Source organism: Barbatula barbatula, assembly GCF_947034865.1.
Source record: "Barbatula barbatula genome assembly, chromosome: 20".
Lineage (NCBI taxonomy): Eukaryota > Metazoa > Chordata > Actinopteri > Cypriniformes > Nemacheilidae > Barbatula > Barbatula barbatula.
In genome coordinates, this window is record NC_136783.1 from 8,029,836 (window position 1) to 8,101,924 (window position 72,089).

The 72,089-nt window shown below is 40.2% G+C and overlaps 5 protein-coding genes across 5 annotated transcripts in view; 2 read left to right on the top strand and 3 right to left on the bottom strand.

The window, feature by feature from the left end:
* Positions 1-2,081, bottom strand: part of nrtn (neurturin) — a 2,928-nt gene extending 847 nt beyond the window's left edge. Inside the window, exons 1-2 of the mRNA XM_079483611.1 lie at positions 1,805-2,081; positions 1-1,374 (exon numbers count right to left, since the gene is read on the bottom strand). The exon at positions 1-1,374 is cut by the window's left edge and continues 847 nt beyond it. Of these exons, the coding sequence (XP_079339737.1) occupies positions 947-1,374; positions 1,805-2,048 (672 nt within the window). The 5' untranslated portion in view covers positions 2,049-2,081 and the 3' untranslated portion in view covers positions 1-946. The remainder of the gene's footprint in view (positions 1,375-1,804) is intronic.
* A 23,147-nt stretch (positions 2,082-25,228) lies between these two features.
* Positions 25,229-26,695, bottom strand: ndufa11 (NADH:ubiquinone oxidoreductase subunit A11). Its single transcript, XM_079482453.1, has 4 exons — positions 26,566-26,695; positions 26,049-26,141; positions 25,531-25,653; positions 25,229-25,401 (listed from the first exon to the last, which is right to left on the bottom strand). Exons 1-4 carry the CDS (start codon positions 26,642-26,644, stop codon positions 25,289-25,291), a joined length of 408 nt encoding a protein of 135 aa, XP_079338579.1. The 5' UTR covers positions 26,645-26,695; the 3' UTR covers positions 25,229-25,288.
* Positions 26,696-27,235: 540 nt separating this feature from the next.
* Positions 27,236-29,872, top strand: vmac (vimentin type intermediate filament associated coiled-coil protein). Its single transcript, XM_079483339.1, has 2 exons — positions 27,236-27,790; positions 28,038-29,872. The coding sequence occupies exons 1-2, from the start codon at positions 27,600-27,602 to the stop codon at positions 28,390-28,392; spliced, it is 546 nt and encodes a 181-aa protein (XP_079339465.1). The 5' UTR covers positions 27,236-27,599; the 3' UTR covers positions 28,393-29,872.
* On the bottom strand, positions 29,844-32,309 carry larp6b (La ribonucleoprotein 6, translational regulator b). Its single transcript, XM_079483338.1, has 4 exons — positions 32,141-32,309; positions 31,961-32,059; positions 31,586-31,799; positions 29,844-31,520 (listed from the first exon to the last, which is right to left on the bottom strand). Exons 2-4 carry the CDS (start codon positions 32,056-32,058, stop codon positions 30,414-30,416), a joined length of 1,419 nt encoding a protein of 472 aa, XP_079339464.1. The 5' UTR covers position 32,059; positions 32,141-32,309; the 3' UTR covers positions 29,844-30,413.
* A 1,343-nt stretch (positions 32,310-33,652) lies between these two features.
* gadd45ba (growth arrest and DNA-damage-inducible, beta a) lies at positions 33,653-36,163 on the top strand. Its single transcript, XM_079483966.1, has 4 exons — positions 33,653-34,766; positions 34,855-34,956; positions 35,061-35,280; positions 35,391-36,163. Exons 1-4 carry the CDS (start codon positions 34,723-34,725, stop codon positions 35,502-35,504), a joined length of 480 nt encoding a protein of 159 aa, XP_079340092.1. The 5' UTR covers positions 33,653-34,722; the 3' UTR covers positions 35,505-36,163.
* Positions 36,164-72,089: the final 35,926 nt, after the last annotated feature.

The following is a 72,089-nucleotide window of genomic DNA, read 5'->3' on the forward strand; positions in this document are numbered from 1 at the left end:
GGTAAGCATACCCAAAAATGAAAATTCTGTCATCATTTATGTACCCTCATGTCATTTCAAACTTATATGAACTTTAACTCGTGGACCATGGGAATCATGTTGAATATCAGTGCTGAGGTAGATGTTTAATATGAAGACTGAATATGAAATCATGTCAATCTGATGGTTTCTGAAATGCGAACCCTTTTAATATACTGGCCAGTTGCTTCCTTTTCCATCACAATGAGGTTGTGTTTACTTTTGGTCTAGATGGGCCATTGTGTATTTGTTTTGTTAACCTGCATTTTTTGTATTATTCCATCATTACACATTTACACAACTTGAAAGTCGACCTGTGAAGGCATTATAAACAACACATACAGCAGCGTCTCAAAGCAACAACAATATAACAGATATTGTTTTGAATATACTTTGAATATTGTTTATGTAGAATCTGACAACCCTCATTCTGTGTTTATGCCTCTTTTAGGAAATGAAGTACATCTCAAATCAGTGCTTTACAGGGATTCTAAAAGCAAAATTTTAAATTCATCAGTCATCATTTATTAAGTATCATGTCAATCTGAACCTGTATCTGACTCCTTCTGTGGAACACAAAGAAGATATTTTGAGAAATGTCTCTGTGATTTTGTGTCTATACAATGAAAGTCAATAGGGATCAATGTTGTTTGGTTAACAATGTTCTTCAAAATATCTTCTTTTGTGTTGCGCAGAAGAAAGAAAGTCACCCAGGTTTGAAATGACACGAGGGAGAAAATATATTGACACAATTTTAGTTTTTGATTGAACTATCCCTTTAAGCCCAAATTAGAGACATTTCCGGAAGCGTTGAATTCTTCCCGTGCAGCATTTTGGTTCTTTGTCATTTCCATCTCGAAGTTTGTTTTGAATAAATAAACATGTTTTCTCTTTCTGTCCTCAATGGGTGCTTAAAAGGTTACGATCCTCATACACATCCACATGCCTGGGCCGCATACTCATGGAGTGTTTGGAAATCGCTGAAGTTATCAAGGAAGGAGAAATCCTCCTCGTAAGCGATGGGCCGACAGCAGGGGCTGTGCCGAGCTTTCTCCCTCTGATCCCTCGTAAGCAGCCGTGAACGTTTCATGATCGCCAGCGCCAGGTCATAGTTTCTGCGGTTGGCGGTGCACTTTCCGCTGCAGTAATGGAAGACTATCGTTTCATCGCTAACGTATCCCAGACCCAGCTGACTGACCGTTACCTCCACATCTCGTAAAGAGCAGGGTTTGCCACGCTTTTTGGCACGTTTAGTTCTTTTGCTCTGAAGGGCATCTTTGCGGGCTTTTCTTTCCACCAAGGTCCCAATAATCTGCTTCAGCTCACCCTCTGTGAAGGTCTGGAACATTTCCATGACTGACGTAAAGAAAAAAACAGAGGTTTGATTATTGTTACTGGAATAGCATTAGATATGTATTGATTCACCATGAGCCGGTTAAATCCGATTATAATATCTGACGATTCAAGCCGGTTGAGATGTTACTTGAATCACAATACATGTTTTGATCAGCATGGGCTGCTGTGTTTACTGAGACTTTGGTACTATTTATGGTACAGTTTATTTTTGTTATTTGACATAAAATATTTTTTTTACAAAGAACTGTGCAGCATTTTAAAAAGAATACAGAAGGGAAGGGTATCTGTTCATTTCAAATTTGTCTCAACTCATTTCGTAAATAAATCGAATCTTGAGATCAGTATCGTGAATGCTCTACTTATTTTCTTTTAGTGCCATTTGATTTGACATAAGTCTGAAGTGAATGTTGTTAAGGCATCTCAGTCTTACATTCTTTGATGAAAGAGTTTCCACTTTCAGCAGATCTGACCCCCCGCTGTCGTCCACCTGTCCCAACAGAGGACGAGGAGTTTGAGGGTGTCGACGAAGACGGTGATGATAACGATGAGGATGAAGCTCTGCTGAGGTCAGGAGGGGGCGGGGGTCTAGTAGAGGGTGTGGCTTTAAAGACGAGGAGGGAGAGCGCAGCACTAGAGAGAATCAGGCCAATGGCAGCAAACTTCCATAACTTCATCTTAGAATGAGGAGAAGCATTGGGCCCCTGAAGAACAAACAGATATTCATCACTCAAAAACAATGTTGCCTGGAAAGCTTTTGTTTAATAAAAGTACATGACCACATGTTAATAGGCAAAAAAGTGTTTGGCGTCTTGTTTTCAAAATAGTGCAGTCACAGCTATCAGCAGGCAGGAGTTAACTGGACTATGCACGCCATTCCACCCACAGTTTGTGTTACTTGTACATATTTTCGACTTGATCGTGACTGACATCAATATTTGACAGCATTGTTATTGTCAAATATGTCTCAAGGTCAGTGGCTCAGCAGTTACAGGACTTGTTAACAAATACCGAGCCAAAAGTAAAACATCCTAGATTTGTTCTTTCAGCTACATATGAGTCTCGTGCTAAACCAAATTTCATTCACAGATGTTTGCACAAGTGGTTTTGCCATGGGGTTCTCCTCTGTTGATCTCATTCCGGTGGACCTTTTCCGAGCACACAGGTGTGGACCATCCAAAAATGGAACAATGTCACACAACCCAAATGGTGCAGAAAAAAACAACAACATCAGTCCAGCATCAGAAACTATCACATGTGGCTCCAGGATGCTTTTGTTTATTGTTTTACTTTATCAAATGGGAAATAAATGGAAATTCAGACCAAAACAGATGTTGCGTCGACGTATTCCACAGTGTTCCGCTTTGGCAACTAGACAACAGACAGGAAAAATGTATCAGTTTGTTTCTTCTTTGGCTATTTCCCTATTTATAAATTCGGCAATTTCTTTGATTTGGTCTCTGGACACACATCTGAATAGTATGTTTATGCCTCCTTATTTCACCGCCTTTATTCCACCTTATTGTACAGCCATGTTACATGAATAGAGTAACTAGATAATAATACCATTGTACAAGTATGATTACCATATTTACCTCTCAAAGGTACTTCTAAGCAAAGCAAATCCAAGTGTCCAGTAAGGAACAACATGATAGTGAACATAATATTGGGTCTTATAATTTAAGCCTGATAACATTTACATAAAAAGTAGTTTGTACACGTCTCATTGCTTTCAATTGCAATGTTTAACCGTCTCTTTTATAAATAGACAGATGTTTCTTTCATTCGACATAACGGAGAGCAAAACATGATGTCATGATTGAAGTTGTTTGTGCCATTCAACATGTTTTTGATGTTCATGCCTTTAAAACATTAAAACACTTTAAACAATTGATGTTTTGATCTCAAATTGATCTCTTAGATTCTGTTGGGCCGACTGGAGGTTCAGCAACAATTCAGCAACTAAAATCAGGAAATGCCGATCTTACAGAGACTAAGAACTTAAGCAGGCTGCATTCTCTCAAACGCTTTACCAGACCTTATTAGAATGCACTAGATAATACTAACCTCTGCTTATACAACCCAGAAGAAAATGGAAATAGAAAGATATGAATTATCTGGTGGTACCTAACTTACATGCTAGAGACAGAAGATGCATTTTGAGAGGGACATAAGCAGCAACAGCAAGTTTGGTTTGAGAGAGCACTTGATCCACCTGAACACTTTGTATTGATAAACTCATACATACACTTACATTACAGTTTTTCTTTATGTTTAAATTATAGCAAAAACATATAAAGCGTTCATTTGCAAAAACAAAAATTTTCAAAATTAAAAAAGGCAAATAAAAATTATATTGAATTGTTTTGATTAAGTAATAAGAACAAAAAAACCTTACACAATAAAAACATGAAAACATAATAAAAAACTTTTAAAAGACTTTTGATTTAAAGGAGTTATCTATTTTTGCAAATAAACTCTTCATATGTGTCTTATTGGCTGAGATTGTTTTATTATTATTTTAAAAACCCACTTACAAGCCTTGAAATCTGCAGCTTTGTTTCATGCATTAATGTCATTTCCAATTAAAACAGGAAACATTATTGAGTGGCTCCTGACCTTAAAAATAGGCAATATCGCCGATGCCGGTGCTGGATTCTCTAGATTAAGGAGAGCTTTGATTGGTCAGATCTGATGAGAAGCTGACGTGCAGAATGATGTCATAAAACTTGTTGATCCATTTTGGTGGAAGTGAGAGACTGTAAGCTTTGTAATGTTTTTTTTCTTCTAGATGCAATTTTGGTCAATATGGAAAACACTAGTTTAGATATCTTTAAGGCTTCATACTGAAAGCCAAAAAAGTTTATTTTGATTCCATGGGGACACTGACTGAATCACACACCCAAGTTTAAGAACAATAGAAGGTAATGGGACATCTTTATTAATACTGTATGGGTATAGTTTTAGTTAATATATAAAATGAAGCTGCAGCCTTTGTGTGAAATAGAAGCTTTTTCATTGCTGGTCTCCACGGAAGCTTAAAAAACGAAAAAGCTTTACTTTCGGAAAGCAAGTATTCATTGTGAATTGAAAATGTCTGTGTGGCGGTTCTTGATAGTCACAGAGAGAGTTACTGAAAACAGTCCATTATTCTAGTCTTGTCTAAACAAACCATAACTAATAACCCCTCAAATGAAATGTAGAAAAACGGTATCTTTGTTTTATTCTCATGCTTCAGACACAGGGAGCACTCCAACCGGGATACACCCTTCACAAATCACAATATTAAGCCACCGTCTCCTTATTAGGAAACACACGATTGTTCTCTGGGTCCTTTTGGAAGCAATGGCACTCTTAACTCTTTTCAAAGGAAGTGAACATGAGCAGATCCATGTTTATGGAACATTCTAAAATAAATTGTCTAGTCAAGTGGGCACTCGACACTTACAAGATGGCTACAATAGTGCCCCAAGAGCCACCTTTCCTATAAGCACGTTTCTCAGGCTTGAGAGAAAATAGAAAATAACCTCCATCACGTGTTTTGATGCTGGATGTCTGTTTGCAGGATTGTTCTTGCACAAATGATGTCATTTCGTTTTGTCAGATAGATATTTATACTCATATTTTGACTGTTTGTGTATATGAGTGAGACAACTGGAGTCAAGGGTGTTGTTTTGTCAAGGGTGCGACTGGAAAAGAGGGTGGGGTGTTGGGCTGCGGTAAAAAAAGCTTTTTAATAAAGACTTGATACTGTACATAACCATAATTATGACATCACACACTTCATTACCTCTCCCATGCTTGTATTTACCAGTATTTTATTTCTCAGGTGTCAAGTTTTACGTCTAAAGAAATAAATCCGTACAATGAAATTAACCCAGAAAACGCTGTTGTAGTATTTTCACCTTTTCACTGTGAATTTAGCTTTGATAAACTTTGCTTTTGCATGATGCAGAATCAATGTCGACAATTACAAATATCAGAGATGCACCGATATATTGGCCAATAATCGGTATTGGTCGATAAAAGCAATTTTTCACAATATCAGCTGATAGTTTGAAAACAGTCGATGATCATGGGGCGATAGATCCTGTCAAACAAAAGAGGACAGAAAAATGCAATGAATGCTCTGTATCACTCGGAATAATCGGATATCGGTAAAGGTATCGGAGGAATTGCAATCTCATTTGTACATTTGATTAAAATTTGCCTTCACTGCAATAACTATTAGGTTTAGGGGTGGGGTTAGGGGTGGAGCTTCAGTATTGCCTTTTTATTAACTCTACATTTTGTGTGACACTCACATCCCACAAATTCATATAAATTTACCACCTTAAAATAGTAAATATAGTTTATGTTACGAACTCCAGTAAAATAAGGCTATATTAGTCTAATACACCTGTTAATCTTAACATCCAAGCCAAAAGAACCATGAGACTATTTACTTTGGAGATGCACTAAAGTGACGATGTCATAAGGTTGTTGACATTAAAGGTATAGCAAAGATGGTCAAATATACCTGCTTTTACGCTAATCCTGGTTTCATGCTTAAAAAAACACCATGAAAACTGTAAGTCTAATTGCTCTTCTTGCAGTGAATGTAAAAAAACATTTACATTCCATTTAAGAGCTTAAGAAAGCTTTTAAAGGATTTAAAACAAGTTGAATCATCTCATAGAGGCATTCACGTTAATACCTGCCATGTGAGCAACAGACGTATAGAAAACATGTACTAATTCATCCATAAGCAAAGCAAGTGATCCTCAGCATTACTATAATCCTGTGCTTAAAGAAATGTGTTTTACCTAAAGTAAAATACTGTATGAGTTTTTTTTAATCTCAGCCTTTAATGAGTGCCAGACTCAAAAGAACACTGGTTCAGCTTTCAGCTCAACATCTTCCTGAGATCAGACATGCAACCTTGAGGGAGTCGCCCAGATCTTTAACAATTAGCCCACCACCACCCAGTTGATGTTAACTACACACTAAATAAAATCATCTTTTAAACAGTCAGGTTTATAAGGTCTGGGAATCAGTGAAACAGCACAATCTTACGCACATTACATCATCTCAGCACCTCAGCTCTGCGTGAATTGAGTACGCCGGTGGTTGTGCTCCCGCAGTGCATTTGGTTGGCAAAAATGTGTGTATAGTGCAGGATGAGTCATCAAGATTCTTATTCCGTTGTCTCTGGCGATACTGTAAATATTAAATGTGTATAACAACTAGGTTTGACAATTTTTCGAGTACAGTGGTACATTGCGCCTTCAAAATTACAGACATAATCTGACACACTTAAAGGAAGAGTTCACCCAAACGTGATCATTCTGTCGTCATTTACTCACCTTGAGTTGTTCTAAATCGGTGTAAATTTATTTGATCTGATGAACACAAAGATATTTGGAGAATGCTTGTAACCAAACAGTTCTTGGCCACCACTCAATACCATAGTATAAAATACGACTTGTTCTGATGTACACAAAATAAGATATTGTGAAGAATGTACAGCAAACAGTTCTGGGGCACTTTTGACTGTCGTATTCCTACTATGGTATTCAATGGTGGCCAAGAACTGTTTGGTTACAAGCAAGCAAATGTATTTCAAAGACAGTTTACAAAGACATTTATACAGATTTGATACAACTTGAGAGTGAGTAAATAATGACAGAATTTTCATTTTTGGGTCCGTCCCTTCTGCAGAGATTTAGACTTTTGACAGACAATTCCAGAGATATGAAGATCTTCATGCATACCTTGAGATCAGATTCAAGTGACTGTACAGCAGTTGGATGTTTCTCTTTATCTGCCGAGTCAGAGGAAGTTTAGGTGCTAAATAGCATCAGAAAATCAATGCTGCTGCTCTGGCTTCTGACTCTCTGACTTTGTGATATGCTGTGTTGGGTTACCCAACAGCTCTGGGCTTGAGTTCAGCTGACCACCATAACAGCAAGACTGATTGAAAATTACCAGATGCCTTCTCTAATGAAACAAAGTCACTGTGATGTTTCTCAGTTGTACTGTGAATGGCCGAAATTCAGGACATTGTTTATTTTTACAGTTAAGGGATGTGAATGTAACTTAAGAGTTTCGTTTCGATCATATTTATGAATTGCAAATGTGTGGAAGATTCATGAGACATGGATGAACTGATGTGGATATTATTGCACAGTTATATGGCTGCCAAATAACCGGATCTCTGAAGTAGCTCCCAAAGGAAACATTTAGTTTAATTATGCTTACTGTGTTTCTTTAAGTTACACCCGACAGACCTTAACATACACAGGAAAAATTTACTAAGTCAAGGTGATTCAATGTATCAATGTCAATAAGTTGTATTGAAACCGACAATCGATCAGGTTAACAAACCCATATAACCAGAATGTAGCATTTAATATAAAATAATGTTAAGCAATGTGAATTGCAAAATAGTTCAATGCATCTTACTCAAAATATATAAACAGCTGCAGAAAAAATAAGAGATTGTTGTTTTCTGATTATAAAAATGTACTATTTATACGTGTGTTTTCATTTTGTTTCCTTCTGTGAACTACTAACAATATTTCTACCAAATCTCAATTAAAAATATTGTTACTATTTGCATTTATTTCACTTTTCAGCAATACACACTGATATTTATACACGTATTTAAAAGCAAAAAAAAAATCACGACTGTATCAATCAATAAGCACAAAATAATTGGACAAAATGACGCATTTAGTTAGCACTTTGTAGTAACACCATCATACCCCCGTCATCGCCCTCATTCAAGATCTCATTGATCACCCAAACATTCACTATCATTCAATCTCAAAATTAAAATTTTTAACCAAACAGAAGTCAATAAGGAATGCTTAGGATAAATTGTTGTCTTTCCACACCCTGTACCGTATCATAACAGGATGTCAAATCACAATGTTACACCCTACGGGTATTTATACAGCAACAACACATTTTATGAGTTTGTAGAAGGATGTCAGACTAAAGAAGCTGCATACTGCGGTTCTCTGATGTGTTGGGATGCAGAACATGAGCCCAGGTGAAGCTCCGTTTCTTTTGGCTGACTATCATAAACATCTATGGGCAGATGTTATTTCATCCAGATAATGATGGATGGGTAGATGGATGACGTTCTGTAAACGATTCATCTAATTGGACCATTAAACCGCAGCAGCATTCAATTTCAACGTCCACAAATTAAATCTGTTAGTACAAACTGAAACAGAAAGAATTGAAAAATGTGTGTCCCAGTGTGTCATTTTTTTGGGAGGATCCATTGACAGAAATGCAATATAACATACATAACTATGTGTTCAGAGGTGTATAAAGACCTTACATAATGAAGTGTTATTATCTTATAATGAGCTATTTCTATCTACACACACCGCGGGTCCCCTTACATGGAATTCACCATGTTGTTTATACAGTAGCCCTGAACGGACAAACTGCTCTACAGAGTACATTTCGTAAAAATGTTATCTGCATCTGCAAAGAAGCAAAAACATGACAACATCTTAGTCCTGTGTCAGCCACCGTAGTGCTTTGAAACGGAGGGGCGGAGTGAGCTTTTGGTTGCCATTCACAACCTCACCACTCATAAACTGAACCTTTAACGTTGATGCAACATCGTATCTGTTATATTTGCTAAATTTAACATACTTAGAAAAAACTAGGGTGCACAACTGTACGCATACGCTAAAGTGTACGTGTCACTGGTGTGTGTGGTGTGATAAAGGCCTTATGAGAAAAAATCAGGGCTCATGACAACAGCTTTGAGTGCATCTAACAGAGCATGTCAAGTCAACAGTAAAGCAAGTGAGTGGACATCATGATGTTCATGTCTCTACCAGTTTAGCTGGAATGATGTAGATGATATATAAACTGTCAATGCAGATTTTATCTGCCATTCCTCTGCCTCACATCGTTTAATGCAAACAGAAGGTCAACCAAGCTTGTCCGCAACTGGAACGGATTCAGTTTAAGACAATAGTTGAAAGAATCTTATTGCACAAGATCTTAGTTCTTTATCAATGCAGGAAAGAAATACAGGAAATAAAAATCCAGAAAATTTACCCATTTTACTCAATTAAGACAAAGTTGCATTTTTCCGGTGTAAGTCATAGTAGTAACATTTCACAATACTTTTTATTAATTTATGCAATGTTTTACATGAACACACTGGGTGTAGACTTGTAGATGTGTCATGTCATGAAAAATATTTTACAGCACTTTAATATACATTATAAAATAACTTTAAAAGTAATAAGTTTTTATGATGCTTGTACAACCTTTGAAACATATGTAGAAATGACATTAACTTAGAATTGTTCACTATTCTGTCACGTTAACTGTTATATTAACTAGTGTATAATGTTCTCGCCTAAAAATCCTAATCTTTAGATAAGACGAGAAAACAGCATGCGCTCTTACCGTCTGCCCGGCTTATCCAGACTCCACGGCGTGTCTGTTCAGCTGACCTCTGGGTATGTCATTGATCAATATTCCAGCCCCTAAAACATGGTGTCTGTTTGCAATATGTATGAATTGTAGAGTGTCCAAAGAAAATTCATTAGTTGCCAGATCCTGTCGATATCCAAGGATGCTGAAGTGGCAAAAAATATCCCAAGATTCCCATTCTGACTTCAGGCATATGCAGGCAACCAAATTTAGCGGCAAAGCATAAACAGACCTTAAGCAAATGTTAACAAAACTGTTCTACTGTAAAGTGTAACCAGCCTCAAATAAGAACCTTAATAATAAAACCCATTACACTTCCACGCAAACAAGGGCAAGTACTTGCCAAGCATCTGCCGGTCAAAACCCCTTAAAAACTCCTAAAACAATCAGAGGAATTTGGAAGCACTTGTTCACCTGTTTACAGAAGCAGCGGTTCATGTGCAGTCCTTTAAATGTTTACTCTGCAGGTTCTTCATTTACATCTTCACACAAATCAGCTGAAAACAGATGTTTAACTAACAGATTCCTCAGGAATGATTCATAAAGGTGAGGAAAAGCTGATGGCAAGTCACTACAGACGCCAGAATCCTGTCATACTCCTTCGAACAGAGGCACGTGCATGTTGCCATGAAGCCAAAACTGTCCTATGTGGACCTTTCATCAAACAGATCATCATCGCTTCTGGTATCTAAAGCTGTAAATAGAGTCCTACATCTCATAACAGAAACAGGTCCAAGAGTCGAGTACCAGTCCAACGCGTTCAGTTTTGGGCTGACAGTAAATGCCAACTTCTCTGTAATCCTTTCCACACTGGAGGATTAGAAGCCTTGGCCGCTTGTATCCGGTGCGCCACGCAATGAAACAATCCTGAAAATTGAACTGAGTTAAACAGGCATGAGAGCAACTGACTCTGAGAGCAGCACTGGGACATCAGAGATGAGTTTCTCGTCCTGCTGGAGAGGTGGAGAGAGGGGAAGGAGGGCGTAGTGAATAAACCACACTTTTTCACACACAAGCTCCTCCCACTGTTCATTGCAGACATTTACTTTTAGCCTTTGGTTATTGTGAGGTCCCTGGTAGACAAGACAATTTGTAAAATCCGTCTGTAATCCTGTTTAACTTTTATTTGTGTCACATTGCACTGTATTTATATTCTTCAGACATTCTGGTTATAGACTATTGACTAATGTAACAATATGATGTCATGTTCTGAATAATGAACGTTTAGGGTCTAACTAACCTTAAACGTCAGCATCACTTATTTTCTTATTTGAAACTTTCTTAACTTTCGCCTGTATTACATGCTTTATTGGGATTTCACAGTTTATTACACTTCTATTGCGATAACATATATAGTGTGACAACGTTATGTGGCATGTTTCTGCAATGTGTTGACAGCTCTTTATTCATTTCAATGCAACTGATGAAATAACAAACTTGATCTTCTGGGAAATCATGTTCAAGCCCCAACATTCATGCCAAAATAATAAAGAGCGACGCAAAGCCGCTGTGAAATGGTAGCCAACTTTTCCGTCCTTGAAGGTAAACTTAAAATCGTTTTGACATTGCGCCATTTCATATCGCATCACTTTTGATGTCAAAGTGAACTTGCTAGCGAGCTACTATATTTGTATATCTGTATAGCAAACATAGATTACATATATACAGTATATACCACAAAAAAACGGTAATAATTTGGCAGCTAGGTACAAATTATTACAATGTTTTAATCTTGCACCAAACTGTAAATTGGCAGTTTATTTTAAAACTCTTTAATAAAACAAGTGAACATTCGTTTTTTTATATTTCAATGTGAATACTAAATTTTTTTGTTTTGTCATGTCTTTTGTGGAGGTGGCTATACATTCAGTAACAGTTCCAGCTTAAGCCACTAGGGACAGATGTCCAAACATTTGGCAAGCCGAGACTGATAAATGTTTACATTCTGGTATGTCATTGATGAGAAGCCAACATATTTAACGTACATACAGGGGTGTAGGATGTGCAAATCTTTAAGAATGGTGTACGTTGGGTGTTTTGATTCCCTGGAGGCTTACTAATGATTACAGTGTTGCGGTCTTAGCAAGTCAACGTGATTGACAGCTGATCTAGAAACACAACAGAAACCTTTGAGCTCCAAAACAGAATGGATGTCAAAGCAATGAAAATGTTCAAGTGCAACCCATAAAACGCCACAGACAAAGTTAAATTGCTGGATTAAAGCGCCACTCTCCCCCAGACGAGTCTTGAGTCAACACGTTTAAAGATCATCGTTCATCAAATTAAATATATAAAGAAAGTGATGATTGTTCTTGACAGTTCCCACAGAAAAGAATTCAGGCTGATACCTGGGGAGTGGTTTTATACCATTTTGGTAGACTGAAGCTATTTTAGCATTGTCCATTTGAAAGGGAAAGGAACACCAACATGATGTTGGTGTTGAGTGGCAGGCAAGCAGGAACATCATGCTATATCTCAACAATTTCAGATTGGAAAAGCCTGCAATCACTTTAAGTTAAGGTTTCATGTTTTCAATGTATTTATTTGAATTAAAAATGTATAATTACATTTTCAACAATTTCTAATTTATATTTCTAGGCAATTAAGAAACAAAGGTAATAGGAGCTAGCTCTCCAAAGCCACAAAAAGAAAATCCTTTGGGTTGAGGATTGAGTCCTACCAGGCCGTTTTTCTCACGTAGAGATCTAATCTCACCATCATTGTCACATAAAGATACCGAAAAAGAGATTAAAGGTAATTTAAGAAAAACAACATCAAAAACAACACAAAATTGTCATCATTCACCCTTGAAGTGGTTCAATCCCACATAATGTTCTTTACTCAGTGAAGAGTTATTTTGCTGAATGTTCTTTAAGGCTTAAAAAAAGTAACATCAGGTAGTCCATGCGACGTATTCCATCTTCTAAAGCCTTGTGACAATTTCTTAAGTGACAAATAGGCCGAAACGTTAAAGTGAGACACAATGAATATTAATGTTGATGACATTAAAGCTGCAACATGTCTTAAAACACATTTGCGTCATTCTCAGCACTTAATGATTTCGACTTCAGTGTTCCTGACACAACGCTTTCATTCGGCTTATGAAAGGTTCTTTATAAACAATAAGAGAAACAAAACGCACAAGTGTTTTCGGGTGAACTTTAAATCTCACTTTCAAGCAGGGGAAACTCTATTTTGTGTGGTCTACTACAGTAAATACTAAACAGGAATCCATCTCAATGCCGTGTGTTTACATTTCCATGAAATGAGAGCGTTGTGGTTTGAAAAAAGTTAGCCACTGTAGCCGGAGACCCGAACAATTTTACATTCCAGCCCAGTTAATCACCTCTGTTAGTTTATCATCCATTAACAAGATGAAGAGATGGACCTCCCTCTCTCTAATGGGAGGTCACATTGAGCACTGGCCAGAGGACAGAGAGCAGGTGAGGCTGGGAAGAGAGCCGATGTGATGTAAACACCAGTGTGGAGGAAATCGCTGTGATGGAAACCTTTTAGAAAAGAGCGCTCAGAGCCTGCAGTACTAAAATGAGACTGCTGATGAAATAACGGTGACCAGTTAGAGCTTACAAATATTTGGATGATGCATTAAAAGGTGATGAAAAACACAAGGCCCATAAGTATCATCAAACCACAATAGCATGCAAAACAATAACATTGTAAATAGAATCTGCAACGTGTCTAACATATGACAAGGCAACATCTGTATTACTCACCCTTGCCGAGGGAAACTCTGTTAGGATTTACTCACTCTCAAGTTGTTCCAAACCTGTAGACACTTATTTGTTCTGTCGAACACGAAGAAAGATATTTGGAAAAATGTTAGCAACTGAGGGGCGTCATTGACTAGCATAGTTGAAAAAACTGGTTCATTTACAACAATTGTTATTGGCAAATTGTACGCACATCAAAAGTTTGTTTCCATATTGTCATTCAAAGGAAACTGTATTGACAGGGACAAACATTCACATACATTATTTAAATGCTTATTACTTCATGTTGGTTAATGCATTAGTTTTAACGAATAACGAATATTCCAGATGACAACCTTCCTGTAAAGTACTATACAAAATATGTAAATGGCTGTGAGAAATTATTTTACGCATGTTTAGCCAATTCACCATGCCGACATCCTGGGATCTCTGTGCTATGCGTGCTAAATAAATGTGTTTTAATGGGCCAAACACAGATGTCAACATGAGTTCAAGAGAGCTATAAAATTACAAATGAAAGTTTTACGCAAATGGCTATTGTTAAAAGAATGTATTATTTTTATCATTACATAACTTTTTGAAAAATTCCCTTGTCCAAGATATGTCCAATAAAACATTTTTTAAACATACTTCACACGTAAAAGGTTTTCTGTCTGAAACCTCTCCAAAAAGAGACCTAAGAACATCATGGGTGGTAACGGAAAGGTTACTGCTTTGATTCCTGTCTGGATAAAGCTTTTACAATGATGTTCTTGATAAAGACACGCTTAACCTCAAGACGTTCTCTTGATGACATGACGCCAACAATTACGGAACCAAATTCCAGTGGCAAACATCTTTTCTGCTTTAGGAACATTTTGTACTGTATTCCTATTCTGTCAGTTTACCAATATTCCGATTTACACTTTGTTTCTGAATTCAGAGTAATGCTTAGAAAGGATCCTTCCGGCTTTTTCAAAGAACAAATTTAGACATTTAGAAGCAGCCCTTCAAATGCCGTAGTGTCACCCGTGGGGAGACATGCCTCATCGTTTTCGGCAGACGTTGCATCCCACATATGCGTGTTGTGATGGAAGTATATTGCGAGTGATCAGATTTGGGACTTTGGTTTCAGTGTATTGGATTCTCCACACTCAGCACTCTGTAAATTATTCAGGACCGGCGTGCTTTTGTGTTATAACACACTTCATAAATTTCTCCTTCTGGGTTTAAAGTGATACTTCACCCAAAAATGAAAATTCTGTCATCATTTACTCACCTTCGAATTGTTCCAAATCTGTATAAATGTCTTTGTTCTGATGAACACAGAGACAGACAGATCTCGACCCCCATTGACTCCCATAGTAGGATAATATTTTTTTTGTTCTGTTGAACACCAAAGAAAACATTTTGAAGAATGTAGGACAGCAAACAGTTCCGGGGCACTTTGGATTACTCCTACTATGGTAGCCAATGGTGGTCGAGATCTGTTTGGTTATAAGCATTATTACATAGGTCCTTTTCTGTGTTCATCAGAACAAAGACATTTATACAGATTAGGAACAACTTGAGGGAGAGTAAATGATAACAGACATTTAGGGAGAAGTATCCGTTTAATGTCAGACTGAACAAACTCATTTTTTAAACCGAGATGTGAATGATTTGCTCTCTTTGGACGAGGAGTGCAAACAGAGTTATAATGAATCAATGCTTTATTCACTTAAAAATCAGAAGTGAGTAATGGAAGACAACATTGGCTACGCTAACACCACAAATATGCTTATGTTTAGTACAGCTGGGGAACTCTCTGCGTTATATGCCCGAACAGCTGAAATTCCATTGCACATATTCACTAAAGTACTAGCTGACTTAGTGATAGAGACTTTGTTGTCAAACAGGGTTGCCAGGCCTCCACATTTCTCCTTTAAACTGTTTAATGGTTGTTCTTTTAGTATACAGGTTAATGGTGGTTAGATTTTATTCATCCACTGTCATTATTAAGTAAAGTTTACGTTATTTATGAAAACAAAGTGTGTTCATGATTATTACTATGCAGTGATTTTCAGGAAACAAAATTATGTGACGCACAAAATTGACTGTAAAAAACGTATTTTATGTATGGGTGTGAAATATATATATTTTTTTAATGCCGATTCTGTTCGGGAACCCTGCAGACAAGGCAACAACACGGTTTATAAATATTGTGAACATATATCTGAATGAACTTTGTAATACGCTGGTGTTTATATCAGGCGGCAAACTGTGATTTTATCCTCATTGACCCAAAGAGTCAATTCCTAATTGTTAAAACTAAACAATTTTGTTACAGATTTGAGAAATGAAGCATACGTCTGTCGTTTTCCAAAAACAGTGCCAAAAACTGCCGCCATATGATGCCTTCGACCTGATCCGTCACTAACAAGAGGAAAGGATAAAACTTGAATCAAGGAAAATTCTGAAAAGTCTTTCTTTTGTTTATTCTGCCTCATGTCCTGGAGATATTTGAAGGAACGTTGGTAACCAAACAACATTGCCCCATTGACTTCCATTGTATGGACACAAAACCACTAAGACATATCTCAGAATATGTTCTTTTGTGTTATACAAAGAAAAAGAGAGTCATATACAGAGGATAAATTAATTAATTTTTATTTTCATGTGAACTATCCCTTTAACTGTAGATGAATGAAAAATGCTTATGTTGGAAATGCTGTGCATGTTGCGTAATTGTTACATCATCAAAACCTTAATGATACACTATTAAAATCAATCTTCAAGTGTTTCTTTCTTTTAATGAGGATGGATATGCAGTAAAAGTACGCTTTCGACGTCATTAGCTGAGGCATCTATTTCATCATGTCCATTATGTTAACTAGATGGAAGAGATCAATAACTCTTTCCATCACACACCCACTACAGACCATCACCGGCTGACTCGATCAGCTATGAATCTTCATTCTTTATCAACAGATTTTTCATTTAAGTCATTTCTTTGCGAGTGTGCAACTGTGGGGAACCTGTTGTGTAAGAGCCCCACTGTCATTATAGTAAAACTCCTTGTCATACAGGCCTGTGAGTCCCTGTAAGCAAGCAATAATGGAGAGAAGCTTTTAATAAGCTCTGATATAACAGTTTTTTTTTAAGATCGGCTCCTCTATTACGGACAGATTCATATATCTTTTGGATTAAAAAGGTTTGTTTAGAATCTACATTAGCTCACTCTTTTTTTATCACAGAGCAGTCAGAAACTGCCGATTCGGACCCTTGACACAGAAGAATGATGCCTGTGACGCACAAGAGTCCTGGGTCGATGCTAACTGTTTTGGGGCTTCCGCTGAGACAGAAGACATTTCGACATTAAAAAAAGCTGAGTGAGGTGTTCATTCGTATGTTCCAATGCAGTTGAGGCTACAAATGTGTGGACAAACAAATATATAATCTTAACATTTTTATTTAAAATTCAGCAGTTCTGATAAAGATGAACTAGTGTTTCAACGTATACTTTCTATAGGAAGGAAACGGAGCCAGAGAGGGAATCAATAAAAACAGAGAAGCAAAGTAACGTTGAAATCAGCTTCTTTTTCTTGCAAAGTCATTAGAAAGGAAGAGGACAGGAAACTGCGGGACTGATCTATCATATAACTGGCTTGTTTTAAAGGTGAAGCGGAATTCGAGAAGACACGTTCTCCAAACAAGTTTCCCAATCTTCAGACACCGACAGTCCTGATCCAGTGTGTAGCTTTTTGGATCTCGATGTCTTCAGAGGTGTATCTAGATCTTCTATAATGTGCTATGGTTTTATTACCTTATAATGAGCTATTTCTATCTACATACAAGGCGAGTTCCGCCATGTTGTTTCTACAGTAGCCCTAAACGGACAAACCGCACTACAGAGCCCTTTTCGTAAATACGTGATCTACTTCGGCAAAGAGGCAAAAACATGACGTTATATGCCGCAAAATTTCATGCGCTGAACCTTTAAACTCATGCCATCGGGGAGCTTTTCTTTTGCCGAAATTCTAATAGCATGAAAAATGTTTCGGTGTCCTTGAGCTGATGTAAAAATTTCAAGACCCAAGTCGCAAATACATTTCATTGCACTGTACTTGTATGTGTGTAATGACAATAAATTGAATCCAATCCAAAAACTTGATTTCCTGGGCTGCGTGAGTCAGCTGAGTTTATCTACACCCGTTAAGATGAATGAGAAGATATTATGATTTCCCCTGCTTGATCAATCCGCAGAACCAATAGAAAAGTGATGGTTCACCCAAAAAAGAAAATTCTGTCATCATTTACTCGCCCTCGTCATTTAAAACCTGAATGACTTTCTTTTTTCTGCAGAACACAAAAGATGATATTTTGAAAAATGTTGGTGACCGGCACCCTTTCGCTTGCATTGCATCTATAAATTTTTATTTTAGATAATCCCTTTAAAAGCTCCACACTTTTGCTTAATTCAACCTATAAATGGCTTCCTTAGCTGACTTCATGTAACACATTTGAAGCATATTTCAAAATAGAATATGTATTAAAATTCTGCTTCTGAGAATTGCACCAATGTTATTTTAATTCTTTACATCACAATCCGTTTTATTTCCAGTTGTTCATTAAAAAAAACGAATTCAACAGGTTCCAGTTTCTTCATTCACAGTCACTACCAGAGCCAAGTTTTAGCAAGTTTAAACAGCCATAATTGGTCCCATGAGTGGAGACATTAACACACTGAGGTTTTCAGACTCTCTCATCAGTTCCTTATGTGTTTTCTTCCTAATTTCATTTCAGACAAATTCAATCTGTGCTGTAATTTATTGTCACCTCACAAGATGAAATACCAAAGTGTGCCTGTATTTAAACTATAGCAGGATGTCTGTTAAGTGACTCCAAACGGCCATTAGTGCTGGAATAAATATTATTACAAAGTTGGTACATCTGAGGCCATTTAGCGCGCAAAAGAGATTGCTTTGCAACTTCTGTGTCACGATTAAAATATCAGCACATTGTTTTGAGCATAGACATATACATACTGCAGATGCCGCACAATAACATTTACATTTCTCTGCCAATATCAATGGTTTACAATCTATGTGGAGTACAAAATATTATGTCTCCAATGACCTTCTCATAAGTAAAAGTAATGCTTGCAAAGCTTTGAAATCGGTTGAGAAAAGCTTCTATTCAGACAAAACGCAGCACGCTTACTCACTTCTGTGTACTGTATGTGGCAGTCTTGCCCTCTCCAAAATGGCGGCATTAAGACTGCACGGGACCCTTGGGCTATACCTCTTCATCCACCAGAATTACAGCCTACATTCAATCTTAATGTCTTATTAACCTTATTTATTTTGCAGAAAATATCTTAACCAATAAGTCATGTAAAATATACACAAATATCCACAAATATAAGTAGTCTTATAATAATACAGCTCCACAGGATTCCCTTGTGTATAAAAAATAAATGATAATCATTTTAATAGTTTTAAAATACGAATTACTCATATTAAAGTTTTTTGGAAACATGATTTTAAAAGATAAAGAATATAATAAATTTTTTAACAATTTAACTTCCGGTTCCCTAATTAATTATTGGCAGCAGCTATTTAAACCAAATTTAAATAGCAGCATTTCATAGCGATATTGGGGCAGGGATTAGTGGTAGCAGCAGGAGAGAGAGAGAGAGAGAGAGAGAGAGAGAGAGAGAGAGAGAGAGAGAGTTGGAAGAGGAGCTGCGAGGGTCAAGCAAGGGACAATACAGGCAGCCGGTTGTTATAGAAATAAGCTTATTTCTAAATAAGGGCTTATTTCACAATAACAGCCGGTTGCCTGTACATTATCCTGCTAGTTACACGGCTACTTGCCACATAAGAGAAAAAACAGGAAATGAAATGTGAATTTAAAATATTTTATAAGCACATATTTACCATATGCAGAACTTCCATTAAGAAAAGCCGTTTACTTTCTGTTTTAAGGTAAGAAGCAACAAATGTCACGAAAAGGAAAGTTGGTATTATTATTTGTTAATATAATGTCATGTCATGAAAATACATATTTATTTTAAATTTGTCAAAAAAAACCTGTCAAAAGGATTTGCTGCCTCCGGGTTAGCGTGTGTTATTAGTTTTGAGGGGTTGTTATCTGGGAATAATGAACCTTCAAATGTCTTGTCTGGCCAATCAGAATCAAGCATTCCAACGAGACGTGTAATAAGTGCAGCTAACACACACCGAACTTGTTGCAGTGAGTTGCTTCGGGAGTCCGGAGAAAAACAGCAAACAAATTGGAAACTCACGCAGGTTTTATTTTGGACTTTGCCGGAGAGTTATTAAACGCACAAGACCCGGTTAAGCCGAACCTGTCTTCCTTCCTTACTTTGATATGCTTTACACAAAATAAAATAGCTGTATTTTCTTTGGATTAAGTGTAGTAGTTAGATGCGATTGATAGACTATTTATAAATAGTGGCAGCTACTGTTTGCACCTCAGTATAGTTGTGCATTAAACATTATGCAAAAATAACAGAGCGTAAATCATTACATTTTTTAAAATTATTAAAACGATGGTAATTTATTGAGATATTAACGCCCTACACCTAGTCCTAACTTCATCTAAAATGTTATGATTAAACACTTGTTACCCATTTTCAAATATATTCTTAATTTTATTGAAAACTATTGTCTTTGTGATGGAAAAAGGCAAAAGAGCAAATTTGATAGGCTGGAATTGAACCAGGGTTTCCGGCATCAATCTATACAGACTTTACATCTACTGGAGTCGCTCTTTCAAATTGTTGTCATTTTACTCTTTGGGCGGAACGTAAATAGTTGGGCCCCATCCCGGACCACTGGGCTTAAGCCCAGGTAAGCCGGTGCATTATTGGGGCCCTGATCGCAGCAACGGGGCAAAGGAAGCATCTTGTCTATGGTTTTAAGGGTCCAAATGATAACACAAATGCTAACTAAGCTTCTGCTTTTCGCCTCATTGTTACAGTTGACACTTTTTTATCTATGTGATTTTAAACACATAAACTCCAAAGCAAACAAATGAACCTCCAAGATTCATGTTTTTCACTTGTTCCATCCAAATAAAGTGCAAACAGCTGGTTCTCACATCTCATTATTGAAAGCGTCTCAGTAACCGCTGTGCTAATCACCTGTAAATTTGCTCCAGTGAATTAAACAAGCCACTAATAAAAATGTAACACCTTGGAACGGTCTTCCTGCTGATTTATAATGGGGCTGTACTGGTCTTTAACAAACATATATGAGGACGCTCTCATGTTTCCAGCTCTGACTTTCAGAGTTCTTTGCCAGACAAGACCACCCCTGACACTGGCGATTATAAATACTCCCTTAATAAAACAAATAGAAACGGCTCTAATGGAGGCTCAGACCCATTTACAGTATGAAGTATCTTTCTCATGTTGCTTCAACTCCTCAACTAAGCACCATTATTAACTGTAACAGGTTTAGTGTACCTACGTGTATATAAATAACGTGAACACAAGTATGTGAAGTTGGTGATCTCTTATTTCAATACGCTGGTAGACTTCAAACTTTCTCACGGTAGATTTTATATTGTGTTTATTAATGAGATAATCATTCAAAATATATAATAGATAATTTCATATATAAGATTTCGTAAAACAGCCTGAAAAGTATTGACTCTACTTGGACCTTTGCACGCTTGCGGCACTATACTTTGACCATAAGTGAGCAGTATATAATTATGTGCAATTTGCTTTAAACTATAATGTTTTTACTTCATCTGAACAGAAACCAAACTTACGTAAAAGTATGTTAGCCTGTAAATACGTCATTCGACTTTGCCTCTCTATATTGTCACGGTGTGTGGACAGAACCCAAACGCAGGCAGCAGAGTTAAATAACAAAAACTTTATTTAAACAAAAGACCCTCGATGGGGAGAACATGATCTAAAACAAGACAAAAAAGTGTAAACTAAAACTTCCCACATGGGGAACAAAACAAACAAAGTCCTTTGAATAGTAAATCAACAAAATCCACAAATTTAGAACAGGAACAAACACGATAATCCATAGACAGGAATAATCCAAAAAGGTGACGTGAGGAGGTACGATAATGACAAAATGACAATGAACCGACAAGGGACAGAGGGAAAACTGGGGCTTGATAAAGGGAAAACACTAACAAGGACTGATGACACAGGGAGAGCGGCCACAGGTGACAAGGATGAAACACTAAGGGGAAGCTAACAGGAGGATTGCACGAGGCAGGTGAGGGGACTGAAACACTAAGGGAAAGATGGATCAGGGCTGGAGACAAGACTAACACTAATGGACCGCTAACCGGGGAAACAAGGGGGCGGGGCTAAAGGACGTGACACCGGAGAGAGAGCATGGCTTCTCAAACCAAAACAATGCTCTTTCTCCACACAAAACACATGGGACTGACATGATCCTGCCACAAGACTCGAAAACCAAGACAAGGAGAGGCAGGATCATGACATGTATGTCCTCATTATCTGTCAGATGCTCAGTTATAAAATGGCCAAAATGTTTTACTTTCCACCATTAGATTCTCAGACAATGTGAAAACTGGGAAATTTCAACTCTTCCTTAGTTCTACAAATCATAACAGTACTCTTATTAGCAATATATATTATATCAGGTTTAAAGCCATAAGCAGAGCATATGTTCAAGAGCTGCTGAAGACCAGCACTACTGGGACTGAACCAGTGTTGGGTAAGTTACTCTGAAAAAGTCATTTTTACTAGTTATTATGACTCTATCCAAAAAGTATTTAATTACTAACTACTTTCTATCTCCTATCAACCTTGATTAGTTATGTGATATGAAACTTGTCATGCTTAACTCATTCAAATAAATCTTATAAAACTAAATGTGAGAGATGGATTAATGCATGCATTTGACTTTGAATCTTAATGTCAATTCCACCATTGTATACATTGCGCAGTATTTAGTTCAATTTTATCCCTTGTTAAATTAGTACAAAAAGTTAGTAGTTGCTCCCAACAAATGGACTGAAAACAACAAGATCATCTGCATACATGATGTGACTCACCAAACTATTCCCAATCATACACCCCGTTTTGCAGGCTTTCAGAAATTTGGATAAATCATCCATACAGAGGTTGAACAAGACTGGGGACAAAATTCCCCCTTGTCTCAAACCATTACAAACCCAAAAGTAGCAGAGATTTTATTGCCCCACTTGCATTGACTTGCATTGCATCAAAAGCTTTTGCTGCATCAATGAAACAGAAAAACAATGATGAGTTTTTATCTCTCTACTGATTTACTATTTCTTTAAGAGCATATATACACAACTCAGTTCTTTTGTCTGGTTTTTACCCGAACTGATTTTCTCCTGAGTTAATAAGCACATGTATCGTAACCAGCAAAATCATTTCTAAAACTATAGATAAACTACTTAGGGTAATTGTTCAGGCTATTTACAGGCTACCTAAATTAAAACAATATTGAATTTTCATTTCCATCTTCCGTGTAAATTGTTGGTAGTAATGGATTTGCTTTTTAGACAGTGTGAATAATGACTTATAAGTACAATGTGGACAATGTAATAATAACTTTTTTGAAGGAACTTCCTGAAAACTGTTGTACAGTTTGTGTTCACTTGAGGATTGACGTTTGAATGGTTTCGGATACTTTGTAATAATGCTGGGTAACAGCTCAACCTTGTGGCTACAATAAGAACTCGCCCTCCTACTCTACTCTGAGCTGTCAAGTTATTACATGACCTAACAAATTTGGTGCGTACTCTGAACAACTTGCTACAATAAAAAAGTTGAATGTATGAATGTATTGAATCTTAAGGAAGGTTAATACGGTTAATTCCATGTATGTTGCATGGCGAAAATGTAGATAAATGTTACCATACTAATCTGGTAAATATTGCCTAGAAAAGAGTAGAACAATTTCCCTCAGGGGATCATTAAATTTAGTACAATTACTAGAAGCTATAGGGTATTTCTACTTCAAGTAACAAGTGAATTAAAAGCAATATAATACAGAATGAAAAGACTAAAATGTCTGCAATAATAATGAGCGGCAGAAGATTCATGAGATGAACAGCAAGCATGTTTAACCTCATCCATGTCAAATGTGCTCATCCTACTGGATCTGTCTGCTGCCTTTGACACTGTCAATCATCACATCCTCCTGGCTTCTCTCAGTGCTATGGGTGTCTCTGGAATGGTGTTGCAATGGTTTGAGTCCTACCTGTCGGGTAGGTCATTCAGAGTATCCTGGAGAGATGAGGTCTCCGCGTCCCAACAGCTCAACACGGGGGTGCCACAGTGCTTGGACCGCTACACTTCTCCATTTACATGACATCCCTCGGCTCGGTCATTCAGAAGCATGGCTTCTCCTATCACTGCTATGCCGACGACACTCAACTCTACTTGTCATTTCAACTGGACGATCCGACAGTCGCTGCTCGCATCGCGGCATGCCTGAGTGACATCTCGCTTTGGATGAAGGATCATCACCTGCAGCTAAACCTTGCAAAAACGGAACTGCTTGTGATCCCAGCCAACCCAAAGATTCACCACAACCTTGCCATTCAACTAGGCTCATCAATGATTACACCGTCCAGCACAGTCAGAAACCTGGGAGTGGTACTCGATGATCGGCTTAACCTCACAAGTCATGTTGCCAGCACCACCCGGTTCTGTAGATTCATCCTCTACAACATTAGGAAAATTAGACCTTTCCTATCGGAGCACTCTACGCAAGTCCTAGTCCAGGCTCTTGTCCTGTCCAAACTGGATGATTGCAATGCGCTTCTGGCTGGACTTCCTGCTTGCACAATCAAACCTCTCCAGATGATCCAGAATGCGGCCGCAAGAGTGGTCTTCAATGAACCGAAGAGAGCGCATGTAACTCCGCTCTTCATCCGGTTACACTGGCTCCCTGTTGCCGCCTGCATAAAGTTCAAAGCTATGCTCCTGGCCTACAAGACCAACACCGGGTCTGCACCATCGTATCTCCACTCGCTAATGCAGAGCTATGTTCCTGCCAGATCACTGCAGTCTGCAAAGGAACAACGACTAGTGGTACCATCCCAAAAAGGAAAAAAGTCACTCTCCCGTACCTTCTCTGGATCTGTTCCACATTGGTGGAATGATCTACCAGCTGCTACAAGATCAGCAGACTCGGTTGCCATCTTTAAAAAACGCCTAAAAACGCATCTCTTCCGTCAACAAGTCGCTGATTGATTTTTCCTAATTCTCTTCCCTTTCCTTCTTCATAAAAAAATAAATAACCTTCTAACCTCACTATTCTTAGCTTTTTATACCGTGCTAGGCTTTAATGGACTAGTTTGCTGCACTTATGTATTTTGTGGCCTATGTTGTTATAATTGCTTCCAATGTTTCCTCATCTGTAAGTCGCTTTGGATAAAAGCGTCTGCTAAATGACTAAATGTAAATGTTTTAACTTTATTGTGATTCCACTAGCTAATAACAGATGTGCTGTTACCTACCAGATAGAGGTTCTTTATGTGTAACTACTACTGTATAATTCTATAATGAAAGCATCTAACCATTAAAATACATCTTCAAATGCACTAACCACGTGTCAAAAAAGCAGAATTGCTTCTTTTATTCAGTGACATGGTGCAATGACTCCTGGTGGTGTGTGTTTACAAAATTGACAGATTTCAAGTGTATTCTCAATACATTTATTTAAGCAATATACAATATAGACATCAAATACTAGGGGAGACATCAGAGATCACAGCTTTGGAGGTCCTGTTATCCTCCAGCCCTCCATTTTTCCAACCTTGGTGAGCATAGCCACCGTTCCCAGACCCAGACATGCTGTGGTACCTGTGATAGCACTGTGTGCTTAAAGTAAAGAAAAGAGCACTTCAGATGTTTTGTTAATCAACTTTTAAACTGATATGTTTAGCTGTAGTACAAAAAATAAACTTTGAATATTGAAAATCATGTGAATATTGTTGGGTATATACTTACTCCGTGCCCCAAGGAAAATACCGGAAGCACATCCACCAATGAAATAGTTAGTTGGGTCATCAGGTGCATCTCTGGCCTGTGCACTCAGACAAGTGGCCATTCCAAAGATGGCACCCATGGTGGCTGAAAAGGTAGCGAACAGGAAACAAAAAATTTTAACACAGTACTTCTAATATGCTTAACACAGGTGTCCTTTAATATCTAATTAATACTAAAAAGATGCATCAGAAAAATCTGCATATATAATTGTTTTTAGAAAAATTGCTGAAAATATCTGTTTTAACCAACGGTATAACCATTTTATCCAACCACTCTAAAGTAAGCTGCATAAATCCTTTTTAAAATGTAAATATTTGTAAAAGGTGAAACAAGCAGTCGTAAAAAGATTATCATGAGAGATTATCTGATAAAAAGCAAGCAGACCAATGCACTGACAACAGAAAACACTGAGTCTACCAATACAACAGCATGGGAAAAGAAAACAACACTTTTCCATTAAAACAATATTTTTATCTTACCCATGGTGACGGTGGCTGATGTTGCTCTGGTCAGAGCCTCAACTGCTGTCTCTGGCTGGTATGCCACTATGTGGTAGGCAGAACCGACCAGCCCTGCAGAACAATAACAACAGTATTACAGCTCTTATGTTTTGCACTTTGAACCATTTAAAGTCATATTTCTCAAATCTCTTCTTTCTATCACTATAGCATCAGAACCACGAATTAACATAAAAACTCAACAGTAGAGAAGAAATATACTAAATATATAACTCAGTGACAGTAGATCTGGAGATCCGTGTGCAAGCAAAAACAACCACATCAGAAAAACACCCACTGACAATAAAACTTGTAAACAAACAGATGTTGTTTTTAAATATAAATATGAAAATTATAGGAACAGTGCATTGTATATAAACCATAGCTAGCATAGACGCTAGCAACTTAGCTTTGAGCGCACACAAACATCTTTTCTGTTTAAACCCTGACTCAAGAGAACAGCCAGAAGCTCTGAAACGCACATATCTATCAGACTGACCGATTGCTGTCGCTAATTTCGTGGTGATCCATGTTTTTTCAACGCAGTCTTTGCCCTCCTTTAGATCCCAGTACCCCATTTCTGCCTCAGCATCAAGGGCACGACCGAAACATCGCGAGAGAGTGTGAGCTCGTTTCTTCTTGCGCTGTTTTGAATGTAGTTCACGTACGTGGAGAGTGTGCTGCCCCCTCAAGGCCGAAAGTAAAACAGCCGATGCGTTTTTTTACTTTATTATGAAATACTTATGAAATAATCTATTAAAGATGAAGCCAATTTATTTTATATTCTTTCGTGACATAATGCAGATGGTACTATGTACAATCACTACATATCAGCAATACAATAGAATAGAGACATACAGCTATCAATATAAAGCTATTTAAACAGACAATATGTTTTTAAAAAACGCTGTCAGTACGTCAAATAAATACTATTTATTGAAATAGTATATTAAAAGCCCCATTTATAATCTCATAAAATAGAGATTATTTTCTTTATCAAGATTTAATTAATGTGGGGGTGACTTGTACACAAAAATAAGTAACGGTATTGTTATAAACCCACGCTTTTTGTAAACAGGAAATCGGAAAAAGTCGTAGTTAAAAAAATCGCAGAATATTAAAAAGTGCACTATTGTTTGTACAATTTGCTCGTTTATGATTGGTCGGCTGCTGTAAATTCCATTTCCGGGGCAGCAGCTACAGGTTGCTGTTGAAGTTGTTGCAGATGACACGTCAGCGGACTGCAAAACAACTACAAATCCCCGCACATGATTTGATATGACAGTGTCATAAATCTCCGCGCTGCATTTTAAAACACGTTCTCACTGGAGAACAGACGCGCAGATGTAAATAAAGTCTCGAGATGCACGCGTGACGGCGCTGTAGCATCATGCACGCGAGTTAGATTCAGTCCGAACAGTCGAACCGAACCAGGAAATATGAGCGGGCCACGAGCGCTGAATAATTGTGCATAAGAGAGTTCACAGGAACGGGTTCGTGGTTTTCCTCACACTGAGCAGCGGACATCGGGACATGTCGTTCCCGTCGCCGGTGCAGATCAGAGAAGCGAACGCGCATCTGGCTGCGCTGCACGGACGCGTCACCGACCTGGAGCAGAAGCTGGAGGATTCGGAGAAAACCGTGCGGGAGCAGGCGGAGAGTCTCATCCGCAAAGATGAACAACTCAGAGCTGCCACGCAAGAAATCACGGAGACCAAAGACCGGTGAAGAAAGCATCTTTTTACACATTCGTGTTGATATCTGATCATGTCATGTAATATTATTAAAAGACATACATGTGTATCACTTCACATCAGCTTAAGATCCTTTGTAAACATTGTACTTTTTTATACGTGTTAAATGTTGCTATAATATAAACATTGTGGCTAATCTTTTTTCATCGCATGTAATACACAGTAAATGTCTGTATTGTGTATGATCGTTTATTTTACAATTTCTTTTTTTGTAAAGAGAGATTTCCTTCCTCCACGAGAAGCTTTGTCACTCGGAGGAATCCATCCATAAACTTAACCAAACCATTAAGGAAAAAGATTCCCTAATTAGACAATTACAACATCGATGCCAACTGCTGGACAACATCTGCAAAAGCCGTCCATTGCTGGACGGCATGCTGGCCCAGATTGCAGAGGCTGAGAGAATGGGCCCTGTAAGTGACTTGGGGAAGCCCATAACAAACAACTTGTTCACTGATGGAGAGTCAAACTGCAGCCCCAGCCGCCTCTCCAATCATAAAGACTTCTCACTCAGCGAGGATGACTCGGATGATCAGGAATTAGATGGGGTTGTGTTCGGGACCACTGTATGAGTCACAGTTGAACTTGTCCTTCTCTCAGGTTTAGCGGCCTGTGTGTCTTGATGGTTACAAATAATTCAATGTCTGTCTGGTCATCATTTGGTAATGTACCCAGTGAATAGGATGCTAGTGAAATGAGAGTTTTTAGGATGTTTGCCCTAATCTGGTTTATTCTGAACCTACATGCAAAATGATGCATGTTGTTTTTACAGCATATTTCAGACTTGCAGCCCTCTGATTTCAATATGCAGTTGTTTTTATTGTTAAATTGGTTTCTCTCCCCTTGTAACTATTTGCTAATGCTGTAACATTTTGTTGATATTTTTGCATCTTGTAGGTTCATTTGGTAAAATGAATAGTTTTTTTTAATTTATGTCGGGAAAACTCGATATTTCCTGTTACAGTTTGAGAAGGAACGTATTAGCTACTGTTCTGTTTTGGCAACTGCTCCTCGAATAACATCTACTGTCCAATTTGTGTACTTTTTAGTTCTTTCAACAGACAATTTTACAGTATCTACAAATCATTATTGCTGATGTAAAGCATTTTACATCATAAATATTGTTAAGCTTGCAATGACACATTGGACAATTTTGTATAAAAAGTAGTTTTTCCTGTGTAGTTGATTGTATTTTATGACCTGGGACTGAAATTCAAAAGTAACAGGATGTAAGTCAACAATGGGAGACTTGAGAGACCCACCAAACATTGTGTCTTTGTGCAAAGCACTGAACCGCAAAACTGCTGATAAGTGACAGTATGATGTCGTCATAGTGGTGTAGACCAAATGAACACTGCAATTTATGGTGCATTGTATATAATTAAGTGATCTATGCAGTGAACTTGTTCTGAGAGCGTCCCAAAATAGTGCCCGCCAGATAAACAGGGAGCAATTTCCAACAAAGATAGGTTTACTGCTAACAAAATTACAGGCCAGCGGTGGTTAAATAGTGACAAAAATCACCTGCTTTTGTTCTCTTTTTAATATTAGCTGTGTCCAGAATGATGAATGAACCGTGTTATGTCAGCATATGACAACTGATATCAGTTTTGTTGATATGATATAGATTTTTCTCCAGATTCATTTTGTTTGTTTCTTGTCATTCGGCCTAGCACAAATAAGTCTATGCAAGTCTGTTATATTTTGCCATATTTATATCAAGCTATGTGGATAAACCGATTACAAAGTGCAAGTAATGTAGTGAATGACTTTGATTGTACTGATGATGATGGGGCGTTATTGTTGTAGTTTGTGTACAGCTTATATGTCCAGTTTATCTTTTGTCATGTTAAGATATAGTGGTTACGCAATATGTTAGTGTTGGTTTTAAGCGTTACATGTCATTCTGCATTGCAGCATGGTAACTACTTATTGGGGCATGTCCTATCAGTCTTGCTGGTAAAATGGTGCCTAAAATAGTCTTGGTTACTTGGTCAATGTTATTATTTAATCTAAAAAGATAAAATAAATTATTTTGTTATTCATAAGTGCAAAGTCTTGTGTTATGATCCCTCAGATGCACAGTGAGTTCAGGTATTATTTCCAAGTCTACTATTAAAGGGATAGTTCAGCCCCCCAAAAATCTGTAATTTAGTCACACCGCAGTCACTGAAAACCGGTATGTGGCTTTCTCCTGTGGAACACAAAAGATGATATTTTGAGAAATGTCTTGTGGTTTTGTGTCCATACATTGGAAGTCAATAAGGTCAGTGTTGTTTGGTTACCAACATTCTTAAAAAAAATTGACAATAGAAGTAGTACAGATTTGCAATGACATGAGGGTATGCAAATTAACGGTCATTTACAAAATAGAGTATTTAGAAATTAGTAAACCATCATAGATGTTGAATACAAATCTTTATTCAATTATTTATTTAGACATTTTTTACAACAGACTTCATTAATAGGCAGTTATATTTGATGAATTATTTATGTTGCATTAAAAGTGCTATAAATTTGCACTGCAGAAATCAGTTGTGATGACACAGCAGAAGAATAGACCTTACAAAGCAACTGTAATGGTGGGTGAGCACTAGGGTAGGAGCACCCTCCCCCTACCAATGCAGTTGTGGAAACCTTTGGTCCCATCAGGGCCCACAGGCTGGCGCACTACCAGGACACTCAAAGATCTTGTAAGATGGTTGGGTGAGACAGAAGTGCCCATCTCAGGCTGAATGACCTGGGCAGCGTGTTTCCGTTTTTGGACCCAAGGGCTGCTCACAAACCCTGTGTCATCTGGTGAAAAATCACCTGAGCTCTTGCATTGACTAAAGGAGGTGGTAACAGGTGCAGTGGGCGTGCTGCAAAAATGATGCGTGGCCAAAGGTGAAGACACATGACTGCATGGAAAAAGCTTGCGAGGCAGGAGGGGGCTTCCTACAGGACTGCCAAGGGGATTCCTGTAAGGGTCGGACCGGAAAGTCGATATCCGCGGGATAGCGAGAGGACTGCCATATAGGGCCTGCGGGCGAGAAACCCTGCGGTTGGGTCGGGGCGACGCAGGGGCAAAATCAGACTCGGAAGAGCTGTAAACAGCCGAATCCTCCACTGAGCAAAAAAACTTCCTAGATTTTCCACTTGGCTTTTTCAAACTATCATTGTCAATATGCTCCTCATATTCATCCTCCGCTAGGCTTTGGCTCCATCCTGGCTTACGAGTTCCACGGCTACCCAACAGGGCCACACAGATGCCTCTTCCTCCCTGCAGCTGTTCTTCTGCCTTCAGGGCTTCGTAGGCCTTGCGGGCTGCTTCAAGATACTCGTACTCCACCACAGCACACACCTTGCGCCCCAGTTCTATGTGTTTTTTGCAGTAACGTTTCAGCTCTACAGGGATCTCTTTTCCTGGGCGTAGAATGCGGAGTGAGGAAATGGTGCCGAAGGGGGAAAACACCCACATTGCCGCTTCCATGATGCCTAACTGCTCTAAACTAGGTGACCCACTCATCCCGTCTTTGCCAGGGGAAACCCCATCCAGGAAGTTCCAGGCCAGCAGTAGCTTGCTTGTGGGAATGCACAGGAGCCAGTCGGGCACCGGCGTCCTTCGTCGCACCTTGGTACCGGTCTCGTTCACTTCCAGGGGCTCAGAGGTTTGCGCAGCCGCCAGCGTAGTCCGCCAGTCACGAGTGAGATCTTTAATCTATTGAAACAGACATTTTACAATGATGTCATTTTATTTTGAGTAGAAGATAAATCGCAGCTCACCTTTTTGAAAGATGTCAATAGCTTCAAACTGACGTAGCCCATTTTGTTTCTTTGAACATGTTTTAGCAGAAAAGCATCCTCTGATAGATTCTGATCAGAAAGGTAGTTTTCAAGCTGGGTGGCTATTTTTTCTTTCAACTCATCATTTGGTGGAGTCCAAAGTTCATCCTCAAAGCATTCCTCCTCAAAGACATCCGTCAATTCAGTTGAACTCCTGCTCAAAAATCCATTCATTTATAAAACACTCTGGCTTTTACTTTTAGAAGTGTTTTTACTGTCATTTTGGAAACACACAAAAAAATTTTCATACGAGTAGCGTTTTGTTGTAAAACATTTTTATAATATTTCACTCATTATACCCGAGCAGTGCCTTACCCATCCAAACTATCATTCAGCCCATCACCACCATATGAAAACGGTCCCTTTGGCAGCTGAGGTGCTGTGTCTTCACAGTGGAAAATGGGTGAGGACATGCTGTTGACACATTTATTTTGAAATTAACATTTACACGGACGCACGCATTCCATTAAACTTGAACAGTTGTAAACAGCCTACCTGACACCTTCCCGTCGGTTCTAGTTTACCGCCAAACATCACCTGAGGGCAGGTGATTCCTTTTACAATACTCATTTAAAGGTCCCCACGTCACAATTAAAGAACCACGTCTATTGGGCGGTCTCTTGTACGTGTTCTTTAGAAGGTGTGTTCGAGCACATGCGGCGCTGCCCAGGCCGATCGGAGTATTACATCAAGTACCTCGAGAGCAACAGAAGAGCGCTGCAGACGCGGTACTTGAAAGTCATATGCTGCACAGTCTGCGCAGCGGTGCTTGAAGTCGAACATACTACGATTTTTTAATATATTAATGATAACGCGCAAGATTGTATGAATTTATTATTATTTATTATTTTAACATTTGTAAGATATACAAATTCCTGACAATTAGCTGTATTTGTTTCTTTTTATGTATGAGCAAATGCAGTGGTTATTATATTCTATAGGCTACTACGCATATGCTCATTTCAAAAATACATTTCAGAGGTAATTTCAATGTTAAAGGCATTGTTTTATTCTAGCTCAAGACAGGATTATGATTACATGCGTACATTGGACATTGATCATGAAGACCCGCCCCCCCCCCAACCGACATCCAAATTATTTCCACTTAATATTTCCTAATTACTCAATTACTAACCGTAACGTTAAATGAGTTTGTTAGTTACTTTGCGACCCGACGTTTTGTGTAATGCGGGGGAGGAGGTGTCAAAATTCAAGTCAAGTGTAAAGTGTAAAGTGTATTCCAAGTGAATAAGTAGGCCTACCACAGGGGATCTGTGAGAGAGTAGTGCAGGTAACACTGCAGAACCCCCTGCTCGGCTTCCTGTATATTAGCACAGCCGCGATAAAGACAAGTTTTTTCTCACTTGCGCGACATTCTTCAAAGGACAATGTTGTCTGAACGTCCTGCTAATTATCTAACGTTATTCACAGCCAATAAACACGCTCAAGATAATGTGTGCACAGCCATATTACAAATTCAGTAACTGTTGCCTTAGTAGATGTCAGCCACTCAGCACGACCGGAATTAATAATAAGACACACACACAAAAAGCCACAAAAAGATACATTACTGACAGATCATTTGATGGAAACTACGTGCAAACGCATAAGTAATGTGTGCAGTCTTTAACAAATGTTTGAAAATATTGATGATGATAATGAATTATTTAATCTGAGATTTGAGCAATGTTCAAGGTTTACACATAGGCTATAATTCTATTCTATTCTATTCTGCATAATCGTAATACTACAGTTCAACAGTAGGTGGCAGACGTGGATAGCAAGTTGTGCCATTGATTGCAGAACCGCTCAAATGAGCCGCAAATAAGCATTCTCAACAGTGAATACGGCAATTGTTTTATTTTAACCTATTTTCTTAGTAACTCCAAATTAATAAAAAAACTAAAGATCATAATTAAAAAAACTTAAAGATCATATCGTATCAAACTCCATCTGTGAATTATTAAAAAAACAATGATATTATCATCTATCACAACAACTGCAGATGGCGCAACAGAACAGTGCATTTTTTTATTCATTATGACCATGAGTCATTACGACTCAAAATACTTTTAACATATGTGACACATGAATTCAAATGCAAAACCTTAAAGGGCTGCGTTCTATTCGCATGCACCATTTTTAAAGTCATTTTGATAATGAACGCATTTTAATCGAGGTAAGTAAATCGGTCGAGCAATGAATTCCCCTTAAGGTGTTGACCCCAGTGTTTCTGCAGTCTGGACGGTTTCGTAACTCGAGCACAACATCAACAGCTCTGATCCTGTGACTGTACCGGCTATTATTAGCCGGTGGAACTGGAACAGCCTGGCTGATGAAAGTTCCAGGTAACAGAAACTCTACCGTATTCTAAGGGCTTCTGCAGACGCATTGTTTTGCTAATGAAGTCACCTGTGCGAAGCCAAAACTGATCAAAAAAATCCACCAATTCACAAATGTAACGCAAATTTGATCATTTGTGCAAATGTGTGCACCAGGGGAGTCACAACAATCATTTGTGCAATGCAATTTAGACCCGCGTGTGCTCTTGTGTTTCGCTTTTGGGAAAATTGGAAATACGAGTAAAATGCTGTCTTAATCCAATGATGTGCCTGATGCAATGCTTTCACACATAACTGCAATGTGAGCATATAAAGCAGCAGGGAAACTCCATCATTTCCATGAGGAAATTCCATCGGACCTGGTACAAACAAACTGAAAAATACTAAAGGTGCGTGCAGTGCTAGATGTTTGGAAAGCTTCCGCGAAACTGGCCACGTGGGTGTAAGCAGTATTTCCCCCGATCACCAATGATTAAGGGCGAGCTAGATTCTTTCTAACCAATGAGAGAGGTGAGGGTTACACGGAGCCACGCCCACACGAGAGGGGTATATATTCCGCGAGTTTCGCCAGACTAACGGCAGATACAACTTCACATCTTTGGAGAAACGAGATAAGGATTATTGCATCGCCGAGCGAATTAAGGATTATACTTTTGACAGCGAACACTTGAACTGGATTTACACGCTTGCGGAGCTTCTTTGAAGACTTGTGGATTACTTTTATTCGAAAACAAAATGACTCTGGAAGAACTGGTCGGATCCAACATTACTGATAAAAAGTAAGTTTATTTTATTTTAATGCATGTCCAATTTCGATCGTAGTAGACACATTTCTATGGTTGCTAACCACTCGCGTGTTTCTTACAGAATGGACAAAGCAAGCAAAGCATTAGAAGAGCTGCTGGTTGCAGCCCAGAGGCAGGACTGTCTGACAGTCGGGGTTTATGAATCTGCAAAACTCATGAATGTGTAAGTATGTCCCTTGTTTGAATGTTATACAAAAAAAGCTCTTTTCATTTACGTGCTTCGAGCGCACAGACGGGAGACTTATTGCGTGTCCTTTTGATCCACAGAGATCCAGACTGTGTGGTACTCTGCGTTCTGGCAACCGATGAAGAAGACCACGATGATATTGCGCTGCAGATTCACTTCACGCTCCTCCAGGCGTTCTGCTGCGATAACGACATCAACATCCTGCGCGTGTCGGGTCTGAGGCGCCTCGAGCAGGTGCTCGGCGAGCCAACCAACGTAGACAACAGCGAGCCGAGAGATTTCCACTGCCTCCTAGTCACCGTAAGTCGACTCGTTATATCGTTCGCGAAATGCATTCGGATTGATCTGAATTGCGTCTAAAACGTCCCTATACGACGATGACTTACCTTGCATTTTACGCATTTTCACAGAACGCTCAATGCCAACCTCTGAAGTGCCAGGCGCTAAAGGACGTGGGAAACTACTGCGAAGAGAGCCGCTGCAAAAACCAATGGATCCCTTATCTGTCCATGCAAGAACGCTGAACAACTCGCCAAACTACCGCTGTTGATGAAAGGATGAGAGTCTTTCTCTGCAAACGAGAGCAAACGTGCGCTGCACCAGGAGCCGTTGAATGCTGCGTCCTCTGACGGGGCTGAGATAGGGAGAAAGTGCAGCGCTCGGAACGGCACATTGAAACCTGCCCTTGCAGCGTATCGTGTCCCCCGGGGGGGAAATGTGGTCTTTTTGGTGTCGGAGGAACAGAGCTGTGGGAACATGAACTGTTTAAAGGACTGCCCGTCGGCGCTTGCCGTGATGGAGAAATTGCAGGCGGGTGGCGTGGGCGCATTCGTGCAATGGGTTGGAAAGCAACCGTACGTCAGCGCCAGCGTGTAGATGCCTATGGTTAGCTATCGCTGACTGTGGGACGATGTATTTTGGAGATGGCGAATGAAAATCCCGTTTTGTTGCCGGACAACCATGAACTGCCGTAACCTGTATATGCTGAGCTATTAATGGACTGCATTTGCTTTTGTAGACTGCACTGAGACGTACATTGTTTGTGGAACAATGAATTATGTCGAGCTATTGAGTGCATAATATAAATTGTAAGTTATTTACAGTAATATAAACAGAGTAATATATGCATTTATGTTATTGTCGATGCAACGTTGTTACAATAAATTATTGATTGTGACTTGCACATCTGACTGTTGTGTTGCTTTGGGCTGAGGGGGTTTAAGGTTGGTCACACTGCCAATGTATCGCCTAGATTACATCAAAATGATACTCTAGAGTCACTTAGCTGGTCAAAAGTTAAGTTATTTCATTTTCTGAACCGCATGGCAAGGAGGGTCGAGTAGGACATATGCACTGGTGCAGATACATGCTTTAAAACGTTCAAGTGTTAATGCAGGGTAAACGAGTCTTCACATCCCTTTCTCTGGGAATCAACGTCATATCCGTACTAATACGCAACCGATTACGACACCTGACTTCGCAAGTTAATCTCGTGAGTTCTGTCTACTTTGGCAAGCTCTACCTCTCCATAAACAGACTAGAACTAGAGCTTGGACAACTTCCAGAAGATAAAAAAAAATCTATTTGATAACATGATACAGTAGCTTTCAGCATGTTATCAGGGGTTATATTACAGGTGTTTGAACTTCATGTCTTCTGTGTTTATGCAACAAAATCTATTATGTAGAAACCTCATGACCTATACATTTAGCAGGTTTAATGTCTCCGGAGCAACCAAAGGTTGTGTTTCACCCAAGGGCATGTGACGGTTCATGAAATGACCCTGCAGGGCCTGGGTTGCTAGCCCATAGCTATTAATCTAACACTACCATAAGAAGAAACTCTTCAGGACTGAGTTCTGCCTTTTAAACATCTAGTTGCTGGTTATGTCAGCATCGTGAACTCAAGAGTTGGTGGACTTTGAAGACACACAAAAACCAAAGCTAGAAGCCTACAGCTATTTTTACCTTTATGATAAATTAAAATCAGTTAAGATATGAATTATTTTGACAAATCTTTTGCAACGTGCGTGTTTGTGTTATCAGGAAGGTTACCAAAGTCATAGTTGAATAGAACAAGACATAAGCTTAACTGGAACAAGAAATGCTTATACTGCATCAGCAACTGTCGACATATATTAGTGATCTCGATATAAAAGTGTACTTGTTATCAGGTGCTAATAATAGAAACACGTTGCCAAACTGACTCTATTTTTGCGATAAAAGGCATCAAACGCTTTTTTGGGCATTCCATGGGTTGAGTTTGCGTCTGACGTAGTCCGTCTCCGACTACGCATTGGTATCCCGGAAACGTCATTGTCCATTTAAGGGCAATTCTGTGAGAGCTGCGAAAGGCATCTTCTTCTCGCGAGACGTAAGTCACATATCATTGTTTATTATATTGTTTGACATTATTTTCTTGCACAACACCACATCATATGTTCATCGAACAGCTACACTGCACATTTATCATCTCACTGATGGGTGAGTCGTGCCCAGCGCTCCCGCCGTCGGTATGTGTGGAATGCGGAAATAGACGCTCTGTTTCCATAGAAGTGCACGAGCTGTTTCCCACAAGGTGCTAGAATGAATCAAGCTGTTTCGTCCTCGTCGTGATCACGTGAATGCGCGCGGTGAGATGTTGAAACTGTTATTTTTACATCATGATGTGACACGCAGCTCTACAATTCAATCCAAACTACAAAATCAGATCTGGACCACCATAGAAATAATAGTGTCATTTTTACAAACAACAAACACAGTTGTGAAATTAAAAGTTCAAATGCAAAATATTAACCAGCCTAAAAATCTTAAGAAAACAGGCAACACTCTTAAATATGGCTTTATCTTTGTGTTCAGTAATCAAACCACAGCTTGGATGTTATAAATATGTTCATTTTGATTGGCTGAAGATATTCACAAAAATGACCAACATTTTGTTTGTTAAAACAGAAAACAAGCATTCATACAATTGAACTTTAAGTTTAAAAGATAATAGTTCCTGAGAAAATCCCTTTGTGACAACAAGCCCCATTCTCCCCTATACACTTGAACAAAATTTAACTTTACCAGTCGGCAGTGCAAATTACAGATAAGCCAACAGTGTGGTTATAATAATAAATAGAAAGAATACACATTGTGCTTATAGTGTATCTGTAGGCACCATTACACACAACAAAAGGTTACACAGCTGTGTAAGTATATTTTTGTTCGTGCATCTCAAAACATGACCAATAGAGAACAATGTACACAGCAATGTACTTGAAACACCTACACAAATGTGCAGAAATAGAAACTGAGGCTATTTTTAAAAGCATTCATAGGCAGAGACTCCAGGCCCCTGCTGAAGTTTTCCCTTCCCAGAAAGCCTTGATCTGTGTGTGAGCGGTTATGACTATATACCACCCAGTTTCTTTTTGACTCCCGTTTCTGAGGTCGTCAGGTACATTCAGCCCAGCGGTAGCTCTTCTCTACACCCCACGCGAACAGCCCGGGCAGGACTAAAAAAGGCTGGCAAGATGTGACTCTGGCCAATTTTATGAACCATCCTGCAGGGCAGACCAAGTGAAACAGACAGTAAAAACGTAGCTTGTGAACTTTCGCGTTTTCATTGCTGTGAGAGTCTTTAATCAGCACTTTATCTAACCACTATAAACGCACCGCTCATGCTTAATGAAAGATGTAACCAGCTACTGGGTTACAGCAGATGCTGACAGAGTTTTTAAGGGAACTTAAGGCTTCTCAGATTCAAGGAACAAGGATTTTGCTAAGACTACATTTTTGCATTTGGCTCAATTATGAGTTTCCAAGTTGAGGAAAAAGAAGAAAAAAAATACAAAAAGTAAAAGTATAAAAATGTCTAGTGGTATAAAGAGGAACCTTTCTTAATTCACTTTCATGTGCACCTTAAATCAACATTATCAAACGTGTCATATTACAATCGTCCCGTTAATTCAATGCATTAACATTGATTTATTAATAGTTATGAATTTGCAATATATATTGCATGATAACTCGAAGCAGTAATTTGGTGCTGCCTCAACAAAAAACATCCCGACACGTTCTCTGAGGTCTGACGCAGGTCACGGAGAATCATCTTGATTGTTGTAGGACTTAACTGGCTAACTGGTGACTTTAAGGTCTTTCACGGTGGAAACTGGGAGTGGGTAAGCGCTAAGAATACATGCTATTGTACAGCACACTCGCAGCACAGCTGACCAGACAATAGCTCGCTGTGTGTTCATCGCAGACTGCTGGAAAAACTTTGCATGCATGCTCAGCCCCAGAGACGTCACGCCTTAGTACAATAGCAGCACGTGTAGGTAGCTTCAAATCTGCCTGAACGAGACTGGTGGCTGGAATCGAAAGTGCTGGGGTGTACTGACGTCAAGCCAGAGACAGGGGGGACATATCAGAAACAGAGAGTCTTTTCTTTCCCCTGGCAATGGCCCTGGCTGATTTAACGTTGCTGACCGTATTTAGTTCAGACAGCTGGGCTATTTATAGAAAGGCCTGCTGGAATATTTTTAGCTTGGCAGGGCTATATTTATATCCTGGGGAGTGGCGGCCTTGCAGTTAAAATAAGGGGCTTCTTGATTCTGTAATGGACATAAAAACCCAAAACGGATTCTCCTACCCCTCCTGTGGTTCTCCTGGATTGGCCCGTGACTTGACGCTGAGCCCGACAGAGCCTTTCTTTTTCAAAGACTGTGCAGCGCTGGACCTTGCAGTATGGCCACAATTATAGACTTGTTCAAAGCCCCCTACCACCCAGTTTACCCCTAATATAACCACCCACTCCATCCGCACCCTCTGCTCGCCATATGAATCCATGAAACCAATTTTTACATCAACACAACTGCAACTGTTTAAATGACCTCTCAGGTCTGGTGGAGAGGAGAATCGATAAAATTTGTCTGCAATATGACGCAGCCCTGTATAAAGTCAAAGCCAAAAGCTATATTGAATATAGAAAAGGTTGCTACAAGAAAAAACACACAGGTTTTCATTAAAACATTATTTATTGAAAATTTTGAAAATCTTTTTTTACTCAATGTCTTTGTTCTATTGAGCACTTAAGAAGATATTTGGAAGAATGTGGTAAACAAAACCTTTCTTGGGCTCCATGCAATGTAAAACTCTAATATTCCAGCAGAAAAACCTGTTAAATACCATTTTTTTGTAAATTAAAATGAAATGTAATACTGTTAAATAAAACAGTAAAATTGCAGTATTTTGAACAGTGTGCCACACTTCACGTGTAATCTTATTTTGGACATTTTATCACACATGGAAAACTATATAATAATTCTGTTAATGCATTTCATAGATATTTAATTCAAGGTAACGTTGTTGGTTCAGGTTATACATTATAGCTTGTGTTCTCTGAGAATCCAACCCCTGACTCTGTTGCGGCTAGGACAATACATCACGTCTCAGTACTGCAGGTTGATTCAGGCCGACTGTAATCTTTTGTTCTGTTTTACTGACACTGATAACGGTGCCGTAAAGCCTCCTATTATAAGCCCGTGCTTCTGAGATCTTCTGAGAGCTGAGGCTAATTTGGGCCTCATTTTGGAAGCATTGGGCAGACGTCTGAGATCGAGCACTACCTGTCGTCCTCATGAGTCATGACCTCCTCCAGAGCTCAATCATTCAGCCTTCACCGCTGTTTGAAGTGCCAGACCGTCAGAAGATGCATCCGGAGAACATGTGTTGCGTAAGATGCAGCGTTTCAAATGGCCTTTTCCAGAATCACTGTATAAAAAGACCAATTGCATCCAGTCGAGATATTTATAAGATAAGAAACAGAATCGAGTCCGGGCCAGAATTTTCTAACTGCGTGCACTGACTCAGAAAAGACCTCTTAAGTATATCTGACTCTCTCTCTTTCCTTTCCTTAAAGAGACCTAAATATAACAGTCAGGAGGGTTTTTAGTGAGTGTGAATCACAGAGCATTAATGTGTTAACAATTAAAGGAACCCCGACGCACGGGTGGTCTCATTTAACGTTATTGGCACGTTCTACCCAAGAAAAATGATTGTAATCTGTTAAAAGTCATTTAAAGTGGGAGATCAAGGGATGATTTCTCTCCTGGTGGAGCTTTTATTCAAAGTTTAACAAGCACAACATGGCAACATTTTCTACTGGTAATTTAAATGCTTTTATGACTTCACACTTCAGTCAGTCTTATATCTTCAAAATGAGGCTATAGTGCTGGTATACTTTGAGCTTTTATGTTTTTTAAAGCAACGGGCATCATCCGTGCTGACAACGCTAAACAGTCGGGTCTCCCAACTTGCATGCGGTTTTACATGGATCACATGCATGCATTTAATATATTGTGGAATTACAGTATTGCTATGTTTTGAAGCTTATTGTTTTTTATATGGACAGTGATCAAAGACAATGATCTCTACACTGTGTTTTACATTGCATGCATGCATTGTATTTCCTATAGTTGGTTGCAGTGCAGTTTGAAGTATTCGCAAGGTATGGGTTCATGCTCACAAAGATAACCAAAAACACACAAAGTATACCCTTAAGGCGTCTAAAAAAGCGTGCATGCAAACAAAGGTCATGCTTGCATTTCATTCAATATGGGAAAAAACAAACAACATGCTCCTTACACCTCCACACTCCTTAACTTGCATGAATGCATTTTATAAAACAGTCATATCTACGGTTGTCTACTGTTTGAATGAAACAAAACTCTCAGACATTGCTCTTTTGAAGTCTTTTACAATCACGCAAACACAGCATGTCTCTGCTCAGATGGCCGCGCTCCTCAAGTGTCCTTCACTGGCCCTGTAGTCAGCTGAGCTTTTTCTCATTTAACCAAAATTAACCAACAGTGGAATTTCACCTCAGGCTTCACTAACACAAGAGCAGCCATTGTTTGGCCCCATGTGCATGAGTCTTTGTTTGAGGTGGCAGTTAATTGAAAGGTACGTGCAAAGCGGCAGGAAGCCTTTCATGACACGAGGCCTTCTTGAGGACATTTCAGAGTGAGGTTTACGCTCACGCCAACAGGTCTGACTGACCCACAGAGTTGAAAGGAATTTTTAAGTGGGGCCCATTTGAACTTCACCCGTCCCAAATGCCAGCCACAGAAGAGAGCTGGTTGGAGGGGTTGGGTGGGCTGTGGAATGGGGTGAGAGAGAGAGTCTGTGGGAGTCGCAGGGTGTGGTGGCTAAAGTTGGATTGCAGAAACAGCTCTTTGTGAAGGGAGGATACAGACACAGTTTCTGTTAGCTGTTCTGATTTAAGGCACAGTGGTTTTTGCATTGCATTTCTTAACATGGGGGTTATGTGTTAGTCGCGTCTAAAAGAGAGATTGTACTTCAATGCATTGAGAATTAAACAATGAGTTTAGAAAGATCCAGTCACACACAGATGAAGGTTTGGCTTTATTATTGTTTCATGAATTGACTTGAATATACCAGTTTCGAAATGGGTTGTACTTCATAGACAACATCTATTACATTTGATTATCACAACAATTTTAATTTATTTAGCTTGTTTAAACAAACAAAAACCTCATGTACAGTACAGTAATGCACTTCATTGGTCAAGTCTGTCTAGAATTATGAAGGGTTTAAAAGCGGAAATGTGCAGCTTAATGTATTCAAATGTATTCAAAGCACTATGAAAATACTTACACTTACATGCATTCATTTTGTAGACGCTTTAATTCAATGGGATTTCCAAATAAGCGAACATTTAACATTTGTCCGAGCTAAACAAAAATGGTAGATTACAGATCCATGTTTACAAAATGAAAGATGCAAAGAAGCAATTTGTAGGTTGTTTCCCCCAAACATTGTGGCTTTATCAAAACATGCTCTGTTTGTTTGACCATCCTGACCAGAACGACACAGCAACATTTGCTCAACCAATGGCTTGAGACGGATTTGTCTGCTTGAAGTGCTTAGAAGTGTAATTATTTTTGCAATCTTATTTGGACATGACACATAAATTACACACTTCTTAACTGCATTATATGAGCTGCAGAGTTGTGCAACTACTTTTGGAAAAGTAGCAATTACCTAAACAAACTACAAGGGACTCACAAACAACAATCGCAAAACATAAAAATTGTCATTGACCATTCAGGTAACCACAGCCGTTGAAGATTCAAGGGTGTGTACATTTTTTAATGTGGCAATCCTTATCAGTTCACTCAGTTTGTGTTATGGAGTATATGTAAACTTCTATTGTGTGACATAGCGAATTCAAAACACTACTAGCTTTCCTGTAGCTCGGTGGATAGAGCATGGCACTAGCAATGCCAAGGTCAGGTCGTGGTTTCAATCCCAGGTGTTTGCACATTTTTAGATACAAATGTAATAATTTAAAAACTAACTGCGATAAAATACAATTTTGTATTTTAAATACGTTACTGAGACCCTATCCACACTGCGTTTTCGCATATTTTTCTCTTCGTTTTAACCATTTTATTTTTAGAATGCATTTTATGAGACGGAATATTGAATTACTGGCAGTTATTGTTTGACAGCGGAGCGTGAGTTAAGTTTCACCTTCGCAGCTTTATAGTCTTGTGGTAAAGTGTGTTGAAAGAGACTCATCTACCTCATTGTCCGTCTATTTAAAAAACGGTGTCTTTGCTCCACGTTGCCGCGACATAATAATGCAGAAAGTAAATAAACGCCTGACAGAAAAGACACATGCTGACGGGTCTTGGGTTTTTCTCATTTGCTGTAAATGGATGTAAGCGTATTGAGACGATTCAATGAGGATTTGAATGAAAACACACTAGTGTGGCCAGGATCAAAGCTACATGCATTTCGTTACTCCCTAGCCCTGTTCGATTCATACGCTGATGTGTTTCTCAGAACTACAGCATCTATACTGTTACCGTAAATGCACAAAACGAACCACTAAATGCAGGATAAGCCTTTCTTCCACTTGAACACAAGATGTCAAGATGACAAAATTGCTGCAAAGGCTTTATATTTTAAATGTATATTCTGCTCTTGAATTGGTAGCTCCATGCGTCCAGAGTTCGTGAGCTATAATTATGATCAAAGAGTTTGAGCCCCCGACCTCAAGAGCAGAGTTGACTTAATGCAACTTACCGACACTAAAAATAGCAACGACCCCATTGCTACGCGTGCACACCCACTTGTTATCCCTATTTTCTGACCAACAAAGAGAAAATGGGAGGGGCAATGTATATGAGTGTGTGTATGGTTTTTTGTGTATGGGGGTATTGAAGTAAAGCATTGGAAAGTGACTCACTGAGTTGCCCCACAACTGCTGCTGTTGCTACCCGAAACTCCAGAAACCAGAATCCCTCCTTCGCTTTCCCTCAATATATATTTAGCATATTTCCAATGGCTTCCGATGGAGGGCTGCTTTCTGTAAGGTGAGGAAGAATGTCCAAAAAAGAAGCACCAGAACATTCCAGGTTTCCGTAAAGCTGCTACGACTGGGAATCACGCTCAGCTGCTTATTTATGGATACTCACACACAAAAAGATTCCTGGCTTACTCACTAACACCACAGGCTCGGAAAAGCGTCTGGACAGAAATTGCTCCCACCCGACCATCTTAACAGTAATAACCAGCTTGAACTGTATAAACTTTACACATGGGCCTGAAATGGAAATGGGTGCCACGGTAAAACAACCACAATAACTCAATCATTGTCTCTGTGGTTCTAGAAATGTGGTCCATTTTTAAATCATATTGTTCATCCACAGACTTTGACACAACCCAGATCTCTCTAACGCCTATTCGGACCAAAGTGATCAAACCCGCCCGGGAAAAGGTGGTGATCTGAATGCAGGGGCCAAAAAGAGCTTCTCCTATGCTATCAAATATGTCCATGCTTAAATTCAGAATACTGAGCTGGACACAAAAACAGATCGGGGATCTGAAATTAACTGGGATTTCAGTCAGGAACACTTTCGTCAAATAACATTTTTAATAAAAAAATTGTTCTTTAGCACAGTGTGAGTCTCTTCACAGTTCTTCCACAGAAAGCAGAACTGAGATCGAAACAATGAGAGGATCAAGGGGATAAACTTTACATCTGTATACCATCATTCGCTCTTCTGAGAAATTGCTTATAATGTTTCCTTATCGATTTGAATCACAACGTCTGCTAAATTACTAAATGTAAATGCACGTGTCATGGTGTAACTGTTTCGTGTGGACCTGGACAACCAGGTGTGATCTCCCCTTCGTGCACCTCCCATTATTTAAAGAAGACATGCAGCTGCTGTCGTTTAGCAGTGTCACCCTGCAATCACACCTGCCGCTGACCACACACATTCTCCAACACACACTCATCTCACGCTGCGAGTCAGCAGAAACTCAATGATCCAGCGTGCAGATACCAGACATCAGCTTTCTCAAGCCTGTAGTCCCTTCAGGCAAAAGAAGCCTTGACGTTTTACACAGCAACTGTCATCCACTACCTTGGAAAGCTTTATAGTCATTATGAGGAACTGCAGCTGTCATGCAGGGGATTGCACATAGTCAGTAACAAATGTATAGTATAATGCAATGTGGATAAAAGCGTCTGCCGAACTACGTAAATGTACACAAATCGCTTTGGTTGAGGTGTTTGGTTTAACATAAACATTTCAGATTGAAAATACTAATAAGAAACTCTAGTTGGAATCGAATGCACCATTATACCAAAATAAAACCTCAAAAGGTGTGGGTTTGATACTCGGGGAACACACATACTAGAAAAAAATGTTCACTTTAAATGGAATGTAAGTCGCTTTGGATAAAAGCATAAGGCAAAAGAAAAAACAAGTGACATACACATTATTAAATTACATTTCTACTGATGCATTTCCCTCCATTTCAATTGTAGTATATTTATAATCAACATCTTGAAAGAATGTTGTTTTCCATTAAGCCCACTACAATGCATTTTGGGATTGCCCTCATGACCAGGGGTCCCCAGATTGTTTTAAACAAAAGACATCAAAAGTTCTCATTTCTACGAACGATATATGGTCTTTATAATATCACATTTACTATTTGTTCAACAGCTCAAATCCTTTTCTATACAGAAAATGGAGATGTGTTTTAGAAAGGGGTCCCTCGCAAAAGGTTAATCACAGGGGGTCCTTTGCATGAAAAAGTTAGAAAACCCCTGCTTCAAGGTATTCGAGAAGGCAACGTGATTTTGCTGCCTACACTTAAAAACATAGGAGTATTTACACAGCCTCAAAAGCATGTCCTAGTGGGGAGCACACAATGGACCAAGCCAATCCCCCCGAGCAAGTGACTTCCCATTTCTGAAATTCCTCCGGTTTCTCCTTAAACACAAAACAGTATTTAAAAAAAAACAAATAATACAGAGCATGTTTATTCTGCTGTGAGATCAGTTCACAGATCACGCCAGATTGTTTCACAACAGATCATCTTGCCATAGATAATCATTCGGGCAGGAGAGATAGTCATCGGTAACACAGTATTCCCACTGAACGCTGCAGAGTTACAAACATTCTGTTCTTCGTTCATGCTGTTATTCTCAGTTTCCATTTCGGGCAGTTGCGAATCGTGAGCTTTGACTCAATATTGGGTGTTGACTACACAAACATCAAGATGTACAGGAGGTAGCTCACGGTCTGTCTGCAGACTCAGACGGGTGTGTGTGAGTATGTAGGATGTTTCGGGCGTCATGATAAAAATTGAAACATATTCAGACAAATTGACTACTTGACTAACTGAAACTTATTGTTTAAGTTTACATAAAAAATGTGGGTTGTTTCTTGAGACACATTTGGCTCATCTTACCTTTCAATCTTTCACTAGTTTCATAAAGTTGACTATTAATCAAAAACCACTCCAATGTCCATGGACATACATGCATCATGGCAAAATTCTTGCATTTGAAAGAAAGACCTACATTGAAATATGGTGACATGACATTCTTCAAACATTTGGAACAAAAGACAGCTTTTTCTTGTTTGGAAGTGATGCACAATAAATATTCTGTGATATTTACTGTTATTCAAAATCATTGGTAGTAGAAATTAATTCAAAGCAACTGAAAAGTAACAACAAACGACACAATTCATACTAAAAAGTAGAAAATGATCTACTGTATATAAAGTATATTAATAATTTTTTAAAATAATAAAAATCAACCCCATGGACATAACACGTTTAAACAACTTAAAGTGACTGGTCATGTTTTTCTCAGAAAAACATACGTGTAGGCCCACAAGGTAAGAATTTCGCAACTAAATCGCATTTTCAAAATATTTGCATGTGTTTTGCATGGTTTTGCACAGCTTTAGACAGTGTCACGAAAGCTCCGCCGATGTGTGTGCGTGCGGCTGTCCTCTTTCTGTCGGTTTCCTCCCTGTCTCTCAGACTGCAGCTCAGCCATACGACTCACTTTAGCGTCTGTCTCTTTCCCTTCCTCGTCGGCACACCCTGGTCTGCTGAGAAAGTGGGCGAGAGATGCAGAAAAAGTGTTAAATATCACTAGGGGTAGAGGGGAGAAAGAAAGTTTATCAGTCAGCAGTGACTCACTAAGGGAAAACCCAGACAAGCGTGCCAGGTCTGCTGAGGGGCGAGACTTTCCAGACGGTGTAAACAGAATATAGACTGCCCCGGTAAAAAAAGCAACCCTGTTTAGCTCTAATGCTGATGTCCGTCTGAACCGTCTCCGTCATGGTCTCAACACTACAGACACTGGTAATGACTCTGCTCAGACGTGATTTCCTGTGCTACAGACTTCAGATCAGCATCCTAGCTGACCTGTATCGATTTCTCAAACGTCTGTCTCAGTGAAAGTCCCCAGCAAATGCATTACGACTGTTCTTTAAAATAGAAAGTCGGAAGGCCCTGATGAATGTTTTCATTCATGGAGTCAGGCGCAAATTCACAAACATTTGCGGCATGTGTGCACATCGTATTTCAACTCAGAATCTGCATTGTATTCATTGCCACCTGCAATATTTTTGTCTTCACAATTTCTGCAGTAAACACCAGGCTAGAAATAACACTGATACAAGCAAGCATTTATTTACAGTGCATTGCCACCTCAGAAAACCCCTTGCATCTTATAAACGCATGATTTTGGATGGTAAAGTGATTGCAACAGACAAGAGAAAACAAATCGCATGTCACAACAGGCTCATGGCCTCCTACTAAAAGCACCGGCAGCTTATGTAAGCAGCATCTGACTAATGATTCATCAGCTTTTATTGAAGCTATTTTCATCAAAGACACGCAAGCTTCGGCTGCATTGCTATCGTATTCGTCAAATAAATACATCACATGTGCTTAGAATAGGTGTGCCGCTCACAAACGCAGACCTATAAACAAAGCAAGAGAGAGAGTCAAATGTATAACCTTTGGAAAGTGAAATAAAACTGATGATCAGAAACGAGTTCCATCATCCATAACTCTCGATCACCAGATCTAAAGATCTGACTGATTTTTTCATCCTAATGGACAGATCCTTTAAAGAAACCATTCTAGCTTCATTCTTTGGGTTCTTTTCAAGACCCTTTGCTGATTTGTGAAGCTCTTCTGCCTAAATAAACACATGGGGGAAAGTGAAATAGGAGAAGGTCATCAATAATTGATCCATTCTATATGAAGTCATCGATCAATACTTGCAGTATCCATCCATGACTATGCCAGTGACTCACGATCTTCTGAAGTCATCAAATGATGACAAACTTTCTTTTCTAGTAAGAGTTAGTGAAATCTTTTTAGCATCTTTAATGTGGTTGAAGATGAGTAATGGGTGAGTTATCTGGTTATAGTTCGTTCTCTGCTTCATTTAACCGTTCTCCTCTCAGAGGACTATATTCACCAAAGTTCCTGTTGTCTCATTACCATACTCCAACTATAAGATTCAGCTTTTGACGTTGTGGTGAAAAGACACTTTCCGAAAATAACACAACCGACACTGCAGCTGTGAGGATATTTAAGCCTTTAGGTAGCGTCTAAAGACAGTAAAACAAGAAAATCAAAATGACATGACTAACACTGTTCACGGGGGCCTCGTAGCTCCTTATCAAACTCAATCTGACTGTCTGCTGTTAACATTAAGCTTTGATGTGCAGCCAGAGTCCTCAAAGACCCATTCCAACCATGAAACACCAGCATGGGCTTTAGTGTTGGCAAAAATAGTGGAAAAGAAATCACATTTTCTCAGTTGTGGCCTCAAGCACAGATCACAGGAGTTCTTTGAAATGAAAGAGGTGTCAGATAGAAGTTGTCACTGAGTCATGTTTATGAATATTCACAGCGCAGCTGGTGCATGAGTAAACATGTGTGCACTACAACAGTTTTGCACGCGGAGTATATGTTCAAAGAGACATGAAAGAGAGACCCCTGTAAGTTTCCCCTGGCTTCCTGTAAGCTGCAGGTGTGAGTCACATGTCTGATCTGACTGTTAGGATCACAAAGGCACAATCACTGCTCCAACCCACCAAAGAAATGAGCAGAAACTAGCATTTCCGATCTGACATGCTTCTTTGTGATTGTATTTAATTTAGAGGAAAACAAACACTTTTATGTGAGTGCTGCTTGACTGTGCAAATCCATATTCACATTCTTGAGATGAGGTGGTTGTTGCTGTGCAGTTACCAGAGTGTTTGGAGTCATTGAAAGTGCGTTACAAGCAGTGTTGGGTGTAACAAGTGTAAATACAAGAGTTAATACTGTGAAATGTATACATACAATAGTGGATGAGGAGCATACTGAATGTGCTCAAATCGTTACACGCCATGCTATATTCTTTTAATCAATACATTTTTGTATTTTTTTGGAGCCGAATTTTGTATATAATCCTACAATAGTGGAATTGACATTAAAATCTAACTTTAAAACTCATGCATTAAAGAATCTTTCTCAGATTTGTGTGATTTTATAGTTTTATATAATTTATTTGAATGAGTTAAGAGTCGTTTCGTGTCTTTCCTTGAATTACTTAACTAGTCAAGGTTGATATAGAAAGTAATTAGTAAGAATAAGAAAATATCTTTTTGGAAAATAGTAATTTGTACAGTAATCTCATTACACTATCGAATATGTAATTAGTAACTAGTAATTCATTACTTTTTTAGATTAACTTAGTTCTGTGTGGTTTCTGCGATGTTCTGGTTAGTTCTACATTGTCGCTAGCGGGTTGCTATGGTAAGTTTTGGAGGATATTGCTGTGCTAAGATGCTCTGAACGGTTGCCAGCACATTACTATGTATTACTATGGGTTTTCTGGCTGGTTGCTAAGATGTTGTGGTTGGTTCCAGGCTGTTGTTATGGTGATTTTTGATGGTGTGCTGTTGCAAATATGTTCTTAGCCTATTGCTATGCAATTGTAGGGTGTTCTGTCAGGTTGCTAGTGTTGCTATAGGGTTTCTAATGTGTTATGGTTTGTTCCATGGTTTTGCTAGCTGTTTGACCTGGTAATCTTTGGTAGTTGCCAGAATGTGATGCAGCAGCTAAAATGTTATGGTTATTAGCACATTGCTATGCAATTTTAGGGCATTCTGGGTGGTTGCTGAGGTGTTGCTAGAATGTTGTTGGTAGTTGCAAAGCAGTTTGGAGTGGTTCTAGGGTGTTACAAACGGCAACTTTTGTTAAGTTATGGCGACTTTTTATGATTTCCATGATGTTATGTATTTGCTATGGTGTTCCAATTGTGGTAAGGGTGTTGCTATGGTGTTTTTATACAGCTAACTATGGTGAGTTTTGGGGATGTTAACTGTTGTTGGCACATTGAATGCCAAGTTCAAAAATCAAAAAAGATTTCAACCCCCCTGGTAACTGTCTTTTTACCTGCTGCAATTTGATAAGCGCTTCCATAGCCTGATGTCCAAAACTGAGAGCCTCAGGAGAAGCTTTTTTCCTCAGGCCATGAGGCTCCTAAACTCAGTCTCTTAACATTATTTGACTTCACTCATTGCACTCTCAGAACATTCAACATCCAATATAGTGACATACTACTTGCACACAGCACTGACTGCTCTTTTTTTTGTTGCTGCTAAGTAACCACCTTGTGTTATTATCTGTTATTCTCTTGCACATTTATCTTTGTATTATTAATTTTTTCTTTAGTATTATGTATTTTATAATAATTGCTCTTTGGAGCTGACCTGACCTTCACTGCTGGTTGTATATTTTCTATATAACTGTGTATGTGACAAATCAAATCTTGAATCTTGGAAAAGTTGTTTCATACTGTCCCAACTTGAAAGCGTTACTCTGGATACTTTATAGGACTGCCATTTCAATTAAAATGAACTACACTTGTCTTTTTTATGTCATTCAAGTTCTCCAGTGCCACTAGTTACATCAAAGCAGTAATCATGCCGAGCAAACACTGCTAATTATGATAAATCAAAAATCATCTAGCAAAAATATGAAAAGCCTACAATCATAAGTGGCGACCATTATCTGTTGAATGATTTCAACCGTTTAAAAATAGCTGCAATTTTGTCTTTATGACTGATGTCTACTATATGCGGTTTAAAAGTCAAACTATCTGGGCATCCTGTGCTTTTCAGTTCTCTGTAGACTTACTGTTTGTACGACAGGCATTCAGGTGTGGTAAGAGGGAGTGTTTGGGTGAGGTAGATGAATTTAGCCATATCAAGAGACCTGCATGGATAACAACACACCAAACACTTAGTCCTGAGAATAATTTTGCTGTGACTATGATGTCTGTGGCAACTGAAAAGTATTTCGATATGTAGTTCTTTGAATAGAGCATATGCTACAGGACACCTATAATGAACGAGGCAACGTCCTCATGGCAAACCTGTTTACAAATAACAGATTTTGGCACTTTAAGAAAAGCTGATGGTCGTGAAAGGTGAAAGGTGAGAGGTCACACTGCAGTAAACTGTTGTTTTCTCTCATCTCCCCTGTACAAACGACTGGACTGAAAGCAACTGCATTTGAAATGTATTCCTCTGTCTCTATTTGCCCTCCTATCAATTCCATTACTGCCTACTACATAAACACTGAATACATAAAGGAAAGCTCATATGTGGTTTTTCAATGTATGTGTAGTCTCTATTTGCACTGCTTTCAAAAGTTATGTTTCTCTAACCAAAACATGTATGATGAAGCGAATGTTTGACTACATTTAAATCGAATAATTTGGTGGAGCACCCAAGCAATGCAAACAAACTTTCAATCATCAGAAATGATGGATGTATAGACAAATTAACCTGCGACAGTAACCCGTTTATTTAAAGAAAGTACATTCCTGTTTCCGAACCCAGGATCCTGGAATGGAATGAGTCACCACAACCGATCCACTAAAGTACACCTGAAGGTGGATCAATGGGGCCAAACCCATACACGCAAAGAGAATATAATGTACACATACATTTATAACTGTCATCAACTGAGAATGCAGAGCACGCGATCAGTGTTTTCATGAAAAGCATTTGGTTGAAAGGGCTGACGAATTAACGTCAGCATAATGCGTTTAAACAAACCATCCTGCCATGGGTGCATTATAAATAAACACCTTTTGCACACTTTAACAGGTTCTCTGACTCACATTGTACTCATAGGCTACATTCCAATGCAAATCCAAAGTTATTGAGTCACAAAATGCTTCACTTGTCTCAAGTGAAGTGGACATATTTGTTAGTGGCAATGCATGTCAGGCGACCACTCTGTGATTAGATTTTGAAAGAAATATAAAAACCAATTACACAGAACTAGATGGTGCCAACCAAGTTTACTTTAATAACAATGCAGGCAAAAGTTAAGGAAGTTTACGGTTTCATATTTGGCACACGAATATACTGTACAGCCAAACTCACCGCAGGTCTGTTTGAACTTTTGTATATAATTGAAATGAGTTTGTTTGGCACCATGGTGTTCTGAGTAATCTTTGTTCCACAAACCATGCTTGAACATCATCCCGATGTCCCAGACTCTGACATTACTGATGATGGTCCCAGTGGGACCACCTTTTCCAGGAACGCTTGGGGAAGATTGAACATCAGTTCCTGTAGCAAAGGGTTTACAGCGAAGAGACAGCTGAGAGCAGGTGAAGCCCTGTAGCAATGATGTGTGTATGTATGTGTGTGTGTTTGGGTGCGAGAGAGGACAGGAAGAAGAAACACAGGAACTGGCCGGGGTGGATTTGATTCCCTCTTCTGATGTGTTCTCCACCCACTTGCTCTCCTTCATGTCCTGTGCTTTAATGAGGAGGAACAGGAAGCCAGTGGCGACACGGGGGGCTGTGAGGGTCACGGAGCAGAGCTGCTCACCCTGTCCTGACCCTCAAAGACCTACAGCAGAAAATCAGTAGCCTTCAGATGGCACTGCAACAACAATATTCTTGAGCGATTCTTAAGATTTGACAGATAAGGATCCCAGACGTTGTTTACCAAACTGAAGCGCCACATGCAACATATTATTTATTACACAGACTATAATAACACAGCACATGGGCAACAGCACATAGAAACCCCTTTCACACGGGTAAAGCGTTCTGATTGTAGGGTGTGGGAATCTTGCACTGTAGGGAGGAGCTGGACGCAGTACATACAACATACTTTCCTCACTAGTATCACATGCTGCGCCCGGGCATGTGAGTCTAGCTTGATTTATAAGGACAAGGGTTTTCATTATGTGAACAAGAAGTCTTAAATATACAGATCATCCAATTTCCCACTGCACATGCCATTCATTTTGGAGGACATGCAGGACTCACTTTCTGCTCCATGCGCGCACACACTTTTCCAGCTGCCGCCAGTGCTAGTGAGAAAGAGGAAGGGTTTCCCAGAGCTGTCAGGAGTTTTTCTTTTCAGCTGATATAAATCACCCTCCTAACTACAGTATGTCTCCCACCACACACACAGGCACGTGAGAAAGTACAGAGACACATTGGTATGAGCAGCAACAAGTGGGAACTTTAGACAAGATTAAAACTACCCAGTAAGAATATTAAGGGACATTTACGTCAAGTCATTTAGCAGACGCCTTTGTCCAAAGCGACTTACAAATGGGGCATAACAATGGAAGAAATCAGTGCAACAAAAGGGCAGAAATGCGTTAGTGCCATAGAACACAGTGCACAATGCTAATACAAATAAAAAAAACATATACAATACTTCCAGACAACCTAAACGAAAAAATAGTCAAAGGATAGCAAGTGGAGTCCGAGTTAAGTGTTGACAAAATGTGTCTTAAAGTAATTACGACCCAAGAAGCACTTTTAGAGCTATATAGCACCATTTATTTTAGTGTGTATTGAAGAACCATATTTGGTTCCACAAAGAACCAGTCAGTCAATAGTTTTTATAAGTTCACTCAATGGTTCTTATAATGGAACCATTCTGTCAAAAATGGTTCCTTTATGGCATCGCGAAGAACCTTTATTATACAGTGTTCTGTCTGTTTGTCAACGTGAGTCAAATTTTTAAATGTGCCTGCAAGGTAAATACAGGTATCTGAGATACCAAACAATTCGATAGCATGAATGACGCAGAATGATATTTGTTTTTACATAAGCATAAACAATTTTAGCAGTAATGCATTAGTAAACACTGTTCAGCTGCAATACAGTATGGGCTTTAATGCACTTTAAACTGTGAGGCTACTTATTAAGATCTCTTACACATCCATCATTACCTCAAATCTCTGAACATGCCTTCTGCTAAAAATAGAAGGAGGAATTCCCTCACAGCGTGAGCAAACTGACGCCTTGTTCCACCCTCGGCGACAGAGAGTGAGTGTATTAACGCAGGCAGCAGTTCAAGGGCTGACGCCTGGCATCAATGACATTACATTGAACAAACAGCTAGGGTGTCACATCAGAATTTGGTTCACACAGAGATCCTGTAAGACTAGTTAGTGAAAATTCCTAAATATTTGGAGAATTTCAAAACGGTTAAAGCTTGCAGAGTCCACGGCATTCAATGTTGTAAAAAAATCGAAAGAAAGAAACTTCCCAGTTACACTGGCCTGCTATTGCCTTGAGTTTTGGTTTCAGTTCAGTCATTTAATTCCACTTTCATTTGGCACAATGTTTATGACATTGAACCAGTGTCAACCAGCATCTCTGAAAGTTCTAAAATCCCCCCCCCCCCCGATAGCAATCTGGGAATTTTATGAACATTTTTATATGTGCAAGCTCCCTGTTAATGCCTCAAGCTCTTTATTGTCCTAAATCTACTAAAGATAATTCTTCCCCAGAGTCACCGTTCTCATCTAATCTTGTTCTTTCATGTCTCATAGGCCCTCATTTCCCACTCTTGTCCCACACACCCGTGTTGACAGTGCACCCATGGTGTGGGCTGTGAGAGAGCCAAAGTCGCTGGGCTGTGCAAATCATATTTTGAGGGAAGGTCACAGAGACATTCCCACGGACATGAGCTGACACATCTGCAGAGAATGCACTCACTAAAGGGTAAATCTTATACACAGTACACCCTTTTGGCCAACAACCCACATATGCAAAAAGCTGAATATGTCTGTTGACATTCTGATCTAACAATACTCCGTATGAACAGTGCGTAAGTAAATGAGCCGTATCTGTTGTTTTGATATGATAGTTAATCCCAAAACTGCTTTCAGGAGAATAAATGTCCTGACTTTGCTAAACAAGAGAACCATTATTAGATCTATTTATCTGTGGTTTTAAATTCTTGAGCCCAGTGTTTTACATTGTTGATTCATTTTCTATACCGTAGCTGTTTAAAACATGATAAAAGCAAGGAGTTGTTCTTGCAAAGTTGGCATTTGGGAATGAAAACACAAACATGTACAATTGCAAGCTGAGGTATAAGCGAAGTAATGGTCCGCCGACACTTAAATTAATTGTTTACCACGGTTATAATATTTACTATTTCTAGTATTTAATTCTTATGTAACTGTATTTCATGTGAAATAAGGAAGTTATTTGTCATTAACATTTATGCATCTGCCACACGCTTTAATCCAAAGTTACTTACAATGGATTCAAGGTTTGCATTTATAATTAAAATCTTTCCTTTGTCATCTGATGATTTTTTAAGTAATGTCTAGTAAATGGCATTTTTGTTGCATTTGCTGTGTTAATTTTGGTGAAGGCTTGCATTGCTTAGGAAAGCTCTCCAACATGCAATTACATTCACAGACGTGCTGTGAGAAGCTTCCATCAGTCAGGTCAAGCGGCGCGTTTGACATGAGGAGTTGTAAACTGGCCCTTATCTTCTCTAAACAGGATCCTGGTCTCCCTCCACACAGCGTGTGGAGTAAAAGAGCAAAGTACCAAATGACCCCTGTTTCCTGGAAGGCGAGTATTAGAAAAGAGACTGTAGAAAATGTTTCACTGGAACGGTTGCTCGTATAGATAAATCAACCTCTAACCTTACTTGAAAACACGATCTGCTTCTGAATGGAGATGAATCTTACGCAGCAGCGGTATTAAGTTGGGCCTGGAGTAACTTAAAGACCAGGAGGTGATTTGCAGCAACAGTGTGATCGGAAGAGCTGCGAATTTCCACCAACATGGCTGTCAGTGAGTGTGAAGCAGCAGGATCATCTTCTAGCAAAACCTCAAAGGCGTGCGTCTTTAGCGTTTGAGGAAATGGCTGCATTGCTGGTCGCAGTGGGCGGACTTGCAGCTGGATACGTTATTGGTGGAGCGCACAACTCGGAAATTCGGAGGAGATAAATGTGTGTGTGAACCGGGCTCAGATGAATCGTTCAATGAAGTTGGCTGCGTTAATAAAGAAAGAAGAGAGTAAGCAATCCCCTGAGATCTATTGTGCGTTTTAATACCATTGTTAAGTGAGCGCTGTAAGGCATTTTTCACATGGGAATAATTTGTCTTCGCTCTTGTCCAGTGGAGAGGCTGCAGTGCAGGAAGTGAACACGGCTCGTATGACAAAGGCACATTGTCCCGGTACAGACCCCACAGCAGAGGGCAAGACCTGAGAACAAACCGGCCAGCCAGGACTCAGCATTGACCGGCATGACAATGAGGCGCAGAGTGCCCACAGAGGCCAGATAAAGAATAGGGAGCGGAGGCACATCCAAGGCCAGCGCTCAAACCTCTCTCTGTCTTTCATTATGAGCCCCTCATCCAACAGGAAAGAGACAATGTTCTCAGAACCACAGATGAGGGAGGAAGAACAGATAATGTTCTCTCAGAAAGCTGATCTAGCAGAGAATGAAGGAGCGTTGAGGTGTATTTCCCACATTACCTTGATTTTTGTTGTGAAGGATTCAAGGAATTTTCAGTTAGTATTCATGTCATAATCACTCTTATATTAAGAAATATGATGACTTGAGGTGGCGTCGATGACTTTGTTCTGGTGTGTTATGACACTTTATACTGTATATTATATATAAGGTACATCTCATATTAAACAACATTTGTTTGTTCTCATAAACCGAGGGAGACATTAAATGATTTTATGTGCCAACTGCCAGCATTACCTTTGAACTTGAAACTAATCCAGAGCATTCCTTTCAAATGTAGATCTCATGCAAGTCTTATGACATGTTTATTCATTGCCTGCGCATAGGCAATGCACAAAGTAAAATTAGATTTTAAGGTAGGCTACTATTCCTGGACTGAAGAACATGGTGGGAAATAAAGAGGCAGTAAAAGGTCTCCTTTCTCACAAACCTTGCATAACTGAGCCTTGGTATCATGCCAGTGGCTTAACAAGAATAAATATCAACCTCTCAACTCATTGGTGAAGTGTGACTCTAATTTCATGCTGGATAGCGACACGCTATAAGAAAAAGCAACAGACACTCTTTTATGCGATTTCATGCATGCTTTTTATTATCTAAAATAAATATTCATATACACTTTTAACCATCTTTTAAAGCTCTTGTGGGCAGACTAGTGCTGGAGTAAATGACAAAGTGAAAAGAGCAATATCTTTTGCAAGACATTTGGTTACTCTGTCTTTCATAAAACAAAGCTGCAATGCAAACAGATTAGATGACCCATTGCTTTGAAAGTCACTTAAGGAGTGTTTTAGTCTGGAGCTCAGGGGGGGTGGAGGGGTTGAGATGTGGGAACTGATCTCCAGTCACGACTCACTGGATGCATCACGATATGGGGGAGTCTGATCTCAGATCACCAGCAGGGACACGCAAGGCAAACCCCCCAAAACCTCGTGCTTACACAGAGAGGACAACATAAAGCACTTCGTTATCATCCACATCCCCATTTCGTTTATTTGACTTCATGCGTCGTTGCGCAAATCGATGGACGTATTGGAAAGCTGCGCTCTCGCGCTATTTCGATGTCATATGTCGATCGGTCTGCGCAGCTCCGCATAAGTCAAATAAGCCCAACGGAATTGTATTGTGACGATCCTCGACAGACAATCGACCTGCTTGCACGTACAGACGTTAATCCTCGTGGTTGGGCGTCGATTAAGCAACGCTTACTGCTCCAATCGCGTTCGGGATTTCTAGGTTAAACAGCTGTGAACGCGCGGCGCGACGCTGCAGACAGATGGACAATCCCGCTGCGTTCTCATGATCCACCCGCCTCAGCTGCTGCTGTCCGCTGCTCATGTGACTCATTCTCACGCATCATACAGCATGACTACAAAGACAAAAGTATGACCTAGTCATAAAGTTAAGAGCATTTCTTCTTTTGTTTTTATTGCCATACATGTATGAGTAAATATATACATGTATACGCAACTGGTCATGTAGGCTACAGTAACTGGTTAAATGTTCTCATAGTATGCTTTAAATCACACGATGTAATATTATATAATATTTTAAATTACTCAAGATTTAATAAAACAATATATTTTGACGATTAGTGTAATTTATTTAATTTTGGGTGAATATCTACTGACTTTGATTTACCTAAACATTTGTGCAAGGCACATATGCAGATCATGCACAAGGGCACGGCCATATACAGTCACCTATATGAATCCATCAGGGTTACGAGAGATAAAGAAGTGTTTCTATTTTAAGTATAGTGACACAACCCTGATCTAAGTCCAGTCTATTGTGAAGTCAGAACACAGCCACGATAAGCTGAACTGTGACCAGTCATGAGAGGCGTCCCTGCATCCCTGTCTGGAATGCACTGACAGATCACGGGAGGAATGCAGGATCGCTGGAGCACGTGATCTCACCAGCACATTCTGATCAGAGTCCAGTGTGTGGCAGCTGACTTCGTCCTCCGAACAGGCCGTTCTCACTTAAATTCCAGCTCGATCACTCTGCCCTCTATATAACGCAGTCTGAACAAAGGTCACTGTGACAGGAGTTAATTGTTTAAACTGTCACATGCACCGGCGAACGGGTATGTGTTTCGTAAAGCTTTCCAGTCAAGGGCTTTCGAACACTTTGTACTGCATAAAAAACTTTCAGGCAAAAAGTGTGCAGACATGTGAACTAAGGTGGCTCGAGAATGCATTAAATGCATTGCTCAATTTTATTTTATTTTTACAGTAAAACAACACAATTTAAACGGCACCACTTAAATGTGTAACACACCGAGCAATTTGCATTATAGACACACCTCGCACGCACAAGACACTCTCCCCTTGTCTCCACAAGCAAACAAACTATTTGTCCTTCTGCCTTATACCCTAAATGCATGATACGTTGTCAAATCCAGTATCCAAAATAGTTACTTTATTGCCAGCTAAAGAGCTAGAACTTACTAGACAACATGATCTATTTATGAATGTGAAAATGTAACAGTCAGTGCAAACAGCAGAAAACGTTGTGCATCTGGTAGTGGTGCAAAAAGACATCTTGTTCATCTAAGGTGAATTAATGACTGGCTGCACAGACAAGCAAAAACCGCAAAATGAACACAGTCGCTCTAATGTGCAGATCTCTGGCTGTCCTTTCGCTTAATGCCTGCATGCACCCACCAGATCTAGTAAATAAAGTTCAGTGTATCCTGGAACGTTCTGTCTTTTCCTATTCCACTGAGTTCCATATAAAGGCATAAGGTTACAATCATCCAGTCTCGGCCAGTCGCACGGCAGGTATCAGCCAAAACAACATGGAATGGAGGGCTTTCTGACCACCGCAGTCTGTGCATAGGGCACAGCTGTTGTGTAATGTTTTGGAGAAGAAGCGTGCATATTTAATGGGAGAGTAGTGCTGTACACTGTGTCTTGTTTTGGGACAGTTGTCAAATGTGCACTGGCATGCTGATGCGCATGCAAAAGTCATGAACATACAAATGCATGCATGCACATGCAGATATGAAAAGGCATTAGCTAAAACAAAGTTAATGCACACATGAATATGAATGAATTGCCATGACTACATTAAAAATAGCCACTTGAGGGCATTACCAAGATGGCTGAACTGGGACTTGCAGGAGTGTGTACGCTCAACAATGTTATCAAAACATAGATTTTTGCTTGTTTGAGCAATCTGTTCAGTCGGACACCGCAACACTGGCTCAACCAATGCAATACGTTCAAACCTGTTAGACCGACCAACGGCATATGCAGGGAGCATTTAGTAAACATGTTTAAAAAGCATTATTTTGTATTTGTATCAGCGACACTTTGTGCAAAAAGGACACGCTTTAGCTTGAAGTAATACTTGGAAATGTAAGCTTGCCATGACAAATTTTTCTAACTGCAGGGACTTTGGGAGGAGCTTAATATACCTGTATGCACGACACGTTAACCTCTTCCAAGAAAATATGCCTTCAGGGAAAGTATGCATGTGCACCTCAATGCTATGTGTGTAATGGGGTCATCTTTTGTTGCCGGTTTCACCTTAGTGTCTCTCCAGTTTCCGGTAAAACCAAACAAAAACATTTACACACATAAAAATGTCTCAGATTCAGACTCTAAAGCATAAACAGAAATCTGCAGTAAGCATGGATGGTGCATGGTTTTGTGCATGCATTTTGCAAGCTAAAATGGACTGCAGCAGTTGGTGTTCTAATAAAACAGCACATAGGAAAATATTAGCAACATAACAGAATAATGCATGTCTGTGTATGAGAGAGAGAGAGAGAGCAGAGGAAAAACCGGGAAGGGAGGGTTAGAAAATGACTTTTATCCCAGATATGGTTCAGTATATGTCTCTTTGTTTTTGAAGCCAAGTGGAAAAACATGGCACAGTGTGTTTTTGCCTGTGGCAGTAGAGTCTGTATCAGATACACACAAACAAAAGAAAACAACATCAAAGCACTCGCTGTGCTTCTCCGTACTTTTTGTTCCAATAAATTAACTGATCCTTCTGTTGGAGAAAACTCAGTCGAGACATTCCATTCCTGTGTCAGGAATTCACGGTGTGCCGTGTGTTTCATAAAGTACAAACCGCAGGCTGTCAGATTAGCACGTATGGTGTCAAATGGACTCGAAGATTCTTGATATATCTGCATGTTTCTGAGTGGAGTGCATGTCTTACTGCAGGTGTCTGTTGGTTGCAAGAAACATTTTAAGTCAACATAAGATATAGGTTAAGAAAGAGTTTTGTGATGTACTGTTTTACATATGAAGGTTTAAATGCAAAGAAACAAAATGCAATGCTTGACTGTCAACAAAGAAATCTCATATACGTAGCTGCCGAGGGAAATTGTGCTGCTGAGTTTAGGATGCTCTCTACAGAGAGAATAATTCACTTTGATATACAGACCTGACCCTGCAGAAGTTTTTTATATTTCATGCTATGTGTAAACTCGAACTCATTCTTTTAAATCACAGCGACACATGACAGCTAAAACAGTACAGGACCAACTTATCATTAATTCAGACTGTTCTGCCAGGCACAACGTGTTATTGGAACTTGTGGTGAACTCTTTAAAAATCTCACAAATCAACATATGAGTCAGTAGGACAAGAGTAGTTCACTGTTCTCTGTACAGAGTGCAAAATAACTACTACTCTCTCTATTGAACGTATGTACATATGGCAAACAATACATTGTCATAGCGATAAATAAATATTTGAGATCAATCATTCTGCGTATGCGTGCATGATACAAGCAACTGCGAGTCACCCAGGGACACCCGGAGGGAACACAGAAGCGTCTAGCAACACATAAACTTACACGCCCTTTTCTAGAAAGGTCCTCCAGCCATTATGCTGTTCTTCTGGTTGATATTTATAGCCGTTTCCTGACAGCAAGACGTACTGTACTGTGCCTCACAGGCTATTGGCGACAACCCAAAAGTACTGTTGTGGACAGAACATGTTCTCTCTCTCACACACCCTACTTAATATATCTGTGAACTACCTGTTGTCTGGTAATTCTTAGATTGCAATGTTTATTTTTTGCCACAAGACTATTTTAGCAGGGGAAGTTAGAGATTTGGAAATCAGCTGCTCAAAGTTCATGACACACTACTGTTTCATTTCAATAACACAATTCCAGATAAAAGACTTGGATGACCTTTTTAATTCCTGTATTTCAAAGAATCCGGGAAACTCCTTTAATTGAAAAGCTTGAATTACACACGTATAAATCTTAGCAGAATGCTTACATATTACCGCAAACCAAACTTCTTTGGAAGAGATTTGTCTTGTATTGCAGTATGTTCACGTAATAAATACATTCCAAGGAGTTCCCTTTCTGTCGGTCTCTCGACATTATGTCGAACCGACAGATGGGGTTTGACTTGAGAACCTATCATCTTCTTACTATTTTGAAAAGGCCAATGAAATTGGCGAATGAAATTTTCATGCCGGACTCCCCCGGATATCCGGGTATAAAAGGGAGACGGCGTGCTGCATTCATTCACCTTTTGTTCTTCGGAGCCTTCGCACCTGATGACAATACTTCTAAAAGAGCTGATTTCTCGACGTGGTGCAGCGGACTGTCCCTCATCAGTGACTTCCCCTGGCGTCTCAGCGGTTCCGGAGGTGTTTTTCTCTCTAAAAGAGCAAATTTCTACAGCGCAGCATGTCTCGCTGTCCTCACGGGTGCAACATAGTCATTGAGGAGGGGGAGGGACACGATGTCTGCCTCGCGTGCTTGGGGGTCCAACACGCTGACGCAGCCGTTGTGGAGAAATCCTGCCTGCACTGCGGGCGGATGGCTATTCAGACGTTGCAGTCACGGGTGGCTGTGTTCTTTTAAGAGCCTGCCACCACCTCGTTTGCTTCCCGTCCTGTGACCGCGGTGGCTCCGGCCACGCCGTCAGCGACGACGAGCAGCGTGGGTGACATGGGGATTTCCGTGAGCGTTAATCCGTCAGCCACCGGCTCGCGGACCGTTCATGCCCCGCCTCGCTCGTCTAGCCACTCCCTAAAAGACGGCACCTCGCCGTCTTGCTCCTTCCCCACGTACTCGGACACAATGCGTGACGAAAATGAGTCCCTTGCAGCATCGGAGGGTGACGTACTGGCTTCCGACCCGGATGATTCCTTGGAGCCCCCTCCCCGGGGAGGTTGAGCTCGGGATGAAACGGACGTTGAAAAGACGGCCGTGCGCTCTCGATGCACAGCACTCTAAGCCGCGCCCAGCCCCGGTGCCTTTTTGTCTCCGAGGTGAATGAGGAGCTCGGTAAGATTGGGAACGCCCCCTTTTCGGCGCGTAGTATCGGGTCTGTGGACGGGCCCCCGCCTGCACTGGCATTCAATTGCCAAGAGTTGTTAGCTGTTCTACTTGCGCCCCTGGCAGTAGGTGCTGGCAGGTCGGACAGTACTACTGCTGTAGCGACCGCCAGGGTGGCGTTCGCTCACGGCAGTTAACGCAACTCGCCTGACGCCTCCTCCTGTGGAGTCAACAGGTGACGAAGTCCCTGCGTGCCACACACATCCCGGGCGACCTGAACCAGACAGCCGATGCGCTCTCTCGTCAGTCGACGCCTCGGAGAGAGTGGCGACTCCACCCCCGCGCAGTTTAGCTCATTTGGGTGCAGTTCGGGCAGGCGCAGGTGGACCTGTTTGCCTCCCTGGACACCACCCATTGCCTGCTTTGGTACTCCCTGACCGAGGGCCTCATCGGCACGGATACCCTAGCGCACAGCTGGCTGCGGGACAAGCGGAAGTACGCCTTCCCCCAGTGAGCCTGTGCAAGCAAGGTCAGGGAAGAGGAGCATCAAGTCTGAGTAGTTGCGCCTTACTGGCCCAACCGGACTTGGTTCTCGGAGCTAATGCTCTTGACGACAACTCCCCCCTGGCCGATTCTTCTGACTTTGCAGGGGAAGGGCACGTTGTGGCATCCGAGACCAGACCTCTGGGACCTCCATGTCTGGCTTCTGGATGGGACGAGGAGACCCTTAGTGGTCTACCCCCTGCGGTGGTAGAGACCATAACACAGGCGAGGGCCCCAGCCACGAGGCGGCTTTACGCCTTTAAGTGGCGCCTCTTCTCGTCCTGGTGTTCTTCTCGTGGAGAGGACCCACGGAAATGCTTGATCGGGTACGTGCTGTCCTTCCTTCTGGAGAGGCTGGAGAGGAAACTCTCCCCGTCCACACTGAAAGTGTATGTAGACGCAATTGCCGCTTATCACAAACCAGTTGCTGGCAAGCCCCTGGGGCAGCATGACCTGGTCCTTAGGTTCCTGAGGGGCGCGAGAAGGCTGAATCCGGCCCGTCCACGCTCCGTTCCCTCTTGGGACCTCAATGTCCTCCTGGCGGGCCTTCAGAGGCCCCCCTTCGAACCCCTAGGAGGCCGCTCTTCCTCACCTCTCGATGAAGACGGTCCTCCTGCTGGCTCTCGCTTCCATCAAGAGGGTAGGGGACCTACAAGCATTTTCCGTATCCCCGGATTGCCTTAAATTTGGGCTCGGTAACTCTCACGTGATCCTGAGACCCCGGCCTGGCTATGTGCCCAAAGTTCCCACCACTCCCTTTCGGGACCAGGTGGTGAACTTGCAGGCGCTCCCCACTGGGGAGGAAGACACAACCCTGTCCGTGTTGTGGCCGGTACGCGCGTTGCGCCTCTACCTAAACCGCACGCAGAGCTTCAGAGCTCTGAGCAGCTCTTTATCTGTTTCGGAGGTCAGCATAAGGAGGGCTGTCTCCAAACAGAGGTTGGCGCACTGGATCGTGGACACTGTTACGACGGCATACCGATCACAGGACCGCCCGTGCCCACTGGCAGTGAGGGCACACTCCACTCGGGGTGTGGCCTCCTCATGGGCACTGGCTCAGGGCGCCTCTCTGGCAGATATTTGTAGAGCTGCGGGTTGGGCTACGCCTTCACGAGGTTCTATAACCTCCGTGTAGAACCGGTGTCAGCCCGAGTCATACATGTTGCCAGCACGTGAGACCGGCGGCTTACCTCCGATGAGTTCTCCCCTGCGGGCGAGACCATGTTGGTGTATCCACTATACTCCTCCCTGTGGTGGGAAGTGGTCTCCGTAGCCTATATCCCCCTTCAGGGAACAGCGCTTCCCCAGTGGCCCTACGGTACTGGACGGCTTCTGGCCATTAGAGATACAAGGCCTCCGTCTGAGGTGGCCGAGGGCAAGTGCCTCTCATCTTTGCCAAAGCTCTGGGACGCCCTGCCAAACCCACTGGATGGTTACAATTTCGCGCCAGCGCACGCGTCTGACATGCATAGGCCAGTCACCGTCGCTTCGCTCGAGATTGTGACGCGGCATAGTGCTGTGGCGTTTTCCATAGGAACCCCATCTGTCGGTTCGACACAACGTCGAGAGACCGACAGAAAGGGAACGTCTCGGTTACGTATGTAACCTCCGTTCCCTGATGGAGGGAACAAGACGTTGTGTCCCTCATGCCACAACACTTGCCGCCCGCTGCAGCAGTCAAGAGATGCTCTGAGGCTCCTCAGCACAAAAGGTGAATGACTGCAGCACGCCGTCTCCCTTTTATACCCGGACATCCGGGGCGGAGTCCGGCATGCAAATTTCATTCGCCAATTTCATTGGCCTTTTCAAAATAGTCAGAAGATGATAGGTTCTCAAGTCAAACCCCATCTGTTGGTTCGACACAACGTCTCGTTCCCTCCATCAGGGAACGGAGGTTACATATGTAACCGATATGTAACCTCCTCTTCATAAAAATATTATCACAGAATGGCTCGTCACACTTGATTGTGTTAAATGTAATACCAGGTTATCTATGATTCAAGCTGTTCACGCTAGGAGTCGTAATCCTGTTTTTCCGGTGTCAACATATTTGTGGATGCTTTCTGGGAAGTTTATGAAACTGAACAAAGCGTGCGAATATTTAATGAGGTAAGCAGTGAGGTCAGCTATGGTTGGTTGTCTGTTGCTAAACACCGTTACATTCTAACACCACATAGTTTAACACTGCGTGTGTTGGAAAATGCAAAAATGTTGTACAAAATTGTTTTTTTCACAAATCAAGGTTAAAAGCGGGACCATCCCCCTTTCGAAATTGCTTCACCTGTTGAAAAAGAAAGGATACATTTATAAACTTCATTTATAAAGCTGATGTAAACAAACACAGAAATGATCTTACAACAGGTTTCACATGAGATTCCTAAAACGTAAATGCAGAAATAATTGAATAAATGCATGAGAAAACAATCTTTATTTAAAGATTACCCCTAATATAAGCCTCTGCAGTTTACAAGGTCAATGTTAAAAAGCGTAATAAAAGGAAATTGACGTTTGGTGCGAAAACGGCAAGAAAACAAATATACTATATTTAAAGATTGCATTTTGGAAAAGGTTACACTGTAACGGAATCCAATATTCTACAACAAGCCGTGTTTGTTATCAGATATCCGCACATTGCTATGGGAGATGCCTGTGGAAACAGTAATGTTTGGGGATGGTTGACTGAAAGGAGAGGTGGTTGAGTTGCTTTACTACAGTGGGGTTCCCTCTTGTTACAGGCTGCATGTTATTATGGTCACGGTTTCTAGCCGTGGAGTCATGTTATCTGAAGGAAACAGAACCGTAGACTGGGTGTGTGGGATCTCTGACTCAGCATTTTTTCCTGGACTGACCACCGTCTCACCACTGCTGCTGTTGACCGGCCCGGTACCCACAGAAACCGCACACAACAACAGACAGTCACATGACAACCCAGACTGACACCTACAGTTACCAAGGAAACAGTCGAAATGATTGAACCTTCAAAGGTCAAATGTATTAATAGGTATTGTATTAACCATTTGAGAATGTGTTAATAAACATCACAGCAAAAGGGTTTATTTGTGTAAGAAACGGTGATAGGAGAGATTCTGGAGCAATGCAGGAGCCAATTTCTAATCATTTGCTTAATTTATGAACTCTCTCACAGATTATTTTGAAGCAGTTCCTTGGCAAATGTTCATTTCAAGAGATCACAAAGCTCAAGCGCGGGACTCACTGTGACAGTCATGTACATCCATTGAGAACATGATCCCGTGAGCATGAGCCGAGGTCACTTACAGAGGTCTTTTATACTCCACAGATCTGAATGAACTTACATTATGTGTGTTTGGGATGAGTAACAGTCGTGTCAAAGTTAAAACATCATCCTAAAGGCCACTGCCGGCTATTTGCACGCCACTGCTGTGTCTCTCAATTCAGTAGAAAGGACCGGTTGCTGGTTTGAGAGAAGTGCGCCCTTCTTTGTTCATATTTTGATCAACTTAATTTGATAATGTAACTCTTATTAAAACACTGACTCTCGGTCTCCCGTGATACTGAAACACTGTACACAATTTTTTTTTCCACTTTGCAAGATGTAAACACTGGTCCAGAAACACTTCGGGTTTCAGTTTTAATTAATGTATTATTAGAGACATGTGTTTAACATTTAAAATAAGTTATACATGTTTTGTAAGTTTACATTTACATTTATGCATTTGGCAGACGCTTTTATCCAAAGCGACTTACATTGCATTGTACTATACATTTCTTTCTTACTAAATGTGCAATGTCCTGGGATCGAAACCACGACCTTTGCTATCGCCATGCTCATAGTTTGGTAAAAAATGACACCCTGGCAACACAGGTAAAGTGTCACTCAACTCCTGCAACAGCGAGGCAGGTGAAACATTCACCTGTGCCACAGATAACCGTAACCCAGAGTGACCCACAAACAGCAACAGAGAAACAAATACAGGTAGCATAGAGGCTATCCCCTCTGATTCACATCAGATGAACATTAACTACATAGATATGTTGACAGGTAATGGAAGGTTGTGTAATGTAGCAACACTAAAGACCTTATCTAAGCAGACAGGGCCAACAGATGGGCGTTAAGGTGTCATTAGGTGCGCAAAAGAGTTAAAATAGGGTGTATAATTATGTCAGTTAATCACCAAAGATCTGATTGTACAAAACAAATTTCACATAAATAATTTTACCTTCAAAAGAATGATAAAAGATTTAAAGTTAAATGCATGTGTGATATGCAGACGCAAATACACCCAAAATCGTATTAAGTATGTTATTGAATTAATAGATATGGTTAAGTCCTATTGTGCTGTGATCAAAGAGTTTTTTTGGCGGCAGAATATGTCCTCGTTTTGACATACTGTACCTGCAAAAATCTCTTCCATCCTTGTATTTTTCTGTACTGGGCGTACCAGGCAATTAGCAGCACACACTGTGAAGTACCCTCTCATGCCCTTCCCGAGTGTGTTTGAGGAGAAAAGAGAGGAGAACAGCTGGAGATTACACCAGCGTGCTGCCTGCAGGGTAAAGAGGGAGATATTGATGGCAGATGGAGCACCGCTGTTTGGATCAGAAAAACCACAAGCTTTTCTGAGACGAGTGCCGAAACTAGAGAGCATTCTGGACCAGTGTTCACGCGGCCCTGCAGGGTTACGCCCAAGTCTGAGGTGACTTCAGAACAAAAACTGAATGACACGATCTTCAAAAAGCATGAAGCATTCAAGGTCAGGGTTTTTAGCTTTTGATATTAGAAAAAAGTGCTTTTGCTGCAGGGCATGCCTGTACAAGCCTGTTTTCTTCAGAGAGACCTTTGTCAAGAAGGCTAAAGTCTGGTCCACACGGCATATCATTATGTCCACGAAGTAACTAGTCAGATAGCAGGAGATTGTTTGGCTGATAAGTCAAAGTTCGTTTACGGAAGTCGTGCCACTCAGCGGCCATGTTTGCAATACCTCTGGGCAGTTATTTACGTCATAGCAAGTCAAGAGTCCTATCTCCTTGACGGGTGGAAGGCAGATATTTCTAAAATCACTGGCAAAACGCACCATGAACTGATATGAACTGTACCGTAACTTCGTTTTCTAAGCTTAAATTGCATTAAAAGTACATTTATTGAAGTCGCTTCAGCTCCTGTGCATGCACACTGGCTGGCATGCACCTCACATAAGCTCTGCCCCAGCGAATCGTCTTTATTGATTGGCAATTGGACCGTTCTACTCAGAGCTGTTAATAGAGAGAGTCGCGGCAACGGAAGTTCAACATTTTTGCGTGTCTGTGGTTCATGGAGCCTTCAGATACTTCCAGGAAGTTATGTTAACTCTTTAAACAAATAATTTATATAATTTTTTCAACCAGCCCTGTGCGTACTAGTTACTTCCCGGGAACTATTGAGGGGCCCCATGCAACGCCATTGTTCCATGAAAAAACTGTTCCATTGTAGTCAACGGAGTTGACGCAACTCTCTCTCTAAATTGCTCTGGTTCTACTGGAAGGCGGGGCTTTCTTCACTAGAGCGGCCATATTGAGCGTTGCATTCATTGCAATGTGCAGATTACGAATCCCAATTTGCTTTCTTATACTATGCCCTTAAAGTATGTACTGTTTCTTCATAAGGAAAAGTGTATACATTTTTATTAAGCAGCAGACCACTATGCACACAATGGGCCAAACTGACGCAAAGCGGAAGTGGCCGCTGTTGCCTGTGATCATCACAATTCAGCACTTCTTTACATATAAGTATTAATTACATATACACTTAAGTTATTTCTTATGTAATATTTTCTGTATATCTACATTAACTAAGTCAGTGAAGCGTCAATTATTTAATTTTATTAATGCTGTGAACTCGTGTTGAGTTGTGGGTAATATCAGCCGTTGGAGAATCTATGGCTCTTTACCGGAAACAGCAGACCATACAGGTACTTTCAGAATACTTCTTTCAGCATACTGTGATTTGGGACGCACTACTTATAATTTTGATTACTATTTAGGATGAATTGTATGCGGATTTGGACTTGCACAACCATGCTCGGTTTGTATTTAAGTGCTGTTTGGGGAAGATCATCTGAAATAAAAATGATAACGATAAATTAATAATTGGAGTTACAATATCAAGTGGAATAATAAACAAATAGGATAATCATGCAGACATAGCATTAACTGTTTTAATATTTCATTAATATACTAATATGGAACAATTTTGTGGTTTCCCTATATTTCTAGATTATAGAGACTGAACGAGTTCGGTAACCCCTAGTCTACTTACATGTGCTCATAGGTTACGCTACAAATACGTTTATCCATCGCTCTGCCTGATCTGTTTTGGGAGTTTCCAGGCAGTAACTATTTGTAGATTCACTGGTAGGGAAGATTTACTCTCTTAGCCTAATTAAAGCACTAAAAAGCTGCAGACCCCAGAGCGAAACCTGCAATATCACAACTGAACCAGGATCAGTCACACACATCGTTCCCTCATCTGAACCTCTGTATGCAACATGTCAAATTTTGTCTTGACATATAATAAAATCCCCATTGCTAATCCACTCTTGAGAACTGAGCACACTGTTTCTATCGGAGTGTACTTTGCTATGAACCTGCCTTTCTCTCAGAGTGTTTTTCGAGGTAAAAGGGCAATGGTGCAATGAATTTGCTTCACCGTATTCCTAGACTGATTCCTAGAAATCAGTGCACTCATTTACACATACACACACATTCATAAAACACTTTGTCAAACTGATACACGGACTGCAGGACATCTGTATTTCTCAACTTGATCTGTACCCTAAACAAACTCAAGCACTCCATTCCCCCTGTTTCGGATTAGTGTGAATGTTCATACATGATCAAGTCCTGCCCTTGAGTTTGTACATACTGTATTCGGCAAATTGTACAGATTATTGTGTACATGTTACAGTCATGTCAGTTTTGCCCACAAACGAACTGTTTATCTTTGATCAAACCTCCCCTTCCATAAATCTTCCAGAATAAGTGACAAGAACACCACATGACATAATCTTTTAACAACACCATTAGTGAAAGAAGGACATGTGCTTGCATGGGTGCAGAATGGCATGCAGGGAGCGGCCGGGCAGGATGAGACTGTAAGCGATGATGATGCGATCGCCTGGGCCAGACAACCAATGCAAAGTTACCGAGGCCCGCAGCTATGTAGCCGGACCACCTTCTGTACACTTACTTTCAGGTGTGACCCCTGAATTCCATACATATTGCGATGAACTCCTGCTGTTTAAATGCATTAAAACCTTGCACTGTGTGGTCAATGTGTGTGTAAAGAGGGAGGAGTAAGGGGGATCAAGACCCCAGGAAAATTGGGGCCACCCGGGTGAGGGAAGACTGACTTCCAATTCACAACTCACAGCTCTGCTTCAGCCACACCTGTTTGTCAATTGGGTTTAACACATTTGTATCAACAGATCTCTGCGGTTTTCTTTAAGTCTTACGCAGAAGCTGAGAAAACCAGCACCTGGAAAACGGAAAAAGATGGAATTCCACTAAAGAAACCTTAGATAAGATAAGACTCCTATTCTTAGTAAAGCTGTACACAGAGGTGTAAACTGCAGAATAAACATCATGGGGTGTGTTTACATGTACACTAAGTGTGTATATGCTGTCGAAGGAACAAGGGTCTTTGCGATGAGATAAATATTAGTTTCGGTTATGCAGAATCTTATCCAATTTCCGTGAGGTGGACTTTGCTCTGCTCTCATATAAATGCACACAGGTAAATCTTGCACAAAAATTCAGTGGAAAGACAAAGTGGAAAAAATTGATATGAGTCCGTTGTTGTGAAACAGTTATGTTGCAGGTTTTCAGTACTTGACAAGGAGTGTTCTTGAGAAACTTATTTGGAAAACGTCACTATTTTTAGATTTTTTGGTAAAAAAGAAAGAGAACGATGTTGAAATCAGCAGCTGTTTTAGCAGTTGATCTAGATCAGGGGTCGGCAACCCGCGGCTCTAGAGCCGCATGCGGCTCTTAAGCGCCGCCCTAGTGGCTCCCTAGAGCTTTTTCAAAAATATGAAAATTTAAATATAATTTCTGTAGGAGGAAAAACATGACAAACATTCTTAAAGTTTTTCAACGTTGTAAAAATGTGTATAATAT

Bases quoted from the DNA above. Each gene is read 5' to 3' on its own strand.
- ndufa11 (XM_079482453.1), bottom strand. From the start codon at position 26,644: ATGGGGTACTGGGATCTAAAGGAGGGCAAAGACTGCGTTGAAAAAACA. The intron at 26,142-26,565 runs GTCAGTCTGATA...ATTGTTCTGCAG, and splicing joins GAAATTAGCGACAGCAATCG to GGCTGGTCGGTTCTGCCTAC. The intron at 25,402-25,530 runs GTAAGTATATAC...CTTTACTTTAAG, and splicing joins TATTTTCCTTGGGGCACGGA to CACACAGTGCTATCACAGGT.
- vmac (XM_079483339.1), top strand. From the start codon at position 27,600: ATGTCGTTCCCGTCGCCGGTGCAGATCAGAGAAGCGAACGCGCATCTG. The intron at 27,791-28,037 runs GTGAAGAAAGCA...TTTTTTGTAAAG, and splicing joins ATCACGGAGACCAAAGACCG to AGAGATTTCCTTCCTCCACG.
- larp6b (XM_079483338.1), bottom strand. From the start codon at position 32,058: ATGTCCTCACCCATTTTCCACTGTGAAGACACAGCACCTCAGCTGCCA. The intron at 31,800-31,960 runs GTAAGGCACTGC...ATTTTTGAGCAG, and splicing joins CTGAATGATAGTTTGGATGG to GAGTTCAACTGAATTGACGG. The intron at 31,521-31,585 runs GTGAGCTGCGAT...CTGTTTCAATAG, and splicing joins TATTGACATCTTTCAAAAAG to ATTAAAGATCTCACTCGTGA.
- gadd45ba (XM_079483966.1), top strand. From the start codon at position 34,723: ATGACTCTGGAAGAACTGGTCGGATCCAACATTACTGATAAAAA. The intron at 34,767-34,854 runs GTAAGTTTATTT...TGTTTCTTACAG, and splicing joins TCCAACATTACTGATAAAAA to AATGGACAAAGCAAGCAAAG. The intron at 34,957-35,060 runs GTAAGTATGTCC...TTTGATCCACAG, and splicing joins TCTGCAAAACTCATGAATGT to AGATCCAGACTGTGTGGTAC.